The following is a 71,798-nucleotide window of genomic DNA, read 5'->3' as shown; positions in this document are numbered from 1 at the left end:
CTTGCCTGAGTGGCTGAGACTTAGCCTTGGCTGACGGCTCTTCCCTCAGGAAGCCCCAGGAGGCTTCGGCCGGTTCCATCTGCCAACTTGGGACACAGTGTGCCCTGGGGATCGCCTTCATGCTTCACCTCCATTATGGTTCTTTCTTTTGATTTCTGTTTGCTCTCCGCTTTCGGCTCCTGCCTTCCGCTCAATGCCTTACTTTCAGTTCTTCCCTCTGGACAAAAGGCACGGTTGGGAGCGTGCCTGGGAAGCTCAACATGGCCAATACATGTACTTTCCCTGTGCAAGGGAAAATGCCCCCGTGGACTAGGAGAGTAAGGGGCATTCCCTCACAGCCATCCCTTAATTGCCATCGGGGATTACCTCACCCCTCTCGTGCCCCTTACCTCCCCTTAGTAACCTAGAGTTCCCAGGGTTCTACCTAACCTTTCCTGAGTGCCCTGAGTGCATCCCGAGGCTCTTTGGCCCTTTGCAGTGTACCCATGACATACTCAGGGTGTCAGAGGTGGCTCTACCTCTCCTTTTGCCTTCTGTAGGCCCGGCGGGCCCACTGCTGAGTCGGAGCCCTTGATGGCACTCAGGAGGGACCCCCATGCCGCCCCCGCCGCCATGCCCAGGTCAAGGGGCTGCCTGGTGGCCTGTCCTTTGGTCTGCCGGCAGCTTGTGTCTCCCTGTCACTCCCTGTGCATGTTGCAAAAGATACACAGTGAAGCGCCCCTGCACTGGATCCACGGCAACGCTCGTGGTTGTCGTGGCGACGGTGGTGGAGGTGGTGGTGATGGTGACGGTGGTGGTGGTGGTCAGTTACTGCTTCCCTCTATTCCTTTCACTGTCTATTCTGAGCTGGCCTAGTGTCCTCAGCGTCCTCCTCGCACGTCTGCTCTTTGGTTAAGGAGGAGGCACGAGTGTAGGAGAAGGCAGTCGTGTGGTTCACTTCGGACTCTTCCCCTTCCTCCTCGACATCTTTTCCCTTCTCCAGCGGTGGAGGGCATTGTCACCCTCCGGGAAATCCCAGAAAACTAAACACCAACAAAACCAAACAAGATCTAGGAGTTACTTCGCAGTGAAACAGCATGACGAACTCGAGGCTTGCAAAATTATCTCTTGACTTTCCATTCGGTGCAGTTGTTCTCCTTATGGAAGCCCTTCAAGTCCAAACGTGAGCCAGCAGGGGCCCCCTCAAGTTGCACCCTGCTTGCCGTTGGTTCCCAATCCAATGGCGTGATCCGAACAGTGTACATTTCACTGTATTACTTACGAGCGGTCGCCTCCCTGTCCACAAGCCCAGGCAGGTTGGTGCTGGCCGCCGCTCAGAAGACCAGGCAATCAAGCACCCACAGCCGGATACCCACGGCAACACATGCCCACGGGCAGGCAAGCACCTTAGACAGGTGTGAGAGCATGGGCTCGAGTACACACACACACACAGACAAACACACACACGCGCGCGCGCACACACACACACACACACACACACCCTATCTTCCTACCCCGCCACACACAGCACACCCTCACACAACCACAAACATACTGACACACGCTGTCACCTGTGCTTTCCTCTATACCCTCGCACCTGTCTCCCCCCACCCCACCCCCACCCCACCCCCTGACCGCAGCAAGTACTCTGAGAATGGCTGAAACACGCATTCCCAGAGGGGCTCTCAAAAAGGGACACGCAGCCATTCTGTGTTCCAGGTGATAGTCGTCGGTCAGCAGGTGGACCCAAGCTGCCAGTGTAAACCTGAAACGTCCCTTGTTTAGCCAGATAAATGGGGTCTCCAAGTGGGAGCAGAGTCTGTGCCCATCCTCAAGAGAAGCAAGGTCCTGTGTGGGGCTCTGTGACTGGCGATGTTTGTTAGTCTTGCAAGGTTCCTGTGTGAGGGCAAGGCCAGCCCGCCCAGAGCCAGTCCTTGGCACCCCATGCTGGGGGCGCCTCCGGGTTGGGCCAGCCACTTCTGGCTGCACTGTTGGGCCAGCCCGCGGTGGTGGCCTCAAGCCGAAGCTCCGGGCCTTGAAAGGGAAGCGGAGTCCTGCAACAAAGTGACTTGCAAGCCAGCGAGGTTTTCGCCACCAGTAAGGTGGCTGCCACCTGGTCCAGGAGAAATCCTGTGATTTAGACACTCAGGCAATGTCACCCAGCCAGGTCGCTTGGTGTATCCTTTGCCTTTTACTTCTCCCAAGAGCAGGAGTCAAGAAAAAGGGGGTTGGAGGAAAGGAAGTGGAAAGGACTGCAGGGGGTCCAGCCTCGTGGCCAGTGGTCCTTTCGTCCTGTGCATTTGGTGGTCCGCGTGGGTGCCGGTGGGTGGTTGCTTTCTTTCCTTTTCTCTCCTCCGTCGTGGCACTGTCTGTGTTGGTTTGGTTTTGCTTTTGGTTTTACATTAGAAGGGGAGGAGAACCCAGGCCTGATGATGTAGTGGGGGCAGGGTTAGGCGCTTAGTTGGCCTTGATGGAGCTATACTGCCACCAAGCGGAGATGGTTTCGCTCAAAGCCAGTTACCAGGTCTCAAGGGATGGAGACAGCCACAGGGCTGGAAGCAACTGGCCCAGTGGGGACGGCGCGGCGTGGGGCTGGGGTGGGTGTGTTGTCCTGAGGGTGCACATGGGCAATGGGCTCCGGGCCGTGCCTTCATGTGTGCTCTCCGCGGAGGACTGGACCCTGGTTGTGCAGCTGGGCAAGGCCCTCAGAAACCCCAGGGGCAGCACGAGATGGCCGCCCCTGGGAGTGCCCGGTGCAAATGGCCCCGGCTCCAGGACCTCTAAGACCCTCAGCTTCCGGTGAGGAAGGGGGCCACGTGACCCCAGTGCGGCCGCAGGCAGGGCACCCCGGCACTCCCCAGCAGGGACACCGGAGGAAAAGTTGCAGAGTTGCTCTGGGCCCACCCCCAAAATGGCTGACGGGGGAAGCTCCGCTCCCTGGGCTGGACAGTCCGGGAACTGCCTGCTGTGTCCGGGGCCCCGAGAGCTCATGATTTTCCCCACAGGGTCGCACTGGCGCGCACGGCGCCCTCACAGGCCTCTGAAACCCCGTGGAGGAGACCTCCTGCGCCTTGGGCAGAACCCATTCTGCCCAGCACAGCCTCGCGGTTCCCTGCGCAGGGCAGAAGACACAGCTCGGCTGCCTGGGCTTTTCACATAACGCATTCCGCTGGATGGCACTGTGGCTCCAGAAATGGCAGTCTCCCCTTTCCCTACCCCCACCGAGCCTTCCGCGCCTGCCTTTAACTTCCAAACAGTGGACGGTGTGTAGTGGTGGCTGTGAAACTATTAGATCACCTTCCTCGTCCTCGTCCTCGTCCTCGTCCTCGTCCTCGTCCTGGTCCTCGTCCTCGTCCTCCTCCACCTCCTCCTCCTCCTCCTCCTCCTTCTCCCCATCATCATCATCATCATCATCATCATCATCATCAACAGCAGCAGCAGCAGCAGCCACAGAGGCACCAATATCCCATTATCCTCATCCCCATCCATAGTCCAGCTCACCGACCACCCATGTCACCTTCAGCTGGGCTCTTTCACCAACTTGGCCACTTTCCACGAAACCCGCAAGTGTAGCTAGGCAGTTCTTGATTCCCTTGATGCCCTGGTTCACAGTGAACGCCGCTGTCGACGACACTGCAGAGATCCCACCAGTGAGCTTGCAGTTTCTTCTTTGTATCTTCTGACTCCTGTCCTGTGGCTTGTCTGCACCGCATCACTTCCTAGGGAGCAACCTCTGTTCTGCTCAAGTTGAGTGCTTCACTGGGACAAAGATCCTGTGGGTCAGTGGCAGACACATCCCGGGAAGGTTCCGAAGGTTGTGAACCCTTCTTTACTTGAGTCACAAGGGTCCGGAGGTGACCACCGCGCTGCATCCCTGCGTGGAAACCCCGAGCATCCTTTGTGCGCAGGGGTGGGACTTTTGGGGATGGCATGGGTCGCACCGGTGGGCCTACTTGGGGAAGGCCACTTGGCCTCGACTACATTTGTCCACAAGTTCGCTACCACCGGGGTCTTTCTTCCCGCAGGCCTCGCTAGCCAGGCTCTCAGGCTTCAGTTCTGCGCCAGAAGCCCTTCCACATGTCATGCTCAATTCTTTCCAGGTGCCCCTGTGAATTTTTATCCTTTGGGAGAAGGTGGAATACAGGGCGGAGGGGGAGGGGAAGTGGGTCTTGGGGTTTGGAGGGTCATGTGGAAGAAGGGAGCTTTTTGGCTTGCTTTGGCATGGAGATCTCTCTGCTTCTCAACCTAACCTCTGACACTGGCCTAGTGTTCTCACTGGAAGACCCGTGAGATCTTGCAGGGGAAATTATGGATCCCCGGGAAACACGCGCGCGCGCGCACACACACACACGCACACACACACACACACTCACACACGGACAAGCACATGCACACATCTCAGAAACCACTTCTGAAGAACCACTCAACACCTTACCCGAAGGCTTACCCTAACCCGTACCCTAATCCTAACCCGTACACTAACACTAACCCGTACCCTAACACTTACGCTAACCTTAAACCGTTGTCGTACAGTAACCTGTACCCGAAACCCTAAACCTAACCCTAACCCTAACCCTAAACCTTACCCGAAGCCTTACCCTAAACCGTACCCTCATCCTAACCCGTACACTAACACTAACCCGTACCCTAACACTTACGCTAACCCTAAACCGTTGTCGTACCCTAACCTGTACCATAAACCGTACCTGTTCCCTAACCCTAACCCTAACCATAACCATAACCATAAACCTAACTCTATCCCTAACCCTAACACTAACCCTAACTCTAACCCTAACCCTAACCCCTAAGCCTAACTAAAACCCTAACCTTACCTCTAACCCTAACCCCAACCCCAACCTTAACCCTAAACCTAACCCTAACCCTAACCCTAACCCTAACCCTAACCCTAACCCTAACCCTAAACCTAACCCTAACCCTAACCCTAACCCTAACCCTAACCCTATGATGCATTTCCAGGCAGAGCCTCAAAACGAGGGATCAGGGCCTTTATCCAGAGCCGACTGGGATGTGTAGAGAGCAGAAAAAGGTCCAGCGTAAAAGCTGAGAGGAACCTTTTATTCGGGGATCTTACTGAGGACTACAGACACGGCGACAGCCACTCACAAAGTGCTATGGCAAGGTTTTGAATTAGTACGGGAGGAAGGAGCCAGGCTATGTAGGAGTTTTCGTTGAATAAAAGAGGAAAAAATAGAAACATGTCGGGGAATACCAAAAGATTGCTGCTAATCACAAAGACAAAAAACAAAACAATGACATAAACACAGCACCAGCACCACCACGAACAACAACAACAACAACAACAACAGCAACACCTCACCCAGAACATCTCAAGTCAGAGATTTGAGCGCTTTTCTAATCATGGGAAGACACAAGAGTCTTGGTCCATTGAAATCATTCCTAGGTATGCATCTGAACTTTCCAGGACTACTATCCTGCTTTTCTCCATCTTGAATTGCCCTCGGGGGCCACCCTTGGGGGCAGAGGCAGTGTGTGAGTGCTGATGGCAGGGCCACAACCTTTGTTTACTGAAGAGGCTGGTGACATTTTGTGTCCGCAGATGCAAAGCAAAGCAGGCGGTCACCGTGGCGTGAGTGTTTAAGGATGTCATGCCCATATGCCACCCAGAGCCTGGCGCGAGACCAATGTGGAAGGTGATCGTGAGGCTCCTTACAGTTTCCTCAACGTTTCCTTTCTTTGCTCCTCTAAAGTCTTCCTAGGTGTGCAGAGCGAGCAGGAGGGAGCTCCAAGGGAAAGCACATCCACGTCCCAGGGATTTCGCACACGCTGAAGTATCTGAAGGACTCTTAGAATTGAGGAGTGGAGTGTCTGTTTGGGACATTCTTGTAGGCCAAGCTGTCCCAGGAAGTAGGCCCACCTTTGAAATTGGTGAGAAAAAACAAACACACGAAAACATCCCGCGACCACAAAAGTCACCACCTTCCTGTCGGGTAGGGCCTAAGGGGGATCTTTCCCAGGCATGAAACATCAGGGCACATCGGACACTGATTTGGGGGAAATGCAGGGAGGAAGGAGGGCAGGGATTGGGAGCAGCACGTGGTGGAACCCCTACTCTCAGCATCGCTTCACACCCTTGCCTGTGTTCGCCAGGGCTTAATGTTACTGAAATCACTCGGGCTCGCGCACGCACGCCCCCACCACCCCGCACATGGTCACATTCAGGGCAGCACGCCTGCGCAGGCCCCCGCACTGGTACCCACTCTGCCCGTCTCCGTGGACCCGACGGTTGCCCTACCTTCCTTGTTCCCTGTTCTTCCTCCTTGCCCTTTTCTGTTGCTATTTCCACTTCCCAGTTGGGCACTACAGCATCGCCAAACAGGCCTCTCCCTGGACACGCTTCTGCCCCTTGCCTGAGTGGCTGAGACTTAGCCTTGGCTGACGGCTCTTCCCTCAGGAAGCCCCAGGAGGCTTCGGCCGGTTCCATCTGCCAACTTGGGACACAGTGTGCCCTGGGGATCGCCTTCATGCTTCACCTCCATTATGGTTCTTTCTTTTGATTTCTGTTTGCTCTCCGCTTTCGGCTCCTGCCTTCCGCTCAATGCCTTACTTTCAGTTCTTCCCTCTGGACAAAAGGCACGGTTGGGAGCGTGCCTGGGAAGCTCAACATGGCCAATACATGTACTTTCCCTGTGCAAGGGAAAATGCCCCCGTGGACTAGGAGAGTAAGGGGCATTCCCTCACAGCCATCCCTTAATTGCCATCGGGGATTACCTCACCCCTCTCGTGTCCCTTACCTCCCCTTAGTAACCTAGAGTTCCCAGGGTTCTACCTAACCTTTCCTGAGTGCCCTGAGTGCATCCCGAGGCTCTTTGGCCCTTTGCAGTGTACCCATGACATACTCAGGGTGTCAGAGGTGGCTCTACCTCTCCTTTTGCCTTCTGTAGGCCCGGCGGGCCCACTGCTGAGTCGGAGCCCTTGATGGCACTCAGGAGGGACCCCCATGCCGCCCCCGCCGCCATGCCCAGGTCAAGGGGCTGCCTGGTGGCCTGTCCTTTGGTCTGCCGGCAGCTTGTGTCTCCCTGTCACTCCCTGTGCATGTTGCAAAAGATACACAGTGAAGCGCCCCTGCACTGGATCCACGGCAACGCTCGTGGTTGTCGTGGCGACGGTGGTGGAGGTGGTGGTGATGGTGACGGTGGTGGTGGTGGTGGTGGTGGTCAGTTACTGCTTCCCTCTATTCCTTTCACTGTCTATTCTGAGCTGGCCTAGTGTCCTCAGCGTCCTCCTCGCACGTCTGCTCTTTGGTTAAGGAGGAGGCACGAGTGTAGGAGAAGGCAGTCGTGTGGTTCACTTCGGACTCTTCCCCTTCCTCCTCGACATCTTTTCCCTTCTCCAGCGGTGGAGGGCATTGTCACCCTCCGGGAAATCCCAGAAAACTAAACACCAACAAAACCAAACAAGATCTAGGAGTTACTTCGCAGTGAAACAGCATGACGAACTCGAGGCTTGCAAAATTATCTCTTGACTTTCCATTCGGTGCAGTTGTTCTCCTTATGGAAGCCCTTCAAGTCCAAACGTGAGCCAGCAGGGGCCCCCTCAAGTTGCACCCTGCTTGCCGTTGGTTCCCAATCCAATGGCGTGATCCGAACAGTGTACATTTCACTGTATTACTTACGAGCGGTCGCCTCCCTGTCCACAAGCCCAGGCAGGTTGGTGCTGGCCGCCGCTCAGAAGACCAGGCAATCAAGCACCCACAGCCGGATACCCACGGCAACACATGCCCACGGGCAGGCAAGCACCTTAGACAGGTGTGAGAGCATGGGCTCGAGTACACACACACACACAGACAAACACACACACGCGCGCGCGCACACACACACACACACACACACCCTATCTTCCTACCCCGCCACACACAGCACACCCTCACACAACCACAAACATACTGACACACGCTGTCACCTGTGCTTTCCTCTATACCCTCGCACCTGTCTCCCCCCACCCCACCCCCACCCCACCCCCTGACCGCAGCAAGTACTCTGAGAATGGCTGAAACACGCATTCCCAGAGGGGCTCTCAAAAAGGGACACGCAGCCATTCTGTGTTCCAGGTGATAGTCGTCGGTCAGCAGGTGGACCCAAGCTGCCAGTGTAAACCTGAAACGTCCCTTGTTTAGCCAGATAAATGGGGTCTCCAAGTGGGAGCAGAGTCTGTGCCCATCCTCAAGAGAAGCAAGGTCCTGTGTGGGGCTCTGTGACTGGCGATGTTTGTTAGTCTTGCAAGGTTCCTGTGTGAGGGCAAGGCCAGCCCGCCCAGAGCCAGTCCTTGGCACCCCATGCTGGGGGCGCCTCCGGGTTGGGCCAGCCACTTCTGGCTGCACTGTTGGGCCAGCCCGAGGTGGTGGCCTCAAGCCGAAGCTCCGGGCCTTGAAAGGGAAGCGGAGTCCTGCAACAAAGTGACTTGCAAGCCAGCGAGGTTTTCGCCACCAGTAAGGTGGCTGCCACCTGGTCCAGGAGAAATCCTGTGATTTAGACACTCAGGCAATGTCACCCAGCCAGGTCGCTTGGTGTATCCTTTGCCTTTTACTTCTCCCAAGAGCAGGAGTCAAGAAAAAGGGGGTTGGAGGAAAGGAAGTGGAAAGGACTGCAGGGGGTCCAGCCTCGTGGCCAGTGGTCCTTTCGTCCTGTGCATTTGGTGGTCCGCGTGGGTGCCGGTGGGTGGTTGCTTTCTTTCCTTTTCTCTCCTCCGTCGTGGCACTGTCTGTGTTGGTTTGGTTTTGCTTTTGGTTTTACATTAGAAGGGGAGGAGAACCCAGGCCTGATGATGTAGTGGGGGCAGGGTTAGGCGCTTAGTTGGCCTTGATGGAGCTATACTGCCACCAAGCGGAGATGGTTTCGCTCAAAGCCAGTTACCAGGTCTCAAGGGATGGAGACAGCCACAGGGCTGGAAGCAACTGGCCCAGTGGGGACGGCGCGGCGTGGGGCTGGGGTGGGTGTGTTGTCCTGAGGGTGCACATGGGCAATGGGCTCCGGGCCGTGCCTTCATGTGTGCTCTCCGCGGAGGACTGGACCCTGGTTGTGCAGCTGGGCAAGGCCCTCAGAAACCCCAGGGGCAGCACGAGATGGCCGCCCCTGGGAGTGCCCGGTGCAAATGGCCCCGGCTCCAGGACCTCTAAGACCCTCAGCTTCCGGTGAGGAAGGGGGCCACGTGACCCCAGTGCGGCCGCAGGCAGGGCACCCCGGCACTCCCCAGCAGGGACACCGGAGGAAAAGTTGCAGAGTTGCTCTGGGCCCACCCCCAAAATGGCTGACGGGGGAAGCTCCGCTCCCTGGGCTGGACAGTCCGGGAACTGCCTGCTGTGTCCGGGGCCCCGAGAGCTCATGATTTTCCCCACAGGGTCGCACTGGCGCGCACGGCGCCCTCACAGGCCTCTGAAACCCCGTGGAGGAGACCTCCTGCGCCTTGGGCAGAACCCATTCTGCCCAGCACAGCCTCGCGGTTCCCTGCGCAGGGCAGAAGACACAGCTCGGCTGCCTGGGCTTTTCACATAACGCATTCCGCTGGATGGCACTGTGGCTCCAGAAATGGCAGTCTCCCCTTTCCCTACCCCCACCGAGCCTTCCGCGCCTGCCTTTAACTTCCAAACAGTGGACGGTGTGTAGTGGTGGCTGTGAAACTATTAGATCACCTTCCTCGTCCTCGTCCTCGTCCTCGTCCTCGTCCTCGTCCTGGTCCTCGTCCTCGTCCTCCTCCACCTCCTCCTCCTCCTCCTCCTCCTTCTCCCCATCATCATCATCATCATCATCATCATCATCAACAGCAGCAGCAGCAGCAGCCACAGAGGCACCAATATCCCATTATCCTCATCCCCATCCATAGTCCAGCTCACCGACCACCCATGTCACCTTCAGCTGGGCTCTTTCACCAACTTGGCCACTTTCCACGAAACCCGCAAGTGTAGCTAGGCAGTTCTTGATTCCCTTGATGCCCTGGTTCACAGTGAACGCCGCTGTCGACGACACTGCAGAGATCCCACCAGTGAGCTTGCAGTTTCTTCTTTGTATCTTCTGACTCCTGTCCTGTGGCTTGTCTGCACCGCATCACTTCCTAGGGAGCAACCTCTGTTCTGCTCAAGTTGAGTGCTTCACTGGGACAAAGATCCTGTGGGTCAGTGGCAGACACATCCCGGGAAGGTTCCGAAGGTTGTGAACCCTTCTTTACTTGAGTCACAAGGGTCCGGAGGTGACCACCGCGCTGCATCCCTGCGTGGAAACCCCGAGCATCCTTTGTGCGCAGGGGTGGGACTTTTGGGGATGGCATGGGTCGCACCGGTGGGCCTACTTGGGGAAGGCCACTTGGCCTCGACTACATTTGTCCACAAGTTCGCTACCACCGGGGTCTTTCTTCCCGCAGGCCTCGCTAGCCAGGCTCTCAGGCTTCAGTTCTGCGCCAGAAGCCCTTCCACATGTCATGCTCAATTCTTTCCAGGTGCCCCTGTGAATTTTTATCCTTTGGGAGAAGGTGGAATACAGGGCGGAGGGGGAGGGGAAGTGGGTCTTGGGGTTTGGAGGGTCATGTGGAAGAAGGGAGCTTTTTGGCTTGCTTTGGCATGGAGATCTCTCTGCTTCTCAACCTAACCTCTGACACTGGCCTAGTGTTCTCACTGGAAGACCCGTGAGATCTTGCAGGGGAAATTATGGATCCCCGGGAAACACGCGCGCGCGCGCACACACACACACGCACACACACACACACACTCACACACGGACAAGCACATGCACACATCTCAGAAACCACTTCTGAAGAACCACTCAACACCTTACCCGAAGGCTTACCCTAACCCGTACCCTAATCCTAACCCGTACACTAACACTAACCCGTACCCTAACACTTACGCTAACCTTAAACCGTTGTCGTACAGTAACCTGTACCCGAAACCCTAAACCTAACCCTAACCCTAACCCTAAACCTTACCCGAAGCCTTACCCTAAACCGTACCCTCATCCTAACCCGTACACTAACACTAACCCGTACCCTAACACTTACGCTAACCCTAAACCGTTGTCGTACCCTAACCTGTACCATAAACCGTACCTGTTCCCTAACCCTAACCCTAACCATAACCATAACCATAAACCTAACTCTATCCCTAACCCTAACACTAACCCTAACTCTAACCCTAACCCTAACCCCTAAGCCTAACTAAAACCCTAACCTTACCTCTAACCCTAACCCTAACCCTAAACCTAAACCTAACCCCTAACCACAACACCAACCCCAACCCCAACCTTAACCCTAAACCTAAACCTAACCCTAAACCTAACCCTAACCCTAACCCTAACCCTAACCCTATGATGCATTTCCAGGCAGAGCCTCAAAACGAGGGATCAGGGCCTTTATCCAGAGCCGACTGGGATGTGTAGAGAGCAGAAAAAGGTCCAACGTAAAAGCTGAGAGGAACCTTTTATTCGGGGATCTTACTGAGGACTACAGACACGGCGACAGCCACTCACAAAGTGCTATGGCAAGGTTTTGAATTAGTACGGGAGGAAGGAGCCAGGCTATGTAGGAGTTTTCGTTGAATAAAAGAGGAAAAAATAGAAACATGTCGGGGAATACCAAAAGATTGCTGCTAATCACAAAGACAAAAAACAATACAATGAAATAAACACAGCACCAGCACCACCACGAACAACAACAACAACAACAACAACAGCAACACCTCACCCAGAACATCTCAAGTCAGAGATTTGAGCGCTTTTCTAATCATGGGAAGACACAAGAGTCTTGGTCCATTGAAATCATTCCTAGGTATGCATCTGAACTTTCCAGGACTACTATCCTGCTTTTCTCCATCTTGAATTGCCCTCGGGGGCCACCCTTGGGGGCAGAGGCAGTGTGTGAGTGCCGATGGCAGGGCCACAACCTTTGTTTACTGAAGAGGCTGGTGACATTTTGTGTCCGCAGATGCAAAGCAAAGCAGGCGGTCACCGTGGCGTGAGTGTTTAAGGATGTCATGCCCATATGCCACCCAGAGCCTGGCGCGAGACCAATGTGGAAGGTGATCGTGAGGCTCCTTACAGTTTCCTCAACGTTTCCTTTCTTTGCTCCTCTAAAGTCTTCCTAGGTGTGCAGAGCGAGCAGGAGGGAGCTCCAAGGGAAAGCACATCCACGTCCCAGGGATTTCGCACACGCTGAAGTATCTGAAGGACTCTTAGAATTGAGGAGTGGAGTGTCTGTTTGGGACATTCTTGTAGGCCAAGCTGTCCCAGGAAGTAGGCCCACCTTTGAAATTGGTGAGAAAAAACAAACACACGAAAACATCCCGCGACCACAAAAGTCACCACCTTCCTGTCGGGTAGGGCCTAAGGGGGATCTTTCCCAGGCATGAAACATCAGGGCACATCGGACACTGATTTGGGGGAAATGCAGGGAGGAAGGAGGGCAGGGATTGGGAGCAGCACGTGGTGGAACCCCTACTCTCAGCATCGCTTCACACCCTTGCCTGTGTTCGCCAGGGCTTAATGTTACTGAAATCACTCGGGCTCGCGCACGCACGCCCCCACCACCCCGCACATGGTCACATTCAGGGCAGCACGCCTGCGCAGGCCCCCGCACTGGTACCCACTCTGCCCGTCTCCGTGGACCCGACGGTTGCCCTACCTTCCTTGTTCCCTGTTCTTCCTCCTTGCCCTTTTCTGTTGCTATTTCCACTTCCCAGTTGGGCACTACAGCATCGCCAAACAGGCCTCTCCCTGGACACGCTTCTGCCCCTTGCCTGAGTGGCTGAGACTTAGCCTTGGCTGACGGCTCTTCCCTCAGGAAGCCCCAGGAGGCTTCGGCCGGTTCCATCTGCCAACTTGGGACACAGTGTGCCCTGGGGATCGCCTTCATGCTTCACCTCCATTATGGTTCTTTCTTTTGATTTCTGTTTGCTCTCCGCTTTCGGCTCCTGCCTTCCGCTCAATGCCTTACTTTCAGTTCTTCCCTCTGGACAAAAGGCACGGTTGGGAGCGTGCCTGGGAAGCTCAACATGGCCAATACATGTACTTTCCCTGTGCAAGGGAAAATGCCCCCGTGGACTAGGAGAGTAAGGGGCATTCCCTCACAGCCATCCCTTAATTGCCATCGGGGATTACCTCACCCCTCTCGTGTCCCTTACCTCCCCTTAGTAACCTAGAGTTCCCAGGGTTCTACCTAACCTTTCCTGAGTGCCCTGAGTGCATCCCGAGGCTCTTTGGCCCTTTGCAGTGTACCCATGACATACTCAGGGTGTCAGAGGTGGCTCTACCTCTCCTTTTGCCTTCTGTAGGCCCGGCGGGCCCACTGCTGAGTCGGAGCCCTTGATGGCACTCAGGAGGGACCCCCATGCCGCCCCCGCCGCCATGCCCAGGTCAAGGGGCTGCCTGGTGGCCTGTCCTTTGGTCTGCCGGCAGCTTGTGTCTCCCTGTCACTCCCTGTGCATGTTGCAAAAGATACACAGTGAAGCGCCCCTGCACTGGATCCACGGCAACGCTCGTGGTTGTCGTGGCGACGGTGGTGGAGGTGGTGGTGATGGTGACGGTGGTGGTGGTGGTGGTGGTGGTCAGTTACTGCTTCCCTCTATTCCTTTCACTGTCTATTCTGAGCTGGCCTAGTGTCCTCAGCGTCCTCCTCGCACGTCTGCTCTTTGGTTAAGGAGGAGGCACGAGTGTAGGAGAAGGCAGTCGTGTGGTTCACTTCGGACTCTTCCCCTTCCTCCTCGACATCTTTTCCCTTCTCCAGCGGTGGAGGGCATTGTCACCCTCCGGGAAATCCCAGAAAACTAAACACCAACAAAACCAAACAAGATCTAGGAGTTACTTCGCAGTGAAACAGCATGACGAACTCGAGGCTTGCAAAATTATCTCTTGACTTTCCATTCGGTGCAGTTGTTCTCCTTATGGAAGCCCTTCAAGTCCAAACGTGAGCCAGCAGGGGCCCCCTCAAGTTGCACCCTGCTTGCCGTTGGTTCCCAATCCAATGGCGTGATCCGAACAGTGTACATTTCACTGTATTACTTACGAGCGGTCGCCTCCCTGTCCACAAGCCCAGGCAGGTTGGTGCTGGCCGCCGCTCAGAAGACCAGGCAATCAAGCACCCACAGCCGGATACCCACGGCAACACACGCCCACGGGCAGGCAAGCACCTTAGACAGGTGTGAGAGCATGGGCTCGAGTACACACACACACACAGACAAACACACACACGCGCGCGCGCACACACACACACACACACACACACCCTATCTTCCTACCCCGCCACACACAGCACACCCTCACACAACCACAAACATACTGACACACGCTGTCACCTGTGCTTTCCTCTATACCCTCGCACCTGTCTCCCCCCACCCCACCCCCACCCCACCCCCTGACCGCAGCAAGTACTCTGAGAATGGCTGAAACACGCATTCCCAGAGGGGCTCTCAAAAAGGGACACGCAGCCATTCTGTGTTCCAGGTGATAGTCGTCGGTCAGCAGGTGGACCCAAGCTGCCAGTGTAAACCTGAAACGTCCCTTGTTTAGCCAGATAAATGGGGTCTCCAAGTGGGAGCAGAGTCTGTGCCCATCCTCAAGAGAAGCAAGGTCCTGTGTGGGGCTCTGTGACTGGCGATGTTTGTTAGTCTTGCAAGGTTCCTGTGTGAGGGCAAGGCCAGCCCGCCCAGAGCCAGTCCTTGGCACCCCATGCTGGGGGCGCCTCCGGGTTGGGCCAGCCACTTCTGGCTGCACTGTTGGGCCAGCCCGAGGTGGTGGCCTCAAGCCGAAGCTCCGGGCCTTGAAAGGGAAGCGGAGTCCTGCAACAAAGTGACTTGCAAGCCAGCGAGGTTTTCGCCACCAGTAAGGTGGCTGCCACCTGGTCCAGGAGAAATCCTGTGATTTAGACACTCAGGCAATGTCACCCAGCCAGGTCGCTTGGTGTATCCTTTGCCTTTTACTTCTCCCAAGAGCAGGAGTCAAGAAAAAGGGGGTTGGAGGAAAGGAAGTGGAAAGGACTGCAGGGGGTCCAGCCTCGTGGCCAGTGGTCCTTTCGTCCTGTGCATTTGGTGGTCCGCGTGGGTGCCGGTGGGTGGTTGCTTTCTTTCCTTTTCTCTCCTCCGTCGTGGCACTGTCTGTGTTGGTTTGGTTTTGCTTTTGGTTTTACATTAGAAGGGGAGGAGAACCCAGGCCTGATGATGTAGTGGGGGCAGGGTTAGGCGCTTAGTTGGCCTTGATGGAGCTATACTGCCACCAAGCGGAGATGGTTTCGCTCAAAGCCAGTTACCAGGTCTCAAGGGATGGAGACAGCCACAGGGCTGGAAGCAACTGGCCCAGTGGGGACGGCGCGGCGTGGGGCTGGGGTGGGTGTGTTGTCCTGAGGGTGCACATGGGCAATGGGCTCCGGGCCGTGCCTTCATGTGTGCTCTCCGCGGAGGACTGGACCCTGGTTGTGCAGCTGGGCAAGGCCCTCAGAAACCCCAGGGGCAGCACGAGATGGCCGCCCCTGGGAGTGCCCGGTGCAAATGGCCCCGGCTCCAGGACCTCTAAGACCCTCAGCTTCCGGTGAGGAAGGGGGCCACGTGACCCCAGTGCGGCCGCAGGCAGGGCACCCCGGCACTCCCCAGCAGGGACACCGGAGGAAAAGTTGCAGAGTTGCTCTGGGCCCACCCCCAAAATGGCTGACGGGGGAAGCTCCGCTCCCTGGGCTGGACAGTCCGGGAACTGCCTGCTGTGTCCGGGGCCCCGAGAGCTCATGATTTTCCCCACAGGGTCGCACTGGCGCGCACGGCGCCCTCACAGGCCTCTGAAACCCCGTGGAGGAGACCTCCTGCGCCTTGGGCAGAACCCATTCTGCCCAGCACAGCCTCGCGGTTCCCTGCGCAGGGCGGAAGACACAGCTCGGCTGCCTGGGCTTTTCACATAACGCATTCCGCTGGATGGCACTGTGGCTCCAGAAATGGCAGTCTCCCCTTTCCCTACCCCCACCGAGCCTTCCGCGCCTGCCTTTAACTTCCAAACAGTGGACGGTGTGTAGTGGTGGCTGTGAAACTATTAGATCACCTTCCTCGTCCTCGTCCTCGTCCTCGTCCTCGTCCTCGTCCTCGTCCTGGTCCTCGTCCTCGTCCTCCTCCACCTCCTCCTCCTCCTCCTCCTCCTTCTCCCCATCATCATCATCATCATCATCATCATCATCAACAGCAGCAGCAGCAGCAGCCACAGAGGAACCAATATCCCATTATCCTCATCCCCATCCATAGTCCAGCTCACCGACCACCCATGTCACCTTCAGCTGGGCTCTTTCACCAACTTGGCCACTTTCCACGAAACCCGCAAGTGTAGCTAGGCAGTTCTTGATTCCCTTGATGCCCTGGTTCACAGTGAACGCCGCTGTCGACGACACTGCAGAGATCCCACCAGTGAGCTTGCAGTTTCTTCTTTGTATCTTCTGACTCCTGTCCTGTGGCTTGTCTGCACCGCATCACTTCCTAGGGAGCAACCTCTGTTCTGCTCAAGTTGAGTGCTTCACTGGGACAAAGATCCTGTGGGTCAGTGGCAGACACATCCCGGGAAGGTTCCGAAGGTTGTGAACCCTTCTTTACTTGAGTCACAAGGGTCCGGAGGTGACCACCGCGCTGCATCCCTGCGTGGAAACCCCGAGCATCCTTTGTGCGCAGGGGTGGGACTTTTGGGGATGGCATGGGTCGCACCGGTGGGCCTACTTGGGGAAGGCCACTTGGCCTCGACTACATTTGTCCACAAGTTCGCTACCACCGGGGTCTTTCTTCCCGCAGGCCTCGCTAGCCAGGCTCTCAGGCTTCAGTTCTGCGCCAGAAGCCCTTCCACATGTCATGCTCAATTCTTTCCAGGTGCCCCTGTGAATTTTTATCCTTTGGGAGAAGGTGGAATACAGGGCGGAGGGGGAGGGGAAGTGGGTCTTGGGGTTTGGAGGGTCATGTGGAAGAAGGGAGCTTTTTGGCTTGCTTTGGCATGGAGATCTCTCTGCTTCTCAACCTAACCTCTGACACTGGCCTAGTGTTCTCACTGGAAGACCCGTGAGATCTTGCAGGGGAAATTATGGATCCCCGGGAAACACGCGCGCGCGCGCACACACACACACGCACACACACACACACACTCACACACGGACAAGCACATGCACACATCTCAGAAACCACTTCTGAAGAACCACTCAACACCTTACCCGAAGGCTTACCCTAACCCGTACCCTAATCCTAACCCGTACACTAACACTAACCCGTACCCTAACACTTACGCTAACCTTAAACCGTTGTCGTACAGTAACCTGTACCCGAAACCCTAAACCTAACCCTAACCCTAACCCTAAACCTTACCCGAAGCCTTACCCTAAACCGTACCCTCATCCTAACCCGTACACTAACACTAACCCGTACCCTAACACTTACGCTAACCCTAAACCGTTGTCGTACCCTAACCTGTACCATAAACCGTACCTGTTCCCTAACCCTAACCCTAACCATAACCATAACCATAAACCTAACTCTATCCCTAACCCTAACACTAACCCTAACTCTAACCCTAACCCTAACCCCTAAGCCTAACTAAAACCCTAACCTTACCTCTAACCCTAACCCTAACCCTAAACCTAAACCTAACCCCTAACCACAACACCAACCCCAACCCCAACCTTAACCCTAAACCTAAACCTAACCCTAAACCTAACCCTAACCCTAACCCTAACCCTAACCCTATGATGCATTTCCAGGCAGAGCCTCAAAACGAGGGATCAGGGCCTTTATCCAGAGCCGACTGGGATGTGTAGAGAGCAGAAAAAGGTCCAACGTAAAAGCTGAGAGGAACCTTTTATTCGGGGATCTTACTGAGGACTACAGACACGGCGACAGCCACTCACAAAGTGCTATGGCAAGGTTTTGAATTAGTACGGGAGGAAGGAGCCAGGCTATGTAGGAGTTTTCGTTGAATAAAAGAGGAAAAAATAGAAACATGTCGGGGAATACCAAAAGATTGCTGCTAATCACAAAGACAAAAAACAATACAATGAAATAAACACAGCACCAGCACCACCACGAACAACAACAACAACAACAACAACAGCAACACCTCACCCAGAACATCTCAAGTCAGAGATTTGAGCGCTTTTCTAATCATGGGAAGACACAAGAGTCTTGGTCCATTGAAATCATTCCTAGGTATGCATCTGAACTTTCCAGGACTACTATCCTGCTTTTCTCCATCTTGAATTGCCCTCGGGGGCCACCCTTGGGGGCAGAGGCAGTGTGTGAGTGCCGATGGCAGGGCCACAACCTTTGTTTACTGAAGAGGCTGGTGACATTTTGTGTCCGCAGATGCAAAGCAAAGCAGGCGGTCACCGTGGCGTGAGTGTTTAAGGATGTCATGCCCATATGCCACCCAGAGCCTGGCGCGAGACCAATGTGGAAGGTGATCGTGAGGCTCCTTACAGTTTCCTCAACGTTTCCTTTCTTTGCTCCTCTAAAGTCTTCCTAGGTGTGCAGAGCGAGCAGGAGGGAGCTCCAAGGGAAAGCACATCCACGTCCCAGGGATTTCGCACACGCTGAAGTATCTGAAGGACTCTTAGAATTGAGGAGTGGAGTGTCTGTTTGGGACATTCTTGTAGGCCAAGCTGTCCCAGGAAGTAGGCCCACCTTTGAAATTGGTGAGAAAAAACAAACACACGAAAACATCCCGCGACCACAAAAGTCACCACCTTCCTGTCGGGTAGGGCCTAAGGGGGATCTTTCCCAGGCATGAAACATCAGGGCACATCGGACACTGATTTGGGGGAAATGCAGGGAGGAAGGAGGGCAGGGATTGGGAGCAGCACGTGGTGGAACCCCTACTCTCAGCATCGCTTCACACCCTTGCCTGTGTTCGCCAGGGCTTAATGTTACTGAAATCACTCGGGCTCGCGCACGCACGCCCCCACCACCCCGCACATGGTCACATTCAGGGCAGCACGCCTGCGCAGGCCCCCGCACTGGTACCCACTCTGCCCGTCTCCGTGGACCCGACGGTTGCCCTACCTTCCTTGTTCCCTGTTCTTCCTCCTTGCCCTTTTCTGTTGCTATTTCCACTTCCCAGTTGGGCACTACAGCATCGCCAAACAGGCCTCTCCCTGGACACGCTTCTGCCCCTTGCCTGAGTGGCTGAGACTTAGCCTTGGCTGACGGCTCTTCCCTCAGGAAGCCCCAGGAGGCTTCGGCCGGTTCCATCTGCCAACTTGGGACACAGTGTGCCCTGGGGATCGCCTTCATGCTTCACCTCCATTATGGTTCTTTCTTTTGATTTCTGTTTGCTCTCCGCTTTCGGCTCCTGCCTTCCGCTCAATGCCTTACTTTCAGTTCTTCCCTCTGGACAAAAGGCACGGTTGGGAGCGTGCCTGGGAAGCTCAACATGGCCAATACATGTACTTTCCCTGTGCAAGGGAAAATGCCCCCGTGGACTAGGAGAGTAAGGGGCATTCCCTCACAGCCATCCCTTAATTGCCATCGGGGATTACCTCACCCCTCTCGTGTCCCTTACCTCCCCTTAGTAACCTAGAGTTCCCAGGGTTCTACCTAACCTTTCCTGAGTGCCCTGAGTGCATCCCGAGGCTCTTTGGCCCTTTGCAGTGTACCCATGACATACTCAGGGTGTCAGAGGTGGCTCTACCTCTCCTTTTGCCTTCTGTAGGCCCGGCGGGCCCACTGCTGAGTCGGAGCCCTTGATGGCACTCAGGAGGGACCCCCACGCCGCCCCCGCCGCCATGCCCAGGTCAAGGGGCTGCCTGGTGGCCTGTCCTTTGGTCTGCCGGCAGCTTGTGTCTCCCTGTCACTCCCTGTGCATGTTGCAAAAGATACACAGTGAAGCGCCCCTGCACTGGATCCACGGCAACGCTCGTGGTTGTCGTGGCGACGGTGGTGGAGGTGGTGGTGATGGTGACGGTGGTGGTGGTGGTGGTGGTGGTCAGTTACTGCTTCCCTCTATTCCTTTCACTGTCTATTCTGAGCTGGCCTAGTGTCCTCAGCGTCCTCCTCGCACGTCTGCTCTTTGGTTAAGGAGGAGGCACGAGTGTAGGAGAAGGCAGTCGTGTGGTTCACTTCGGACTCTTCCCCTTCCTCCTCGACATCTTTTCCCTTCTCCAGCGGTGGAGGGCATTGTCACCCTCCGGGAAATCCCAGAAAACTAAACACCAACAAAACCAAACAAGATCTAGGAGTTACTTCGCAGTGAAACAGCATGACGAACTCGAGGCTTGCAAAATTATCTCTTGACTTTCCATTCGGTGCAGTTGTTCTCCTTATGGAAGCCCTTCAAGTCCAAACGTGAGCCAGCAGGGGCCCCCTCAAGTTGCACCCTGCTTGCCGTTGGTTCCCAATCCAATGGCGTGATCCGAACAGTGTACATTTCACTGTATTACTTACGAGCGGTCGCCTCCCTGTCCACAAGCCCAGGCAGGTTGGTGCTGGCCGCCGCTCAGAAGACCAGGCAATCAAGCACCCACAGCCGGATACCCACGGCAACACACGCCCACGGGCAGGCAAGCACCTTAGACAGGTGTGAGAGCATGGGCTCGAGTACACACACACACACAGACAAACACACACACGCGCGCGCGCACACACACACACACACACACACACCCTATCTTCCTACCCCGCCACACACAGCACACCCTCACACAACCACAAACATACTGACACACGCTGTCACCTGTGCTTTCCTCTATACCCTCGCACCTGTCTCCCCCCACCCCACCCCCACCCCACCCCCTGACCGCAGCAAGTACTCTGAGAATGGCTGAAACACGCATTCCCAGAGGGGCTCTCAAAAAGGGACACGCAGCCATTCTGTGTTCCAGGTGATAGTCGTCGGTCAGCAGGTGGACCCAAGCTGCCAGTGTAAACCTGAAACGTCCCTTGTTTAGCCAGATAAATGGGGTCTCCAAGTGGGAGCAGAGTCTGTGCCCATCCTCAAGAGAAGCAAGGTCCTGTGTGGGGCTCTGTGACTGGCGATGTTTGTTAGTCTTGCAAGGTTCCTGTGTGAGGGCAAGGCCAGCCCGCCCAGAGCCAGTCCTTGGCACCCCATGCTGGGGGCGCCTCCGGGTTGGGCCAGCCACTTCTGGCTGCACTGTTGGGCCAGCCCGAGGTGGTGGCCTCAAGCCGAAGCTCCGGGCCTTGAAAGGGAAGCGGAGTCCTGCAACAAAGTGACTTGCAAGCCAGCGAGGTTTTCGCCACCAGTAAGGTGGCTGCCACCTGGTCCAGGAGAAATCCTGTGATTTAGACACTCAGGCAATGTCACCCAGCCAGGTCGCTTGGTGTATCCTTTGCCTTTTACTTCTCCCAAGAGCAGGAGTCAAGAAAAAGGGGGTTGGAGGAAAGGAAGTGGAAAGGACTGCAGGGGGTCCAGCCTCGTGGCCAGTGGTCCTTTCGTCCTGTGCATTTGGTGGTCCGCGTGGGTGCCGGTGGGTGGTTGCTTTCTTTCCTTTTCTCTCCTCCGTCGTGGCACTGTCTGTGTTGGTTTGGTTTTGCTTTTGGTTTTACATTAGAAGGGGAGGAGAACCCAGGCCTGATGATGTAGTGGGGGCAGGGTTAGGCGCTTAGTTGGCCTTGATGGAGCTATACTGCCACCAAGCGGAGATGGTTTCGCTCAAAGCCAGTTACCAGGTCTCAAGGGATGGAGACAGCCACAGGGCTGGAAGCAACTGGCCCAGTGGGGACGGCGCGGCGTGGGGCTGGGGTGGGTGTGTTGTCCTGAGGGTGCACATGGGCAATGGGCTCCGGGCCGTGCCTTCATGTGTGCTCTCCGCGGAGGACTGGACCCTGGTTGTGCAGCTGGGCAAGGCCCTCAGAAACCCCAGGGGCAGCACGAGATGGCCGCCCCTGGGAGTGCCCGGTGCAAATGGCCCCGGCTCCAGGACCTCTAAGACCCTCAGCTTCCGGTGAGGAAGGGGGCCACGTGACCCCAGTGCGGCCGCAGGCAGGGCACCCCGGCACTCCCCAGCAGGGACACCGGAGGAAAAGTTGCAGAGTTGCTCTGGGCCCACCCCCAAAATGGCTGACGGGGGAAGCTCCGCTCCCTGGGCTGGACAGTCCGGGAACTGCCTGCTGTGTCCGGGGCCCCGAGAGCTCATGATTTTCCCCACAGGGTCGCACTGGCGCGCACGGCGCCCTCACAGGCCTCTGAAACCCCGTGGAGGAGACCTCCTGCGCCTTGGGCAGAACCCATTCTGCCCAGCACAGCCTCGCGGTTCCCTGCGCAGGGCAGAAGACACAGCTCGGCTGCCTGGGCTTTTCACATAACGCATTCCGCTGGATGGCACTGTGGCTCCAGAAATGGCAGTCTCCCCTTTCCCTACCCCCACCGAGCCTTCCGCGCCTGCCTTTAACTTCCAAACAGTGGACGGTGTGTAGTGGTGGCTGTGAAACTATTAGATCACCTTCCTCGTCCTCGTCCTCGTCCTCGTCCTCGTCCTCGTCCTGGTCCTCGTCCTCGTCCTCCTCCACCTCCTCCTCCTCCTCCTCCTCCTTCTCCCCATCATCATCATCATCATCATCATCATCATCATCATCATCAACAGCAGCAGCAGCAGCAGCCACAGAGGCACCAATATCCCATTATCCTCATCCCCATCCATAGTCCAGCTCACCGACCACCCATGTCACCTTCAGCTGGGCTCTTTCACCAACTTGGCCACTTTCCACGAAACCCGCAAGTGTAGCTAGGCAGTTCTTGATTCCCTTGATGCCCTGGTTCACAGTGAACGCCGCTGTCGACGACACTGCAGAGATCCCACCAGTGAGCTTGCAGTTTCTTCTTTGTATCTTCTGACTCCTGTCCTGTGGCTTGTCTGCACCGCATCACTTCCTAGGGAGCAACCTCTGTTCTGCTCAAGTTGAGTGCTTCACTGGGACAAAGATCCTGTGGGTCAGTGGCAGACACATCCCGGGAAGGTTCCGAAGGTTGTGAACCCTTCTTTACTTGAGTCACAAGGGTCCGGAGGTGACCACCGCGCTGCATCCCTGCGTGGAAACCCCGAGCATCCTTTGTGCGCAGGGGTGGGACTTTTGGGGATGGCATGGGTCGCACCGGTGGGCCTACTTGGGGAAGGCCACTTGGCCTCGACTACATTTGTCCACAAGTTCGCTACCACCGGGGTCTTTCTTCCCGCAGGCCTCGCTAGCCAGGCTCTCAGGCTTCAGTTCTGCGCCAGAAGCCCTTCCACATGTCATGCTCAATTCTTTCCAGGTGCCCCTGTGAATTTTTATCCTTTGGGAGAAGGTGGAATACAGGGCGGAGGGGGAGGGGAAGTGGGTCTTGGGGTTTGGAGGGTCATGTGGAAGAAGGGAGCTTTTTGGCTTGCTTTGGCATGGAGATCTCTCTGCTTCTCAACCTAACCTCTGACACTGGCCTAGTGTTCTCACTGGAAGACCCGTGAGATCTTGCAGGGGAAATTATGGATCCCCGGGAAACACGCGCGCGCGCGCACACACACACACGCACACACACACACACACTCACACACGGACAAGCACATGCACACATCTCAGAAACCACTTCTGAAGAACCACTCAACACCTTACCCGAAGGCTTACCCTAACCCGTACCCTAATCCTAACCCGTACACTAACACTAACCCGTACCCTAACACTTACGCTAACCTTAAACCGTTGTCGTACAGTAACCTGTACCCGAAACCCTAAACCTAACCCTAACCCTAACCCTAAACCTTACCCGAAGCCTTACCCTAAACCGTACCCTCATCCTAACCCGTACACTAACACTAACCCGTACCCTAACACTTACGCTAACCCTAAACCGTTGCCGTACCCTAACCTGTACCATAAACCGTACCTGTTCCCTAACCCTAACCCTAACCATAACCATAACCATAAACCTAACTCTATCCCTAACCCTAACACTAACCCTAACTCTAACCCTAACCCTAACCCCTAAGCCTAACTAAAACCCTAACCTTACCTCTAACCCTAACCCTAACCCTAAACCTAAACCTAACCCCTAACCACAACACCAACCCCAACCCCAACCTTAACCCTAAACCTAAACCTAACCCTAAACCTAACCCTAACCCTAACCCTAACCCTAACCCTATGATGCATTTCCAGGCAGAGCCTCAAAACGAGGGATCAGGGCCTTTATCCAGAGCCGACTGGGATGTGTAGAGAGCAGAAAAAGGTCCAACGTAAAAGCTGAGAGGAACCTTTTATTCGGGGATCTTACTGAGGACTACAGACACGGCGACAGCCACTCACAAAGTGCTATGGCAAGGTTTTGAATTAGTACGGGAGGAAGGAGCCAGGCTATGTAGGAGTTTTCGTTGAGTAAAAGAGGAAAAAATAGAAACATGTCGGGGAATACCAAAAGATTGCTGCTAATCACAAAGACAAAAAACAATACAATGAAATAAACACAGCACCAGCACCACCACGAACAACAACAACAACAACAACAACAGCAACACCTCACCCAGAACATCTCAAGTCAGAGATTTGAGCGCTTTTCTAATCATGGGAAGACACAAGAGTCTTGGTCCATTGAAATCATTCCTAGGTATGCATCTGAACTTTCCAGGACTACTATCCTGCTTTTCTCCATCTTGAATTGCCCTCGGGGGCCACCCTTGGGGGCAGAGGCAGTGTGTGAGTGCCGATGGCAGGGCCACAACCTTTGTTTACTGAAGAGGCTGGTGACATTTTGTGTCCGCAGATGCAAAGCAAAGCAGGCGGTCACCGTGGCGTGAGTGTTTAAGGATGTCATGCCCATATGCCACCCAGAGCCTGGCGCGAGACCAATGTGGAAGGTGATCGTGAGGCTCCTTACAGTTTCCTCAACGTTTCCTTTCTTTGCTCCTCTAAAGTCTTCCTAGGTGTGCAGAGCGAGCAGGAGGGAGCTCCAAGGGAAAGCACATCCACGTCCCAGGGATTTCGCACACGCTGAAGTATCTGAAGGACTCTTAGAATTGAGGAGTGGAGTGTCTGTTTGGGACATTCTTGTAGGCCAAGCTGTCCCAGGAAGTAGGCCCACCTTTGAAATTGGTGAGAAAAAACAAACACACGAAAACATCCCGCGACCACAAAAGTCACCACCTTCCTGTCGGGTAGGGCCTAAGGGGGATCTTTCCCAGGCATGAAACATCAGGGCACATCGGACACTGATTTGGGGCAAATGCAGGGAGGAAGGAGGGCAGGGATTGGGAGCAGCACGTGGTGGAACCCCTACTCTCAGCATCGCTTCACACCCTTGCCTGTGTTCGCCAGGGCTTAATGTTACTGAAATCACTCGGGCTCGCGCACGCACGCCCCCACCACCCCGCACATGGTCACATTCAGGGCAGCACGCCTGCGCAGGCCCCCGCACTGGTACCCACTCTGCCCGTCTCCGTGGACCCGACGGTTGCCCTACCTTCCTTGTTCCCTGTTCTTCCTCCTTGCCCTTTTCTGTTGCTATTTCCACTTCCCAGTTGGGCACTACAGCATCGCCAAACAGGCCTCTCCCTGGACACGCTTCTGCCCCTTGCCTGAGTGGCTGAGACTTAGCCTTGGCTGACGGCTCTTCCCTCAGGAAGCCCCAGGAGGCTTCGGCCGGTTCCATCTGCCAACTTGGGACACAGTGTGCCCTGGGGATCGCCTTCATGCTTCACCTCCATTATGGTTCTTTCTTTTGATTTCTGTTTGCTCTCCGCTTTCGGCTCCTGCCTTCCGCTCAATGCCTTACTTTCAGTTCTTCCCTCTGGACAAAAGGCACGGTTGGGAGCGTGCCTGGGAAGCTCAACATGGCCAATACATGTACTTTCCCTGTGCAAGGGAAAATGCCCCCGTGGACTAGGAGAGTAAGGGGCATTCCCTCACAGCCATCCCTTAATTGCCATCGGGGATTACCTCACCCCTCTCGTGTCCCTTACCTCCCCTTAGTAACCTAGAGTTCCCAGGGTTCTACCTAACCTTTCCTGAGTGCCCTGAGTGCATCCCGAGGCTCTTTGGCCCTTTGCAGTGTACCCATGACATACTCAGGGTGTCAGAGGTGGCTCTACCTCTCCTTTTGCCTTCTGTAGGCCCGGCGGGCCCACTGCTGAGTCGGAGCCCTTGATGGCACTCAGGAGGGACCCCCACGCCGCCCCCGCCGCCATGCCCAGGTCAAGGGGCTGCCTGGTGGCCTGTCCTTTGGTCTGCCGGCAGCTTGTGTCTCCCTGTCACTCCCTGTGCATGTTGCAAAAGATACACAGTGAAGCGCCCCTGCACTGGATCCACGGCAACGCTCGTGGTTGTCGTGGCGACGGTGGTGGAGGTGGTGGTGATGGTGACGGTGGTGGTGGTGGTGGTGGTGGTCAGTTACTGCTTCCCTCTATTCCTTTCACTGTCTATTCTGAGCTGGCCTAGTGTCCTCAGCGTCCTCCTCGCACGTCTGCTCTTTGGTTAAGGAGGAGGCACGAGTGTAGGAGAAGGCAGTCGTGTGGTTCACTTCGGACTCTTCCCCTTCCTCCTCGACATCTTTTCCCTTCTCCAGCGGTGGAGGGCATTGTCACCCTCCGGGAAATCCCAGAAAACTAAACACCAACAAAACCAAACAAGATCTAGGAGTTACTTCGCAGTGAAACAGCATGACGAACTCGAGGCTTGCAAAATTATCTCTTGACTTTCCATTCGGTGCAGTTGTTCTCCTTATGGAAGCCCTTCAAGTCCAAACGTGAGCCAGCAGGGGCCCCCTCAAGTTGCACCCTGCTTGCCGTTGGTTCCCAATCCAATGGCGTGATCCGAACAGTGTACATTTCACTGTATTACTTACGAGCGGTCGCCTCCCTGTCCACAAGCCCAGGCAGGTTGGTGCTGGCCGCCGCTCAGAAGACCAGGCAATCAAGCACCCACAGCCGGATACCCACGGCAACACATGCCCACGGGCAGGCAAGCACCTTAGACAGGTGTGAGAGCATGGGCTCGAGTACACACACACACACAGACAAACACACACACGCGCGCGCGCACACACACACACACACACACACACCCTATCTTCCTACCCCGCCACACACAGCACACCCTCACACAACCACAAACATACTGACACACGCTGTCACCTGTGCTTTCCTCTATACCCTCGCACCTGTCTCCCCCCACCCCACCCCCACCCCACCCCCTGACCGCAGCAAGTACTCTGAGAATGGCTGAAACACGCATTCCCAGAGGGGCTCTCAAAAAGGGACACGCAGCCATTCTGTGTTCCAGGTGATAGTCGTCGGTCAGCAGGTGGACCCAAGCTGCCAGTGTAAACCTGAAACGTCCCTTGTTTAGCCAGATAAATGGGGTCTCCAAGTGGGAGCAGAGTCTGTGCCCATCCTCAAGAGAAGCAAGGTCCTGTGTGGGGCTCTGTGACTGGCGATGTTTGTTAGTCTTGCAAGGTTCCTGTGTGAGGGCAAGGCCAGCCCGCCCAGAGCCAGTCCTTGGCACCCCATGCTGGGGGCGCCTCCGGGTTGGGCCAGCCACTTCTGGCTGCACTGTTGGGCCAGCCCGAGGTGGTGGCCTCAAGCCGAAGCTCCGGGCCTTGAAAGGGAAGCGGAGTCCTGCAACAAAGTGACTTGCAAGCCAGCGAGGTTTTCGCCACCAGTAAGGTGGCTGCCACCTGGTCCAGGAGAAATCCTGTGATTTAGACACTCAGGCAATGTCACCCAGCCAGGTCGCTTGGTGTATCCTTTGCCTTTTACTTCTCCCAAGAGCAGGAGTCAAGAAAAAGGGGGTTGGAGGAAAGGAAGTGGAAAGGACTGCAGGGGGTCCAGCCTCGTGGCCAGTGGTCCTTTCGTCCTGTGCATTTGGTGGTCCGCGTGGGTGCCGGTGGGTGGTTGCTTTCTTTCCTTTTCTCTCCTCCGTCGTGGCACTGTCTGTGTTGGTTTGGTTTTGCTTTTGGTTTTACATTAGAAGGGGAGGAGAACCCAGGCCTGATGATGTAGTGGGGGCAGGGTTAGGCGCTTAGTTGGCCTTGATGGAGCTATACTGCCACCAAGCGGAGATGGTTTCGCTCAAAGCCAGTTACCAGGTCTCAAGGGATGGAGACAGCCACAGGGCTGGAAGCAACTGGCCCAGTGGGGACGGCGCGGCGTGGGGCTGGGGTGGGTGTGTTGTCCTGAGGGTGCACATGGGCAATGGGCTCCGGGCCGTGCCTTCATGTGTGCTCTCCGCGGAGGACTGGACCCTGGTTGTGCAGCTGGGCAAGGCCCTCAGAAACCCCAGGGGCAGCACGAGATGGCCGCCCCTGGGAGTGCCCGGTGCAAATGGCCCCGGCTCCAGGACCTCTAAGACCCTCAGCTTCCGGTGAGGAAGGGGGCCACGTGACCCCAGTGCGGCCGCAGGCAGGGCACCCCGGCACTCCCCAGCAGGGACACCGGAGGAAAAGTTGCAGAGTTGCTCTGGGCCCACCCCCAAAATGGCTGACGGGGGAAGCTCCGCTCCCTGGGCTGGACAGTCCGGGAACTGCCTGCTGTGTCCGGGGCCCCGAGAGCTCATGATTTTCCCCACAGGGTCGCACTGGCGCGCACGGCGCCCTCACAGGCCTCTGAAACCCCGTGGAGGAGACCTCCTGCGCCTTGGGCAGAACCCATTCTGCCCAGCACAGCCTCGCGGTTCCCTGCGCAGGGCAGAAGACACAGCTCGGCTGCCTGGGCTTTTCACATAACGCATTCCGCTGGATGGCACTGTGGCTCCAGAAATGGCAGTCTCCCCTTTCCCTACCCCCACCGAGCCTTCCGCGCCTGCCTTTAACTTCCAAACAGTGGACGGTGTGTAGTGGTGGCTGTGAAACTATTAGATCACCTTCCTCGTCCTCGTCCTCGTCCTCGTCCTCGTCCTCGTCCTGGTCCTCGTCCTCGTCCTCCTCCACCTCCTCCTCCTCCTCCTCCTCCTTCTCCCCATCATCATCATCATCATCATCATCATCATCATCAACAGCAGCAGCAGCAGCAGCCACAGAGGCACCAATATCCCATTATCCTCATCCCCATCCATAGTCCAGCTCACCGACCACCCATGTCACCTTCAGCTGGGCTCTTTCACCAACTTGGCCACTTTCCACGAAACCCGCAAGTGTAGCTAGGCAGTTCTTGATTCCCTTGATGCCCTGGTTCACAGTGAACGCCGCTGTCGACGACACTGCAGAGATCCCACCAGTGAGCTTGCAGTTTCTTCTTTGTATCTTCTGACTCCTGTCCTGTGGCTTGTCTGCACCGCATCACTTCCTAGGGAGCAACCTCTGTTCTGCTCAAGTTGAGTGCTTCACTGGGACAAAGATCCTGTGGGTCAGTGGCAGACACATCCCGGGAAGGTTCCGAAGGTTGTGAACCCTTCTTTACTTGAGTCACAAGGGTCCGGAGGTGACCACCGCGCTGCATCCCTGCGTGGAAACCCCGAGCATCCTTTGTGCGCAGGGGTGGGACTTTTGGGGATGGCATGGGTCGCACCGGTGGGCCTACTTGGGGAAGGCCACTTGGCCTCGACTACATTTGTCCACAAGTTCGCTACCACCGGGGTCTTTCTTCCCGCAGGCCTCGCTAGCCAGGCTCTCAGGCTTCAGTTCTGCGCCAGAAGCCCTTCCACATGTCATGCTCAATTCTTTCCAGGTGCCCCTGTGAATTTTTATCCTTTGGGAGAAGGTGGAATACAGGGCGGAGGGGGAGGGGAAGTGGGTCTTGGGGTTTGGAGGGTCATGTGGAAGAAGGGAGCTTTTTGGCTTGCTTTGGCATGGAGATCTCTCTGCTTCTCAACCTAACCTCTGACACTGGCCTAGTGTTCTCACTGGAAGACCCGTGAGATCTTGCAGGGGAAATTATGGATCCCCGGGAAACACGCGCGCGCGCGCACACACACACACGCACACACACACACACACACTCACACACGGACAAGCACATGCACACATCTCAGAAACCACTTCTGAAGAACCACTCAACACCTTACCCGAAGGCTTACCCTAACCCGTACCCTAATCCTAACCCGTACACTAACACTAACCCGTACCCTAACACTTACGCTAACCTTAAACCGTTGTCGTACAGTAACCTGTACCCGAAACCCTAAACCTAACCCTAACCCTAACCCTAAACCTTACCCGAAGCCTTACCCTAAACCGTACCCTCATCCTAACCCGTACACTAACACTAACCCGTACCCTAACACTTACGCTAACCCTAAACCGTTGTCGTACCCTAACCTGTACCATAAACCGTACCTGTTCCCTAACCCTAACCCTAACCATAACCATAACCATAAACCTAACTCTATCCCTAACCCTAACACTAACCCTAACTCTAACCCTAACCCTAACCCCTAAGCCTAACTAAAACCCTAACCTTACCTCTAACCCTAACCCCAACCCCAACCTTAACCCTAAACCTAACCCTAACCCTAACCCTAACCCTAACCCTAACCCTAACCCTAACCCTAAACCTAACCCTAACCCTAACCCTAACCCTAACCCTAACCCTATGATGCATTTCCAGGCAGAGCCTCAAAACGAGGGATCAGGGCCTTTATCCAGAGCCGACTGGGATGTGTAGAGAGCAGAAAAAGGTCCAGCGTAAAAGCTGAGAGGAACCTTTTATTCGGGGATCTTACTGAGGACTACATACACGGCGACAGCCACTCACAAAGTGCTATGGCAAGGTTTTGAATTAGTACGGGAGGAAGGAGCCAGGCTATGTAGGAGTTTTCGTTGAATAAAAGAGGAAAAAATAGAAACATGTCGGGGAATACCAAAAGATTGCTGCTAATCACAAAGACAAAAAACAATACAATGAAATAAACACAGCACCAGCACCACCACGAACAACAACAACAACAACAACAACAGCAACACCTCACCCAGAACATCTCAAGTCAGAGATTTGAGCGCTTTTCTAATCATGGGAAGACACAAGAGTCTTGGTCCATTGAAATCATTCCTAGGTATGCATCTGAACTTTCCAGGACTACTATCCTGCTTTTCTCCATCTTGAATTGCCCTCGGGGGCCACCCTTGGGGGCAGAGGCAGTGTGTGAGTGCCGATGGCAGGGCCACAACCTTTGTTTACTGAAGAGGCTGGTGACATTTTGTGTCCGCAGATGCAAAGCAAAGCAGGCGGTCACCGTGGCGTGAGTGTTTAAGGATGTCATGCCCATATGCCACCCAGAGCCTGGCGCGAGACCAATGTGGAAGGTGATCGTGAGGCTCCTTACAGTTTCCTCAACGTTTCCTTTCTTTGCTCCTCTAAAGTCTTCCTAGGTGTGCAGAGCGAGCAGGAGGGAGCTCCAAGGGAAAGCACATCCACGTCCCAGGGATTTCGCACACGCTGAAGTATCTGAAGGACTCTTAGAATTGAGGAGTGGAGTGTCTGTTTGGGACATTCTTGTAGGCCAAGCTGTCCCAGGAAGTAGGCCCACCTTTGAAATTGGTGAGAAAAAACAAACACACGAAAACATCCCGCGACCACAAAAGTCACCACCTTCCTGTCGGGTAGGGCCTAAGGGGGATCTTTCCCAGGCATGAAACATCAGGGCACATCGGACACTGATTTGGGGGAAATGCAGGGAGGAAGGAGGGCAGGGATTGGGAGCAGCACGTGGTGGAACCCCTACTCTCAGCATCGCTTCACACCCTTGCCTGTGTTCGCCAGGGCTTAATGTTACTGAAATCACTCGGGCTCGCGCACGCACGCCCCCACCACCCCGCACATGGTCACATTCAGGGCAGCACGCCTGCGCAGGCCCCCGCACTGGTACCCACTCTGCCCGTCTCCGTGGACCCGACGGTTGCCCTACCTTCCTTGTTCCCTGTTCTTCCTCCTTGCCCTTTTCTGTTGCTATTTCCACTTCCCAGTTGGGCACTACAGCATCGCCAAACAGGCCTCTCCCTGGACACGCTTCTGCCCCTTGCCTGAGTGGCTGAGACTTAGCCTTGGCTGACGGCTCTTCCCTCAGGAAGCCCCAGGAGGCTTCGGCCGGTTCCATCTGCCAACTTGGGACACAGTGTGCCCTGGGGATCGCCTTCATGCTTCACCTCCATTATGGTTCTTTCTTTTGATTTCTGTTTGCTCTCCGCTTTCGGCTCCTGCCTTCCGCTCAATGCCTTACTTTCAGTTCTTCCCTCTGGACAAAAGGCACGGTTGGGAGCGTGCCTGGGAAGCTCAACATGGCCAATACATGTACTTTCCCTGTGCAAGGGAAAATGCCCCCGTGGACTAGGAGAGTAAGGGGCATTCCCTCACAGCCATCCCTTAATTGCCATCGGGGATTACCTCACCCCTCTCGTGCCCCTTACCTCCCCTTAGTAACCTAGAGTTCCCAGGGTTCTACCTAACCTTTCCTGAGTGCCCTGAGTGCATCCCGAGGCTCTTTGGCCCTTTGCAGTGTACCCATGACATACTCAGGGTGTCAGAGGTGGCTCTACCTCTCCTTTTGCCTTCTGTAGGCCCGGCGGGCCCACTGCTGAGTCGGAGCCCTTGATGGCACTCAGGAGGGACCCCCATGCCGCCCCCGCCGCCATGCCCAGGTCAAGGGGCTGCCTGGTGGCCTGTCCTTTGGTCTGCCGGCAGCTTGTGTCTCCCTGTCACTCCCTGTGCATGTTGCAAAAGATACACAGTGAAGCGCCCCTGCACTGGATCCACGGCAACGCTCGTGGTTGTCGTGGCGACGGTGGTGGAGGTGGTGGTGATGGTGACGGTGGTGGTGGTGGTCAGTTACTGCTTCCCTCTATTCCTTTCACTGTCTATTCTGAGCTGGCCTAGTGTCCTCAGCGTCCTCCTCGCACGTCTGCTCTTTGGTTAAGGAGGAGGCACGAGTGTAGGAGAAGGCAGTCGTGTGGTTCACTTCGGACTCTTCCCCTTCCTCCTCGACATCTTTTCCCTTCTCCAGCGGTGGAGGGCATTGTCACCCTCCGGGAAATCCCAGAAAACTAAACACCAACAAAACCAAACAAGATCTAGGAGTTACTTCGCAGTGAAACAGCATGACGAACTCGAGGCTTGCAAAATTATCTCTTGACTTTCCATTCGGTGCAGTTGTTCTCCTTATGGAAGCCCTTCAAGTCCAAACGTGAGCCAGCAGGGGCCCCCTCAAGTTGCACCCTGCTTGCCGTTGGTTCCCAATCCAATGGCGTGATCCGAACAGTGTACATTTCACTGTATTACTTACGAGCGGTCGCCTCCCTGTCCACAAGCCCAGGCAGGTTGGTGCTGGCCGCCGCTCAGAAGACCAGGCAATCAAGCACCCACAGCCGGATACCCACGGCAACACATGCCCACGGGCAGGCAAGCACCTTAGACAGGTGTGAGAGCATGGGCTCGAGTACACACACACACACAGACAAACACACACACGCGCGCGCGCACACACACACACACACACACACACCCTATCTTCCTACCCCGCCACACACAGCACACCCTCACACAACCACAAACATACTGACACACGCTGTCACCTGTGCTTTCCTCTATACCCTCGCACCTGTCTCCCCCCACCCCACCCCCACCCCACCCCCTGACCGCAGCAAGTACTCTGAGAATGGCTGAAACACGCATTCCCAGAGGGGCTCTCAAAAAGGGACACGCAGCCATTCTGTGTTCCAGGTGATAGTCGTCGGTCAGCAGGTGGACCCAAGCTGCCAGTGTAAACCTGAAACGTCCCTTGTTTAGCCAGATAAATGGGGTCTCCAAGTGGGAGCAGAGTCTGTGCCCATCCTCAAGAGAAGCAAGGTCCTGTGTGGGGCTCTGTGACTGGCGATGTTTGTTAGTCTTGCAAGGTTCCTGTGTGAGGGCAAGGCCAGCCCGCCCAGAGCCAGTCCTTGGCACCCCATGCTGGGGGCGCCTCCGGGTTGGGCCAGCCACTTCTGGCTGCACTGTTGGGCCAGCCCGCGGTGGTGGCCTCAAGCCGAAGCTCCGGGCCTTGAAAGGGAAGCGGAGTCCTGCAACAAAGTGACTTGCAAGCCAGCGAGGTTTTCGCCACCAGTAAGGTGGCTGCCACCTGGTCCAGGAGAAATCCTGTGATTTAGACACTCAGGCAATGTCACCCAGCCAGGTCGCTTGGTGTATCCTTTGCCTTTTACTTCTCCCAAGAGCAGGAGTCAAGAAAAAGGGGGTTGGAGGAAAGGAAGTGGAAAGGACTGCAGGGGGTCCAGCCTCGTGGCCAGTGGTCCTTTCGTCCTGTGCATTTGGTGGTCCGCGTGGGTGCCGGTGGGTGGTTGCTTTCTTTCCTTTTCTCTCCTCCGTCGTGGCACTGTCTGTGTTGGTTTGGTTTTGCTTTTGGTTTTACATTAGAAGGGGAGGAGAACCCAGGCCTGATGATGTAGTGGGGGCAGGGTTAGGCGCTTAGTTGGCCTTGATGGAGCTATACTGCCACCAAGCGGAGATGGTTTCGCTCAAAGCCAGTTACCAGGTCTCAAGGGATGGAGACAGCCACAGGGCTGGAAGCAACTGGCCCAGTGGGGACGGCGCGGCGTGGGGCTGGGGTGGGTGTGTTGTCCTGAGGGTGCACATGGGCAATGGGCTCCGGGCCGTGCCTTCATGTGTGCTCTCCGCGGAGGACTGGACCCTGGTTGTGCAGCTGGGCAAGGCCCTCAGAAACCCCAGGGGCAGCACGAGATGGCCGCCCCTGGGAGTGCCCGGTGCAAATGGCCCCGGCTCCAGGACCTCTAAGACCCTCAGCTTCCGGTGAGGAAGGGGGCCACGTGACCCCAGTGCGGCCGCAGGCAGGGCACCCCGGCACTCCCCAGCAGGGACACCGGAGGAAAAGTTGCAGAGTTGCTCTGGGCCCACCCCCAAAATGGCTGACGGGGGAAGCTCCGCTCCCTGGGCTGGACAGTCCGGGAACTGCCTGCTGTGTCCGGGGCCCCGAGAGCTCATGATTTTCCCCACAGGGTCGCACTGGCGCGCACGGCGCCCTCACAGGCCTCTGAAACCCCGTGGAGGAGACCTCCTGCGCCTTGGGCAGAACCCATTCTGCCCAGCACAGCCTCGCGGTTCCCTGCGCAGGGCAGAAGACACAGCTCGGCTGCCTGGGCTTTTCACATAACGCATTCCGCTGGATGGCACTGTGGCTCCAGAAATGGCAGTCTCCCCTTTCCCTACCCCCACCGAGCCTTCCGCGCCTGCCTTTAACTTCCAAACAGTGGACGGTGTGTAGTGGTGGCTGTGAAACTATTAGATCACCTTCCTCGTCCTCGTCCTCGTCCTCGTCCTCGTCCTCGTCCTGGTCCTCGTCCTCGTCCTCCTCCACCTCCTCCTCCTCCTCCTCCTCCTTCTCCCCATCATCATCATCATCATCATCATCATCATCATCAACAGCAGCAGCAGCAGCAGCCACAGAGGCACCAATATCCCATTATCCTCATCCCCATCCATAGTCCAGCTCACCGACCACCCATGTCACCTTCAGCTGGGCTCTTTCACCAACTTGGCCACTTTCCACGAAACCCGCAAGTGTAGCTAGGCAGTTCTTGATTCCCTTGATGCCCTGGTTCACAGTGAACGCCGCTGTCGACGACACTGCAGAGATCCCACCAGTGAGCTTGCAGTTTCTTCTTTGTATCTTCTGACTCCTGTCCTGTGGCTTGTCTGCACCGCATCACTTCCTAGGGAGCAACCTCTGTTCTGCTCAAGTTGAGTGCTTCACTGGGACAAAGATCCTGTGGGTCAGTGGCAGACACATCCCGGGAAGGTTCCGAAGGTTGTGAACCCTTCTTTACTTGAGTCACAAGGGTCCGGAGGTGACCACCGCGCTGCATCCCTGCGTGGAAACCCCGAGCATCCTTTGTGCGCAGGGGTGGGACTTTTGGGGATGGCATGGGTCGCACCGGTGGGCCTACTTGGGGAAGGCCACTTGGCCTCGACTACATTTGTCCACAAGTTCGCTACCACCGGGGTCTTTCTTCCCGCAGGCCTCGCTAGCCAGGCTCTCAGGCTTCAGTTCTGCGCCAGAAGCCCTTCCACATGTCATGCTCAATTCTTTCCAGGTGCCCCTGTGAATTTTTATCCTTTGGGAGAAGGTGGAATACAGGGCGGAGGGGGAGGGGAAGTGGGTCTTGGGGTTTGGAGGGTCATGTGGAAGAAGGGAGCTTTTTGGCTTGCTTTGGCATGGAGATCTCTCTGCTTCTCAACCTAACCTCTGACACTGGCCTAGTGTTCTCACTGGAAGACCCGTGAGATCTTGCAGGGGAAATTATGGATCCCCGGGAAACACGCGCGCGCGCGCACACACACACACGCACACACACACACACACTCACACACGGACAAGCACATGCACACATCTCAGAAACCACTTCTGAAGAACCACTCAACACCTTACCCGAAGGCTTACCCTAACCCGTACCCTAATCCTAACCCGTACACTAACACTAACCCGTACCCTAACACTTACGCTAACCTTAAACCGTTGTCGTACAGTAACCTGTACCCGAAACCCTAAACCTAACCCTAACCCTAACCCTAAACCTTACCCGAAGCCTTACCCTAAACCGTACCCTCATCCTAACCCGTACACTAACACTAACCCGTACCCTAACACTTACGCTAACCCTAAACCGTTGTCGTACCCTAACCTGTACCATAAACCGTACCTGTTCCCTAACCCTAACCCTAACCATAACCATAACCATAAACCTAACTCTATCCCTAACCCTAACACTAACCCTAACTCTAACCCTAACCCTAACCCCTAAGCCTAACTAAAACCCTAACCTTACCTCTAACCCTAACCCCAACCCCAACCTTAACCCTAAACCTAACCCTAACCCTAACCCTAACCCTAACCCTAACCCTAACCCTAACCCTAAACCTAACCCTAACCCTAACCCTAACCCTAACCCTAACCCTATGATGCATTTCCAGGCAGAGCCTCAAAACGAGGGATCAGGGCCTTTATCCAGAGCCGACTGGGATGTGTAGAGAGCAGAAAAAGGTCCAGCGTAAAAGCTGAGAGGAACCTTTTATTCGGGGATCTTACTGAGGACTACAGACACGGCGACAGCCACTCACAAAGTGCTATGGCAAGGTTTTGAATTAGTACGGGAGGAAGGAGCCAGGCTATGTAGGAGTTTTCGTTGAATAAAAGAGGAAAAAATAGAAACATGTCGGGGAATACCAAAAGATTGCTGCTAATCACAAAGACAAAAAACAAAACAATGACATAAACACAGCACCAGCACCACCACGAACAACAACAACAACAACAACAACAGCAACACCTCACCCAGAACATCTCAAGTCAGAGATTTGAGCGCTTTTCTAATCATGGGAAGACACAAGAGTCTTGGTCCATTGAAATCATTCCTAGGTATGCATCTGAACTTTCCAGGACTACTATCCTGCTTTTCTCCATCTTGAATTGCCCTCGGGGGCCACCCTTGGGGGCAGAGGCAGTGTGTGAGTGCTGATGGCAGGGCCACAACCTTTGTTTACTGAAGAGGCTGGTGACATTTTGTGTCCGCAGATGCAAAGCAAAGCAGGCGGTCACCGTGGCGTGAGTGTTTAAGGATGTCATGCCCATATGCCACCCAGAGCCTGGCGCGAGACCAATGTGGAAGGTGATCGTGAGGCTCCTTACAGTTTCCTCAACGTTTCCTTTCTTTGCTCCTCTAAAGTCTTCCTAGGTGTGCAGAGCGAGCAGGAGGGAGCTCCAAGGGAAAGCACATCCACGTCCCAGGGATTTCGCACACGCTGAAGTATCTGAAGGACTCTTAGAATTGAGGAGTGGAGTGTCTGTTTGGGACATTCTTGTAGGCCAAGCTGTCCCAGGAAGTAGGCCCACCTTTGAAATTGGTGAGAAAAAACAAACACACGAAAACATCCCGCGACCACAAAAGTCACCACCTTCCTGTCGGGTAGGGCCTAAGGGGGATCTTTCCCAGGCATGAAACATCAGGGCACATCGGACACTGATTTGGGGGAAATGCAGGGAGGAAGGAGGGCAGGGATTGGGAGCAGCACGTGGTGGAACCCCTACTCTCAGCATCGCTTCACACCCTTGCCTGTGTTCGCCAGGGCTTAATGTTACTGAAATCACTCGGGCTCGCGCACGCACGCCCCCACCACCCCGCACATGGTCACATTCAGGGCAGCACGCCTGCGCAGGCCCCCGCACTGGTACCCACTCTGCCCGTCTCCGTGGACCCGACGGTTGCCCTACCTTCCTTGTTCCCTGTTCTTCCTCCTTGCCCTTTTCTGTTGCTATTTCCACTTCCCAGTTGGGCACTACAGCATCGCCAAACAGGCCTCTCCCTGGACACGCTTCTGCCCCTTGCCTGAGTGGCTGAGACTTAGCCTTGGCTGACGGCTCTTCCCTCAGGAAGCCCCAGGAGGCTTCGGCCGGTTCCATCTGCCAACTTGGGACACAGTGTGCCCTGGGGATCGCCTTCATGCTTCACCTCCATTATGGTTCTTTCTTTTGATTTCTGTTTGCTCTCCGCTTTCGGCTCCTGCCTTCCGCTCAATGCCTTACTTTCAGTTCTTCCCTCTGGACAAAAGGCACGGTTGGGAGCGTGCCTGGGAAGCTCAACATGGCCAATACATGTACTTTCCCTGTGCAAGGGAAAATGCCCCCGTGGACTAGGAGAGTAAGGGGCATTCCCTCACAGCCATCCCTTAATTGCCATCGGGGATTACCTCACCCCTCTCGTGTCCCTTACCTCCCCTTAGTAACCTAGAGTTCCCAGGGTTCTACCTAACCTTTCCTGAGTGCCCTGAGTGCATCCCGAGGCTCTTTGGCCCTTTGCAGTGTACCCATGACATACTCAGGGTGTCAGAGGTGGCTCTACCTCTCCTTTTGCCTTCTGTAGGCCCGGCGGGCCCACTGCTGAGTCGGAGCCCTTGATGGCACTCAGGAGGGACCCCCATGCCGCCCCCGCCGCCATGCCCAGGTCAAGGGGCTGCCTGGTGGCCTGTCCTTTGGTCTGCCGGCAGCTTGTGTCTCCCTGTCACTCCCTGTGCATGTTGCAAAAGATACACAGTGAAGCGCCCCTGCACTGGATCCACGGCAACGCTCGTGGTTGTCGTGGCGACGGTGGTGGAGGTGGTGGTGATGGTGACGGTGGTGGTGGTGGTGGTGGTGGTCAGTTACTGCTTCCCTCTATTCCTTTCACTGTCTATTCTGAGCTGGCCTAGTGTCCTCAGCGTCCTCCTCGCACGTCTGCTCTTTGGTTAAGGAGGAGGCACGAGTGTAGGAGAAGGCAGTCGTGTGGTTCACTTCGGACTCTTCCCCTTCCTCCTCGACATCTTTTCCCTTCTCCAGCGGTGGAGGGCATTGTCACCCTCCGGGAAATCCCAGAAAACTAAACACCAACAAAACCAAACAAGATCTAGGAGTTACTTCGCAGTGAAACAGCATGACGAACTCGAGGCTTGCAAAATTATCTCTTGACTTTCCATTCGGTGCAGTTGTTCTCCTTATGGAAGCCCTTCAAGTCCAAACGTGAGCCAGCAGGGGCCCCCTCAAGTTGCACCCTGCTTGCCGTTGGTTCCCAATCCAATGGCGTGATCCGAACAGTGTACATTTCACTGTATTACTTACGAGCGGTCGCCTCCCTGTCCACAAGCCCAGGCAGGTTGGTGCTGGCCGCCGCTCAGAAGACCAGGCAATCAAGCACCCACAGCCGGATACCCACGGCAACACATGCCCACGGGCAGGCAAGCACCTTAGACAGGTGTGAGAGCATGGGCTCGAGTACACACACACACACAGACAAACACACACACGCGCGCGCGCACACACACACACACACACACACCCTATCTTCCTACCCCGCCACACACAGCACACCCTCACACAACCACAAACATACTGACACACGCTGTCACCTGTGCTTTCCTCTATACCCTCGCACCTGTCTCCCCCCACCCCACCCCCACCCCACCCCCTGACCGCAGCAAGTACTCTGAGAATGGCTGAAACACGCATTCCCAGAGGGGCTCTCAAAAAGGGACACGCAGCCATTCTGTGTTCCAGGTGATAGTCGTCGGTCAGCAGGTGGACCCAAGCTGCCAGTGTAAACCTGAAACGTCCCTTGTTTAGCCAGATAAATGGGGTCTCCAAGTGGGAGCAGAGTCTGTGCCCATCCTCAAGAGAAGCAAGGTCCTGTGTGGGGCTCTGTGACTGGCGATGTTTGTTAGTCTTGCAAGGTTCCTGTGTGAGGGCAAGGCCAGCCCGCCCAGAGCCAGTCCTTGGCACCCCATGCTGGGGGCGCCTCCGGGTTGGGCCAGCCACTTCTGGCTGCACTGTTGGGCCAGCCCGAGGTGGTGGCCTCAAGCCGAAGCTCCGGGCCTTGAAAGGGAAGCGGAGTCCTGCAACAAAGTGACTTGCAAGCCAGCGAGGTTTTCGCCACCAGTAAGGTGGCTGCCACCTGGTCCAGGAGAAATCCTGTGATTTAGACACTCAGGCAATGTCACCCAGCCAGGTCGCTTGGTGTATCCTTTGCCTTTTACTTCTCCCAAGAGCAGGAGTCAAGAAAAAGGGGGTTGGAGGAAAGGAAGTGGAAAGGACTGCAGGGGGTCCAGCCTCGTGGCCAGTGGTCCTTTCGTCCTGTGCATTTGGTGGTCCGCGTGGGTGCCGGTGGGTGGTTGCTTTCTTTCCTTTTCTCTCCTCCGTCGTGGCACTGTCTGTGTTGGTTTGGTTTTGCTTTTGGTTTTACATTAGAAGGGGAGGAGAACCCAGGCCTGATGATGTAGTGGGGGCAGGGTTAGGCGCTTAGTTGGCCTTGATGGAGCTATACTGCCACCAAGCGGAGATGGTTTCGCTCAAAGCCAGTTACCAGGTCTCAAGGGATGGAGACAGCCACAGGGCTGGAAGCAACTGGCCCAGTGGGGACGGCGCGGCGTGGGGCTGGGGTGGGTGTGTTGTCCTGAGGGTGCACATGGGCAATGGGCTCCGGGCCGTGCCTTCATGTGTGCTCTCCGCGGAGGACTGGACCCTGGTTGTGCAGCTGGGCAAGGCCCTCAGAAACCCCAGGGGCAGCACGAGATGGCCGCCCCTGGGAGTGCCCGGTGCAAATGGCCCCGGCTCCAGGACCTCTAAGACCCTCAGCTTCCGGTGAGGAAGGGGGCCACGTGACCCCAGTGCGGCCGCAGGCAGGGCACCCCGGCACTCCCCAGCAGGGACACCGGAGGAAAAGTTGCAGAGTTGCTCTGGGCCCACCCCCAAAATGGCTGACGGGGGAAGCTCCGCTCCCTGGGCTGGACAGTCCGGGAACTGCCTGCTGTGTCCGGGGCCCCGAGAGCTCATGATTTTCCCCACAGGGTCGCACTGGCGCGCACGGCGCCCTCACAGGCCTCTGAAACCCCGTGGAGGAGACCTCCTGCGCCTTGGGCAGAACCCATTCTGCCCAGCACAGCCTCGCGGTTCCCTGCGCAGGGCAGAAGACACAGCTCGGCTGCCTGGGCTTTTCACATAACGCATTCCGCTGGATGGCACTGTGGCTCCAGAAATGGCAGTCTCCCCTTTCCCTACCCCCACCGAGCCTTCCGCGCCTGCCTTTAACTTCCAAACAGTGGACGGTGTGTAGTGGTGGCTGTGAAACTATTAGATCACCTTCCTCGTCCTCGTCCTCGTCCTCGTCCTCGTCCTCGTCCTGGTCCTCGTCCTCGTCCTCCTCCACCTCCTCCTCCTCCTCCTCCTCCTTCTCCCCATCATCATCATCATCATCATCATCATCATCAACAGCAGCAGCAGCAGCAGCCACAGAGGCACCAATATCCCATTATCCTCATCCCCATCCATAGTCCAGCTCACCGACCACCCATGTCACCTTCAGCTGGGCTCTTTCACCAACTTGGCCACTTTCCACGAAACCCGCAAGTGTAGCTAGGCAGTTCTTGATTCCCTTGATGCCCTGGTTCACAGTGAACGCCGCTGTCGACGACACTGCAGAGATCCCACCAGTGAGCTTGCAGTTTCTTCTTTGTATCTTCTGACTCCTGTCCTGTGGCTTGTCTGCACCGCATCACTTCCTAGGGAGCAACCTCTGTTCTGCTCAAGTTGAGTGCTTCACTGGGACAAAGATCCTGTGGGTCAGTGGCAGACACATCCCGGGAAGGTTCCGAAGGTTGTGAACCCTTCTTTACTTGAGTCACAAGGGTCCGGAGGTGACCACCGCGCTGCATCCCTGCGTGGAAACCCCGAGCATCCTTTGTGCGCAGGGGTGGGACTTTTGGGGATGGCATGGGTCGCACCGGTGGGCCTACTTGGGGAAGGCCACTTGGCCTCGACTACATTTGTCCACAAGTTCGCTACCACCGGGGTCTTTCTTCCCGCAGGCCTCGCTAGCCAGGCTCTCAGGCTTCAGTTCTGCGCCAGAAGCCCTTCCACATGTCATGCTCAATTCTTTCCAGGTGCCCCTGTGAATTTTTATCCTTTGGGAGAAGGTGGAATACAGGGCGGAGGGGGAGGGGAAGTGGGTCTTGGGGTTTGGAGGGTCATGTGGAAGAAGGGAGCTTTTTGGCTTGCTTTGGCATGGAGATCTCTCTGCTTCTCAACCTAACCTCTGACACTGGCCTAGTGTTCTCACTGGAAGACCCGTGAGATCTTGCAGGGGAAATTATGGATCCCCGGGAAACACGCGCGCGCGCGCACACACACACACGCACACACACACACACACTCACACACGGACAAGCACATGCACACATCTCAGAAACCACTTCTGAAGAACCACTCAACACCTTACCCGAAGGCTTACCCTAACCCGTACCCTAATCCTAACCCGTACACTAACACTAACCCGTACCCTAACACTTACGCTAACCTTAAACCGTTGTCGTACAGTAACCTGTACCCGAAACCCTAAACCTAACCCTAACCCTAACCCTAAACCTTACCCGAAGCCTTACCCTAAACCGTACCCTCATCCTAACCCGTACACTAACACTAACCCGTACCCTAACACTTACGCTAACCCTAAACCGTTGTCGTACCCTAACCTGTACCATAAACCGTACCTGTTCCCTAACCCTAACCCTAACCATAACCATAACCATAAACCTAACTCTATCCCTAACCCTAACACTAACCCTAACTCTAACCCTAACCCTAACCCCTAAGCCTAACTAAAACCCTAACCTTACCTCTAACCCTAACCCTAACCCTAAACCTAAACCTAACCCCTAACCACAACACCAACCCCAACCCCAACCTTAACCCTAAACCTAAACCTAACCCTAAACCTAACCCTAACCCTAACCCTAACCCTAACCCTATGATGCATTTCCAGGCAGAGCCTCAAAACGAGGGATCAGGGCCTTTATCCAGAGCCGACTGGGATGTGTAGAGAGCAGAAAAAGGTCCAACGTAAAAGCTGAGAGGAACCTTTTATTCGGGGATCTTACTGAGGACTACAGACACGGCGACAGCCACTCACAAAGTGCTATGGCAAGGTTTTGAATTAGTACGGGAGGAAGGAGCCAGGCTATGTAGGAGTTTTCGTTGAATAAAAGAGGAAAAAATAGAAACATGTCGGGGAATACCAAAAGATTGCTGCTAATCACAAAGACAAAAAACAATACAATGAAATAAACACAGCACCAGCACCACCACGAACAACAACAACAACAACAACAACAGCAACACCTCACCCAGAACATCTCAAGTCAGAGATTTGAGCGCTTTTCTAATCATGGGAAGACACAAGAGTCTTGGTCCATTGAAATCATTCCTAGGTATGCATCTGAACTTTCCAGGACTACTATCCTGCTTTTCTCCATCTTGAATTGCCCTCGGGGGCCACCCTTGGGGGCAGAGGCAGTGTGTGAGTGCCGATGGCAGGGCCACAACCTTTGTTTACTGAAGAGGCTGGTGACATTTTGTGTCCGCAGATGCAAAGCAAAGCAGGCGGTCACCGTGGCGTGAGTGTTTAAGGATGTCATGCCCATATGCCACCCAGAGCCTGGCGCGAGACCAATGTGGAAGGTGATCGTGAGGCTCCTTACAGTTTCCTCAACGTTTCCTTTCTTTGCTCCTCTAAAGTCTTCCTAGGTGTGCAGAGCGAGCAGGAGGGAGCTCCAAGGGAAAGCACATCCACGTCCCAGGGATTTCGCACACGCTGAAGTATCTGAAGGACTCTTAGAATTGAGGAGTGGAGTGTCTGTTTGGGACATTCTTGTAGGCCAAGCTGTCCCAGGAAGTAGGCCCACCTTTGAAATTGGTGAGAAAAAACAAACACACGAAAACATCCCGCGACCACAAAAGTCACCACCTTCCTGTCGGGTAGGGCCTAAGGGGGATCTTTCCCAGGCATGAAACATCAGGGCACATCGGACACTGATTTGGGGGAAATGCAGGGAGGAAGGAGGGCAGGGATTGGGAGCAGCACGTGGTGGAACCCCTACTCTCAGCATCGCTTCACACCCTTGCCTGTGTTCGCCAGGGCTTAATGTTACTGAAATCACTCGGGCTCGCGCACGCACGCCCCCACCACCCCGCACATGGTCACATTCAGGGCAGCACGCCTGCGCAGGCCCCCGCACTGGTACCCACTCTGCCCGTCTCCGTGGACCCGACGGTTGCCCTACCTTCCTTGTTCCCTGTTCTTCCTCCTTGCCCTTTTCTGTTGCTATTTCCACTTCCCAGTTGGGCACTACAGCATCGCCAAACAGGCCTCTCCCTGGACACGCTTCTGCCCCTTGCCTGAGTGGCTGAGACTTAGCCTTGGCTGACGGCTCTTCCCTCAGGAAGCCCCAGGAGGCTTCGGCCGGTTCCATCTGCCAACTTGGGACACAGTGTGCCCTGGGGATCGCCTTCATGCTTCACCTCCATTATGGTTCTTTCTTTTGATTTCTGTTTGCTCTCCGCTTTCGGCTCCTGCCTTCCGCTCAATGCCTTACTTTCAGTTCTTCCCTCTGGACAAAAGGCACGGTTGGGAGCGTGCCTGGGAAGCTCAACATGGCCAATACATGTACTTTCCCTGTGCAAGGGAAAATGCCCCCGTGGACTAGGAGAGTAAGGGGCATTCCCTCACAGCCATCCCTTAATTGCCATCGGGGATTACCTCACCCCTCTCGTGTCCCTTACCTCCCCTTAGTAACCTAGAGTTCCCAGGGTTCTACCTAACCTTTCCTGAGTGCCCTGAGTGCATCCCGAGGCTCTTTGGCCCTTTGCAGTGTACCCATGACATACTCAGGGTGTCAGAGGTGGCTCTACCTCTCCTTTTGCCTTCTGTAGGCCCGGCGGGCCCACTGCTGAGTCGGAGCCCTTGATGGCACTCAGGAGGGACCCCCATGCCGCCCCCGCCGCCATGCCCAGGTCAAGGGGCTGCCTGGTGGCCTGTCCTTTGGTCTGCCGGCAGCTTGTGTCTCCCTGTCACTCCCTGTGCATGTTGCAAAAGATACACAGTGAAGCGCCCCTGCACTGGATCCACGGCAACGCTCGTGGTTGTCGTGGCGACGGTGGTGGAGGTGGTGGTGATGGTGACGGTGGTGGTGGTGGTGGTGGTGGTCAGTTACTGCTTCCCTCTATTCCTTTCACTGTCTATTCTGAGCTGGCCTAGTGTCCTCAGCGTCCTCCTCGCACGTCTGCTCTTTGGTTAAGGAGGAGGCACGAGTGTAGGAGAAGGCAGTCGTGTGGTTCACTTCGGACTCTTCCCCTTCCTCCTCGACATCTTTTCCCTTCTCCAGCGGTGGAGGGCATTGTCACCCTCCGGGAAATCCCAGAAAACTAAACACCAACAAAACCAAACAAGATCTAGGAGTTACTTCGCAGTGAAACAGCATGACGAACTCGAGGCTTGCAAAATTATCTCTTGACTTTCCATTCGGTGCAGTTGTTCTCCTTATGGAAGCCCTTCAAGTCCAAACGTGAGCCAGCAGGGGCCCCCTCAAGTTGCACCCTGCTTGCCGTTGGTTCCCAATCCAATGGCGTGATCCGAACAGTGTACATTTCACTGTATTACTTACGAGCGGTCGCCTCCCTGTCCACAAGCCCAGGCAGGTTGGTGCTGGCCGCCGCTCAGAAGACCAGGCAATCAAGCACCCACAGCCGGATACCCACGGCAACACACGCCCACGGGCAGGCAAGCACCTTAGACAGGTGTGAGAGCATGGGCTCGAGTACACACACACACACAGACAAACACACACACGCGCGCGCGCACACACACACACACACACACACACCCTATCTTCCTACCCCGCCACACACAGCACACCCTCACACAACCACAAACATACTGACACACGCTGTCACCTGTGCTTTCCTCTATACCCTCGCACCTGTCTCCCCCCACCCCACCCCCACCCCACCCCCTGACCGCAGCAAGTACTCTGAGAATGGCTGAAACACGCATTCCCAGAGGGGCTCTCAAAAAGGGACACGCAGCCATTCTGTGTTCCAGGTGATAGTCGTCGGTCAGCAGGTGGACCCAAGCTGCCAGTGTAAACCTGAAACGTCCCTTGTTTAGCCAGATAAATGGGGTCTCCAAGTGGGAGCAGAGTCTGTGCCCATCCTCAAGAGAAGCAAGGTCCTGTGTGGGGCTCTGTGACTGGCGATGTTTGTTAGTCTTGCAAGGTTCCTGTGTGAGGGCAAGGCCAGCCCGCCCAGAGCCAGTCCTTGGCACCCCATGCTGGGGGCGCCTCCGGGTTGGGCCAGCCACTTCTGGCTGCACTGTTGGGCCAGCCCGAGGTGGTGGCCTCAAGCCGAAGCTCCGGGCCTTGAAAGGGAAGCGGAGTCCTGCAACAAAGTGACTTGCAAGCCAGCGAGGTTTTCGCCACCAGTAAGGTGGCTGCCACCTGGTCCAGGAGAAATCCTGTGATTTAGACACTCAGGCAATGTCACCCAGCCAGGTCGCTTGGTGTATCCTTTGCCTTTTACTTCTCCCAAGAGCAGGAGTCAAGAAAAAGGGGGTTGGAGGAAAGGAAGTGGAAAGGACTGCAGGGGGTCCAGCCTCGTGGCCAGTGGTCCTTTCGTCCTGTGCATTTGGTGGTCCGCGTGGGTGCCGGTGGGTGGTTGCTTTCTTTCCTTTTCTCTCCTCCGTCGTGGCACTGTCTGTGTTGGTTTGGTTTTGCTTTTGGTTTTACATTAGAAGGGGAGGAGAACCCAGGCCTGATGATGTAGTGGGGGCAGGGTTAGGCGCTTAGTTGGCCTTGATGGAGCTATACTGCCACCAAGCGGAGATGGTTTCGCTCAAAGCCAGTTACCAGGTCTCAAGGGATGGAGACAGCCACAGGGCTGGAAGCAACTGGCCCAGTGGGGACGGCGCGGCGTGGGGCTGGGGTGGGTGTGTTGTCCTGAGGGTGCACATGGGCAATGGGCTCCGGGCCGTGCCTTCATGTGTGCTCTCCGCGGAGGACTGGACCCTGGTTGTGCAGCTGGGCAAGGCCCTCAGAAACCCCAGGGGCAGCACGAGATGGCCGCCCCTGGGAGTGCCCGGTGCAAATGGCCCCGGCTCCAGGACCTCTAAGACCCTCAGCTTCCGGTGAGGAAGGGGGCCACGTGACCCCAGTGCGGCCGCAGGCAGGGCACCCCGGCACTCCCCAGCAGGGACACCGGAGGAAAAGTTGCAGAGTTGCTCTGGGCCCACCCCCAAAATGGCTGACGGGGGAAGCTCCGCTCCCTGGGCTGGACAGTCCGGGAACTGCCTGCTGTGTCCGGGGCCCCGAGAGCTCATGATTTTCCCCACAGGGTCGCACTGGCGCGCACGGCGCCCTCACAGGCCTCTGAAACCCCGTGGAGGAGACCTCCTGCGCCTTGGGCAGAACCCATTCTGCCCAGCACAGCCTCGCGGTTCCCTGCGCAGGGCGGAAGACACAGCTCGGCTGCCTGGGCTTTTCACATAACGCATTCCGCTGGATGGCACTGTGGCTCCAGAAATGGCAGTCTCCCCTTTCCCTACCCCCACCGAGCCTTCCGCGCCTGCCTTTAACTTCCAAACAGTGGACGGTGTGTAGTGGTGGCTGTGAAACTATTAGATCACCTTCCTCGTCCTCGTCCTCGTCCTCGTCCTCGTCCTCGTCCTCGTCCTGGTCCTCGTCCTCGTCCTCCTCCACCTCCTCCTCCTCCTCCTCCTCCTTCTCCCCATCATCATCATCATCATCATCATCATCATCAACAGCAGCAGCAGCAGCAGCCACAGAGGAACCAATATCCCATTATCCTCATCCCCATCCATAGTCCAGCTCACCGACCACCCATGTCACCTTCAGCTGGGCTCTTTCACCAACTTGGCCACTTTCCACGAAACCCGCAAGTGTAGCTAGGCAGTTCTTGATTCCCTTGATGCCCTGGTTCACAGTGAACGCCGCTGTCGACGACACTGCAGAGATCCCACCAGTGAGCTTGCAGTTTCTTCTTTGTATCTTCTGACTCCTGTCCTGTGGCTTGTCTGCACCGCATCACTTCCTAGGGAGCAACCTCTGTTCTGCTCAAGTTGAGTGCTTCACTGGGACAAAGATCCTGTGGGTCAGTGGCAGACACATCCCGGGAAGGTTCCGAAGGTTGTGAACCCTTCTTTACTTGAGTCACAAGGGTCCGGAGGTGACCACCGCGCTGCATCCCTGCGTGGAAACCCCGAGCATCCTTTGTGCGCAGGGGTGGGACTTTTGGGGATGGCATGGGTCGCACCGGTGGGCCTACTTGGGGAAGGCCACTTGGCCTCGACTACATTTGTCCACAAGTTCGCTACCACCGGGGTCTTTCTTCCCGCAGGCCTCGCTAGCCAGGCTCTCAGGCTTCAGTTCTGCGCCAGAAGCCCTTCCACATGTCATGCTCAATTCTTTCCAGGTGCCCCTGTGAATTTTTATCCTTTGGGAGAAGGTGGAATACAGGGCGGAGGGGGAGGGGAAGTGGGTCTTGGGGTTTGGAGGGTCATGTGGAAGAAGGGAGCTTTTTGGCTTGCTTTGGCATGGAGATCTCTCTGCTTCTCAACCTAACCTCTGACACTGGCCTAGTGTTCTCACTGGAAGACCCGTGAGATCTTGCAGGGGAAATTATGGATCCCCGGGAAACACGCGCGCGCGCGCACACACACACACGCACACACACACACACACTCACACACGGACAAGCACATGCACACATCTCAGAAACCACTTCTGAAGAACCACTCAACACCTTACCCGAAGGCTTACCCTAACCCGTACCCTAATCCTAACCCGTACACTAACACTAACCCGTACCCTAACACTTACGCTAACCTTAAACCGTTGTCGTACAGTAACCTGTACCCGAAACCCTAAACCTAACCCTAACCCTAACCCTAAACCTTACCCGAAGCCTTACCCTAAACCGTACCCTCATCCTAACCCGTACACTAACACTAACCCGTACCCTAACACTTACGCTAACCCTAAACCGTTGTCGTACCCTAACCTGTACCATAAACCGTACCTGTTCCCTAACCCTAACCCTAACCATAACCATAACCATAAACCTAACTCTATCCCTAACCCTAACACTAACCCTAACTCTAACCCTAACCCTAACCCCTAAGCCTAACTAAAACCCTAACCTTACCTCTAACCCTAACCCTAACCCTAAACCTAAACCTAACCCCTAACCACAACACCAACCCCAACCCCAACCTTAACCCTAAACCTAAACCTAACCCTAAACCTAACCCTAACCCTAACCCTAACCCTAACCCTATGATGCATTTCCAGGCAGAGCCTCAAAACGAGGGATCAGGGCCTTTATCCAGAGCCGACTGGGATGTGTAGAGAGCAGAAAAAGGTCCAACGTAAAAGCTGAGAGGAACCTTTTATTCGGGGATCTTACTGAGGACTACAGACACGGCGACAGCCACTCACAAAGTGCTATGGCAAGGTTTTGAATTAGTACGGGAGGAAGGAGCCAGGCTATGTAGGAGTTTTCGTTGAATAAAAGAGGAAAAAATAGAAACATGTCGGGGAATACCAAAAGATTGCTGCTAATCACAAAGACAAAAAACAATACAATGAAATAAACACAGCACCAGCACCACCACGAACAACAACAACAACAACAACAACAGCAACACCTCACCCAGAACATCTCAAGTCAGAGATTTGAGCGCTTTTCTAATCATGGGAAGACACAAGAGTCTTGGTCCATTGAAATCATTCCTAGGTATGCATCTGAACTTTCCAGGACTACTATCCTGCTTTTCTCCATCTTGAATTGCCCTCGGGGGCCACCCTTGGGGGCAGAGGCAGTGTGTGAGTGCCGATGGCAGGGCCACAACCTTTGTTTACTGAAGAGGCTGGTGACATTTTGTGTCCGCAGATGCAAAGCAAAGCAGGCGGTCACCGTGGCGTGAGTGTTTAAGGATGTCATGCCCATATGCCACCCAGAGCCTGGCGCGAGACCAATGTGGAAGGTGATCGTGAGGCTCCTTACAGTTTCCTCAACGTTTCCTTTCTTTGCTCCTCTAAAGTCTTCCTAGGTGTGCAGAGCGAGCAGGAGGGAGCTCCAAGGGAAAGCACATCCACGTCCCAGGGATTTCGCACACGCTGAAGTATCTGAAGGACTCTTAGAATTGAGGAGTGGAGTGTCTGTTTGGGACATTCTTGTAGGCCAAGCTGTCCCAGGAAGTAGGCCCACCTTTGAAATTGGTGAGAAAAAACAAACACACGAAAACATCCCGCGACCACAAAAGTCACCACCTTCCTGTCGGGTAGGGCCTAAGGGGGATCTTTCCCAGGCATGAAACATCAGGGCACATCGGACACTGATTTGGGGGAAATGCAGGGAGGAAGGAGGGCAGGGATTGGGAGCAGCACGTGGTGGAACCCCTACTCTCAGCATCGCTTCACACCCTTGCCTGTGTTCGCCAGGGCTTAATGTTACTGAAATCACTCGGGCTCGCGCACGCACGCCCCCACCACCCCGCACATGGTCACATTCAGGGCAGCACGCCTGCGCAGGCCCCCGCACTGGTACCCACTCTGCCCGTCTCCGTGGACCCGACGGTTGCCCTACCTTCCTTGTTCCCTGTTCTTCCTCCTTGCCCTTTTCTGTTGCTATTTCCACTTCCCAGTTGGGCACTACAGCATCGCCAAACAGGCCTCTCCCTGGACACGCTTCTGCCCCTTGCCTGAGTGGCTGAGACTTAGCCTTGGCTGACGGCTCTTCCCTCAGGAAGCCCCAGGAGGCTTCGGCCGGTTCCATCTGCCAACTTGGGACACAGTGTGCCCTGGGGATCGCCTTCATGCTTCACCTCCATTATGGTTCTTTCTTTTGATTTCTGTTTGCTCTCCGCTTTCGGCTCCTGCCTTCCGCTCAATGCCTTACTTTCAGTTCTTCCCTCTGGACAAAAGGCACGGTTGGGAGCGTGCCTGGGAAGCTCAACATGGCCAATACATGTACTTTCCCTGTGCAAGGGAAAATGCCCCCGTGGACTAGGAGAGTAAGGGGCATTCCCTCACAGCCATCCCTTAATTGCCATCGGGGATTACCTCACCCCTCTCGTGTCCCTTACCTCCCCTTAGTAACCTAGAGTTCCCAGGGTTCTACCTAACCTTTCCTGAGTGCCCTGAGTGCATCCCGAGGCTCTTTGGCCCTTTGCAGTGTACCCATGACATACTCAGGGTGTCAGAGGTGGCTCTACCTCTCCTTTTGCCTTCTGTAGGCCCGGCGGGCCCACTGCTGAGTCGGAGCCCTTGATGGCACTCAGGAGGGACCCCCACGCCGCCCCCGCCGCCATGCCCAGGTCAAGGGGCTGCCTGGTGGCCTGTCCTTTGGTCTGCCGGCAGCTTGTGTCTCCCTGTCACTCCCTGTGCATGTTGCAAAAGATACACAGTGAAGCGCCCCTGCACTGGATCCACGGCAACGCTCGTGGTTGTCGTGGCGACGGTGGTGGAGGTGGTGGTGATGGTGACGGTGGTGGTGGTGGTGGTGGTGGTCAGTTACTGCTTCCCTCTATTCCTTTCACTGTCTATTCTGAGCTGGCCTAGTGTCCTCAGCGTCCTCCTCGCACGTCTGCTCTTTGGTTAAGGAGGAGGCACGAGTGTAGGAGAAGGCAGTCGTGTGGTTCACTTCGGACTCTTCCCCTTCCTCCTCGACATCTTTTCCCTTCTCCAGCGGTGGAGGGCATTGTCACCCTCCGGGAAATCCCAGAAAACTAAACACCAACAAAACCAAACAAGATCTAGGAGTTACTTCGCAGTGAAACAGCATGACGAACTCGAGGCTTGCAAAATTATCTCTTGACTTTCCATTCGGTGCAGTTGTTCTCCTTATGGAAGCCCTTCAAGTCCAAACGTGAGCCAGCAGGGGCCCCCTCAAGTTGCACCCTGCTTGCCGTTGGTTCCCAATCCAATGGCGTGATCCGAACAGTGTACATTTCACTGTATTACTTACGAGCGGTCGCCTCCCTGTCCACAAGCCCAGGCAGGTTGGTGCTGGCCGCCGCTCAGAAGACCAGGCAATCAAGCACCCACAGCCGGATACCCACGGCAACACACGCCCACGGGCAGGCAAGCACCTTAGACAGGTGTGAGAGCATGGGCTCGAGTACACACACACACACAGACAAACACACACACGCGCGCGCGCACACACACACACACACACACACACCCTATCTTCCTACCCCGCCACACACAGCACACCCTCACACAACCACAAACATACTGACACACGCTGTCACCTGTGCTTTCCTCTATACCCTCGCACCTGTCTCCCCCCACCCCACCCCCACCCCACCCCCTGACCGCAGCAAGTACTCTGAGAATGGCTGAAACACGCATTCCCAGAGGGGCTCTCAAAAAGGGACACGCAGCCATTCTGTGTTCCAGGTGATAGTCGTCGGTCAGCAGGTGGACCCAAGCTGCCAGTGTAAACCTGAAACGTCCCTTGTTTAGCCAGATAAATGGGGTCTCCAAGTGGGAGCAGAGTCTGTGCCCATCCTCAAGAGAAGCAAGGTCCTGTGTGGGGCTCTGTGACTGGCGATGTTTGTTAGTCTTGCAAGGTTCCTGTGTGAGGGCAAGGCCAGCCCGCCCAGAGCCAGTCCTTGGCACCCCATGCTGGGGGCGCCTCCGGGTTGGGCCAGCCACTTCTGGCTGCACTGTTGGGCCAGCCCGAGGTGGTGGCCTCAAGCCGAAGCTCCGGGCCTTGAAAGGGAAGCGGAGTCCTGCAACAAAGTGACTTGCAAGCCAGCGAGGTTTTCGCCACCAGTAAGGTGGCTGCCACCTGGTCCAGGAGAAATCCTGTGATTTAGACACTCAGGCAATGTCACCCAGCCAGGTCGCTTGGTGTATCCTTTGCCTTTTACTTCTCCCAAGAGCAGGAGTCAAGAAAAAGGGGGTTGGAGGAAAGGAAGTGGAAAGGACTGCAGGGGGTCCAGCCTCGTGGCCAGTGGTCCTTTCGTCCTGTGCATTTGGTGGTCCGCGTGGGTGCCGGTGGGTGGTTGCTTTCTTTCCTTTTCTCTCCTCCGTCGTGGCACTGTCTGTGTTGGTTTGGTTTTGCTTTTGGTTTTACATTAGAAGGGGAGGAGAACCCAGGCCTGATGATGTAGTGGGGGCAGGGTTAGGCGCTTAGTTGGCCTTGATGGAGCTATACTGCCACCAAGCGGAGATGGTTTCGCTCAAAGCCAGTTACCAGGTCTCAAGGGATGGAGACAGCCACAGGGCTGGAAGCAACTGGCCCAGTGGGGACGGCGCGGCGTGGGGCTGGGGTGGGTGTGTTGTCCTGAGGGTGCACATGGGCAATGGGCTCCGGGCCGTGCCTTCATGTGTGCTCTCCGCGGAGGACTGGACCCTGGTTGTGCAGCTGGGCAAGGCCCTCAGAAACCCCAGGGGCAGCACGAGATGGCCGCCCCTGGGAGTGCCCGGTGCAAATGGCCCCGGCTCCAGGACCTCTAAGACCCTCAGCTTCCGGTGAGGAAGGGGGCCACGTGACCCCAGTGCGGCCGCAGGCAGGGCACCCCGGCACTCCCCAGCAGGGACACCGGAGGAAAAGTTGCAGAGTTGCTCTGGGCCCACCCCCAAAATGGCTGACGGGGGAAGCTCCGCTCCCTGGGCTGGACAGTCCGGGAACTGCCTGCTGTGTCCGGGGCCCCGAGAGCTCATGATTTTCCCCACAGGGTCGCACTGGCGCGCACGGCGCCCTCACAGGCCTCTGAAACCCCGTGGAGGAGACCTCCTGCGCCTTGGGCAGAACCCATTCTGCCCAGCACAGCCTCGCGGTTCCCTGCGCAGGGCAGAAGACACAGCTCGGCTGCCTGGGCTTTTCACATAACGCATTCCGCTGGATGGCACTGTGGCTCCAGAAATGGCAGTCTCCCCTTTCCCTACCCCCACCGAGCCTTCCGCGCCTGCCTTTAACTTCCAAACAGTGGACGGTGTGTAGTGGTGGCTGTGAAACTATTAGATCACCTTCCTCGTCCTCGTCCTCGTCCTCGTCCTCGTCCTCGTCCTGGTCCTCGTCCTCGTCCTCCTCCACCTCCTCCTCCTCCTCCTCCTCCTTCTCCCCATCATCATCATCATCATCATCATCATCATCATCATCATCAACAGCAGCAGCAGCAGCAGCCACAGAGGCACCAATATCCCATTATCCTCATCCCCATCCATAGTCCAGCTCACCGACCACCCATGTCACCTTCAGCTGGGCTCTTTCACCAACTTGGCCACTTTCCACGAAACCCGCAAGTGTAGCTAGGCAGTTCTTGATTCCCTTGATGCCCTGGTTCACAGTGAACGCCGCTGTCGACGACACTGCAGAGATCCCACCAGTGAGCTTGCAGTTTCTTCTTTGTATCTTCTGACTCCTGTCCTGTGGCTTGTCTGCACCGCATCACTTCCTAGGGAGCAACCTCTGTTCTGCTCAAGTTGAGTGCTTCACTGGGACAAAGATCCTGTGGGTCAGTGGCAGACACATCCCGGGAAGGTTCCGAAGGTTGTGAACCCTTCTTTACTTGAGTCACAAGGGTCCGGAGGTGACCACCGCGCTGCATCCCTGCGTGGAAACCCCGAGCATCCTTTGTGCGCAGGGGTGGGACTTTTGGGGATGGCATGGGTCGCACCGGTGGGCCTACTTGGGGAAGGCCACTTGGCCTCGACTACATTTGTCCACAAGTTCGCTACCACCGGGGTCTTTCTTCCCGCAGGCCTCGCTAGCCAGGCTCTCAGGCTTCAGTTCTGCGCCAGAAGCCCTTCCACATGTCATGCTCAATTCTTTCCAGGTGCCCCTGTGAATTTTTATCCTTTGGGAGAAGGTGGAATACAGGGCGGAGGGGGAGGGGAAGTGGGTCTTGGGGTTTGGAGGGTCATGTGGAAGAAGGGAGCTTTTTGGCTTGCTTTGGCATGGAGATCTCTCTGCTTCTCAACCTAACCTCTGACACTGGCCTAGTGTTCTCACTGGAAGACCCGTGAGATCTTGCAGGGGAAATTATGGATCCCCGGGAAACACGCGCGCGCGCGCACACACACACACGCACACACACACACACACTCACACACGGACAAGCACATGCACACATCTCAGAAACCACTTCTGAAGAACCACTCAACACCTTACCCGAAGGCTTACCCTAACCCGTACCCTAATCCTAACCCGTACACTAACACTAACCCGTACCCTAACACTTACGCTAACCTTAAACCGTTGTCGTACAGTAACCTGTACCCGAAACCCTAAACCTAACCCTAACCCTAACCCTAAACCTTACCCGAAGCCTTACCCTAAACCGTACCCTCATCCTAACCCGTACACTAACACTAACCCGTACCCTAACACTTACGCTAACCCTAAACCGTTGCCGTACCCTAACCTGTACCATAAACCGTACCTGTTCCCTAACCCTAACCCTAACCATAACCATAACCATAAACCTAACTCTATCCCTAACCCTAACACTAACCCTAACTCTAACCCTAACCCTAACCCCTAAGCCTAACTAAAACCCTAACCTTACCTCTAACCCTAACCCTAACCCTAAACCTAAACCTAACCCCTAACCACAACACCAACCCCAACCCCAACCTTAACCCTAAACCTAAACCTAACCCTAAACCTAACCCTAACCCTAACCCTAACCCTAACCCTATGATGCATTTCCAGGCAGAGCCTCAAAACGAGGGATCAGGGCCTTTATCCAGAGCCGACTGGGATGTGTAGAGAGCAGAAAAAGGTCCAACGTAAAAGCTGAGAGGAACCTTTTATTCGGGGATCTTACTGAGGACTACAGACACGGCGACAGCCACTCACAAAGTGCTATGGCAAGGTTTTGAATTAGTACGGGAGGAAGGAGCCAGGCTATGTAGGAGTTTTCGTTGAGTAAAAGAGGAAAAAATAGAAACATGTCGGGGAATACCAAAAGATTGCTGCTAATCACAAAGACAAAAAACAATACAATGAAATAAACACAGCACCAGCACCACCACGAACAACAACAACAACAACAACAACAGCAACACCTCACCCAGAACATCTCAAGTCAGAGATTTGAGCGCTTTTCTAATCATGGGAAGACACAAGAGTCTTGGTCCATTGAAATCATTCCTAGGTATGCATCTGAACTTTCCAGGACTACTATCCTGCTTTTCTCCATCTTGAATTGCCCTCGGGGGCCACCCTTGGGGGCAGAGGCAGTGTGTGAGTGCCGATGGCAGGGCCACAACCTTTGTTTACTGAAGAGGCTGGTGACATTTTGTGTCCGCAGATGCAAAGCAAAGCAGGCGGTCACCGTGGCGTGAGTGTTTAAGGATGTCATGCCCATATGCCACCCAGAGCCTGGCGCGAGACCAATGTGGAAGGTGATCGTGAGGCTCCTTACAGTTTCCTCAACGTTTCCTTTCTTTGCTCCTCTAAAGTCTTCCTAGGTGTGCAGAGCGAGCAGGAGGGAGCTCCAAGGGAAAGCACATCCACGTCCCAGGGATTTCGCACACGCTGAAGTATCTGAAGGACTCTTAGAATTGAGGAGTGGAGTGTCTGTTTGGGACATTCTTGTAGGCCAAGCTGTCCCAGGAAGTAGGCCCACCTTTGAAATTGGTGAGAAAAAACAAACACACGAAAACATCCCGCGACCACAAAAGTCACCACCTTCCTGTCGGGTAGGGCCTAAGGGGGATCTTTCCCAGGCATGAAACATCAGGGCACATCGGACACTGATTTGGGGGAAATGCAGGGAGGAAGGAGGGCAGGGATTGGGAGCAGCACGTGGTGGAACCCCTACTCTCAGCATCGCTTCACACCCTTGCCTGTGTTCGCCAGGGCTTAATGTTACTGAAATCACTCGGGCTCGCGCACGCACGCCCCCACCACCCCGCACATGGTCACATTCAGGGCAGCACGCCTGCGCAGGCCCCCGCACTGGTACCCACTCTGCCCGTCTCCGTGGACCCGACGGTTGCCCTACCTTCCTTGTTCCCTGTTCTTCCTCCTTGCCCTTTTCTGTTGCTATTTCCACTTCCCAGTTGGGCACTACAGCATCGCCAAACAGGCCTCTCCCTGGACACGCTTCTGCCCCTTGCCTGAGTGGCTGAGACTTAGCCTTGGCTGACGGCTCTTCCCTCAGGAAGCCCCAGGAGGCTTCGGCCGGTTCCATCTGCCAACTTGGGACACAGTGTGCCCTGGGGATCGCCTTCATGCTTCACCTCCATTATGGTTCTTTCTTTTGATTTCTGTTTGCTCTCCGCTTTCGGCTCCTGCCTTCCGCTCAATGCCTTACTTTCAGTTCTTCCCTCTGGACAAAAGGCACGGTTGGGAGCGTGCCTGGGAAGCTCAACATGGCCAATACATGTACTTTCCCTGTGCAAGGGAAAATGCCCCCGTGGACTAGGAGAGTAAGGGGCATTCCCTCACAGCCATCCCTTAATTGCCATCGGGGATTACCTCACCCCTCTCGTGTCCCTTACCTCCCCTTAGTAACCTAGAGTTCCCAGGGTTCTACCTAACCTTTCCTGAGTGCCCTGAGTGCATCCCGAGGCTCTTTGGCCCTTTGCAGTGTACCCATGACATACTCAGGGTGTCAGAGGTGGCTCTACCTCTCCTTTTGCCTTCTGTAGGCCCGGCGGGCCCACTGCTGAGTCGGAGCCCTTGATGGCACTCAGGAGGGACCCCCATGCCGCCCCCGCCGCCATGCCCAGGTCAAGGGGCTGCCTGGTGGCCTGTCCTTTGGTCTGCCGGCAGCTTGTGTCTCCCTGTCACTCCCTGTGCATGTTGCAAAAGATACACAGTGAAGCGCCCCTGCACTGGATCCACGGCAACGCTCGTGGTTGTCGTGGCGACGGTGGTGGAGGTGGTGGTGATGGTGACGGTGGTGGTGGTGGTGGTGGTGGTCAGTTACTGCTTCCCTCTATTCCTTTCACTGTCTATTCTGAGCTGGCCTAGTGTCCTCAGCGTCCTCCTCGCACGTCTGCTCTTTGGTTAAGGAGGAGGCACGAGTGTAGGAGAAGGCAGTCGTGTGGTTCACTTCGGACTCTTCCCCTTCCTCCTCGACATCTTTTCCCTTCTCCAGCGGTGGAGGGCATTGTCACCCTCCGGGAAATCCCAGAAAACTAAACACCAACAAAACCAAACAAGATCTAGGAGTTACTTCGCAGTGAAACAGCATGACGAACTCGAGGCTTGCAAAATTATCTCTTGACTTTCCATTCGGTGCAGTTGTTCTCCTTATGGAAGCCCTTCAAGTCCAAACGTGAGCCAGCAGGGGCCCCCTCAAGTTGCACCCTGCTTGCCGTTGGTTCCCAATCCAATGGCGTGATCCTAACAGTGTACATTTCACTGTATTACTTACGAGCGGTCGCCTCCCTGTCCACAAGCCCAGGCAGGTTGGTGCTGGCCGCCGCTCAGAAGACCAGGCAATCAAGCACCCACAGCCGGATACCCACGGCAACACACGCCCACGGGCAGGCAAGCACCTTAGACAGGTGTGAGAGCATGGGCTCGAGTACACACACACACACAGACAAACACACACACGCGCGCGCGCACACACACACACACACACACACACACCCTATCTTCCTACCCCGCCACACACAGCACACCCTCACACAACCACAAACATACTGACACACGCTGTCACCTGTGCTTTCCTCTATACCCTCGCACCTGTCTCCCCCCACCCCACCCCCACCCCACCCCCTGACCGCAGCAAGTACTCTGAGAATGGCTGAAACACGCATTCCCAGAGGGGCTCTCAAAAAGGGACACGCAGCCATTCTGTGTTCCAGGTGATAGTCGTCGGTCAGCAGGTGGACCCAAGCTGCCAGTGTAAACCTGAAACGTCCCTTGTTTAGCCAGATAAATGGGGTCTCCAAGTGGGAGCAGAGTCTGTGCCCATCCTCAAGAGAAGCAAGGTCCTGTGTGGGGCTCTGTGACTGGCGATGTTTGTTAGTCTTGCAAGGTTCCTGTGTGAGGGCAAGGCCAGCCCGCCCAGAGCCAGTCCTTGGCACCCCATGCTGGGGGCGCCTCCGGGTTGGGCCAGCCACTTCTGGCTGCACTGTTGGGCCAGCCCGAGGTGGTGGCCTCAAGCCGAAGCTCCGGGCCTTGAAAGGGAAGCGGAGTCCTGCAACAAAGTGACTTGCAAGCCAGCGAGGTTTTCGCCACCAGTAAGGTGGCTGCCACCTGGTCCAGGAGAAATCCTGTGATTTAGACACTCAGGCAATGTCACCCAGCCAGGTCGCTTGGTGTATCCTTTGCCTTTTACTTCTCCCAAGAGCAGGAGTCAAGAAAAAGGGGGTTGGAGGAAAGGAAGTGGAAAGGACTGCAGGGGGTCCAGCCTCGTGGCCAGTGGTCCTTTCGTCCTGTGCATTTGGTGGTCCGCGTGGGTGCCGGTGGGTGGTTGCTTTCTTTCCTTTTCTCTCCTCCGTCGTGGCACTGTCTGTGTTGGTTTGGTTTTGCTTTTGGTTTTACATTAGAAGGGGAGGAGAACCCAGGCCTGATGATGTAGTGGGGGCAGGGTTAGGCGCTTAGTTGGCCTTGATGGAGCTATACTGCCACCAAGCGGAGATGGTTTCGCTCAAAGCCAGTTACCAGGTCTCAAGGGATGGAGACAGCCACAGGGCTGGAAGCAACTGGCCCAGTGGGGACGGCGCGGCGTGGGGCTGGGGTGGGTGTGTTGTCCTGAGGGTGCACATGGGCAATGGGCTCCGGGCCGTGCCTTCATGTGTGCTCTCCGCGGAGGACTGGACCCTGGTTGTGCAGCTGGGCAAGGCCCTCAGAAACCCCAGGGGCAGCACGAGATGGCCGCCCCTGGGAGTGCCCGGTGCAAATGGCCCCGGCTCCAGGACCTCTAAGACCCTCAGCTTCCGGTGAGGAAGGGGGCCACGTGACCCCAGTGCGGCCGCAGGCAGGGCACCCCGGCACTCCCCAGCAGGGACACCGGAGGAAAAGTTGCAGAGTTGCTCTGGGCCCACCCCCAAAATGGCTGACGGGGGAAGCTCCGCTCCCTGGGCTGGACAGTCCGGGAACTGCCTGCTGTGTCCGGGGCCCCGAGAGCTCATGATTTTCCCCACAGGGTCGCACTGGCGCGCACGGCGCCCTCACAGGCCTCTGAAACCCCGTGGAGGAGACCTCTTGCGCCTTGGGCAGAACCCATTCTGCCCAGCACAGCCTCGCGGTTCCCTGCGCAGGGCAGAAGACACAGCTCGGCTGCCTGGGCTTTTCACATAACGCATTCCGCTGGATGGCACTGTGGCTCCAGAAATGGCAGTCTCCCCTTTCCCTACCCCCACCGAGCCTTCCGCGCCTGCCTTTAACTTCCAAACAGTGGACGGTGTGTAGTGGTGGCTGTGAAACTATTAGATCACCTTCCTCGTCCTCGTCCTCGTCCTCGTCCTCGTCCTCGTCCTGGTCCTCGTCCTCGTCCTCCTCCACCTCCTCCTCCTCCTCCTCCTCCTTCTCCCCATCATCATCATCATCATCATCATCATCATCATCATCAACAGCAGCAGCAGCAGCAGCCACAGAGGCACCAATATCCCATTATCCTCATCCCCATCCATAGTCCAGCTCACCGACCACCCATGTCACCTTCAGCTGGGCTCTTTCACCAACTTGGCCACTTTCCACGAAACCCGCAAGTGTAGCTAGGCAGTTCTTGATTCCCTTGATGCCCTGGTTCACAGTGAACGCCGCTGTCGACGACACTGCAGAGATCCCACCAGTGAGCTTGCAGTTTCTTCTTTGTATCTTCTGACTCCTGTCCTGTGGCTTGTCTGCACCGCATCACTTCCTAGGGAGCAACCTCTGTTCTGCTCAAGTTGAGTGCTTCACTGGGACAAAGATCCTGTGGGTCAGTGGCAGACACATCCCGGGAAGGTTCCGAAGGTTGTGAACCCTTCTTTACTTGAGTCACAAGGGTCCGGAGGTGACCACCGCGCTGCATCCCTGCGTGGAAACCCCGAGCATCCTTTGTGCGCAGGGGTGGGACTTTTGGGGATGGCATGGGTCGCACCGGTGGGCCTACTTGGGGAAGGCCACTTGGCCTCGACTACATTTGTCCACAAGTTCGCTACCACCGGGGTCTTTCTTCCCGCAGGCCTCGCTAGCCAGGCTCTCAGGCTTCAGTTCTGCGCCAGAAGCCCTTCCACATGTCATGCTCAATTCTTTCCAGGTGCCCCTGTGAATTTTTATCCTTTGGGAGAAGGTGGAATACAGGGCGGAGGGGGAGGGGAAGTGGGTCTTGGGGTTTGGAGGGTCATGTGGAAGAAGGGAGCTTTTTGGCTTGCTTTGGCATGGAGATCTCTCTGCTTCTCAACCTAACCTCTGACACTGGCCTAGTGTTCTCACTGGAAGACCCGTGAGATCTTGCAGGGGAAATTATGGATCCCCGGGAAACACGCGCGCGCGCGCACACACACACACGCACACACACACACACACTCACACACGGACAAGCACATGCACACATCTCAGAAACCACTTCTGAAGAACCACTCAACACCTTACCCGAAGGCTTACCCTAACCCGTACCCTAATCCTAACCCGTACACTAACACTAACCCGTACCCTAACACTTACGCTAACCTTAAACCGTTGTCGTACAGTAACCTGTACCCGAAACCCTAAACCTAACCCTAACCCTAACCCTAAACCTTACCCGAAGCCTTACCCTAAACCGTACCCTCATCCTAACCCGTACACTAACACTAACCCGTACCCTAACACTTACGCTAACCCTAAACCGTTGCCGTACCCTAACCTGTACCATAAACCGTACCTGTTCCCTAACCCTAACCCTAACCATAACCATAACCATAAACCTAACTCTATCCCTAACCCTAACACTAACCCTAACTCTAACCCTAACCCTAACCCCTAAGCCTAACTAAAACCCTAACCTTACCTCTAACCCTAACCCTAACCCTAAACCTAAACCTAACCCCTAACCACAACACCAACCCCAACCCCAACCTTAACCCTAAACCTAAACCTAACCCTAAACCTAACCCTAACCCTAACCCTAACCCTAACCCTATGATGCATTTCCAGGCAGAGCCTCAAAACGAGGGATCAGGGCCTTTATCCAGAGCCGACTGGGATGTGTAGAGAGCAGAAAAAGGTCCAACGTAAAAGCTGAGAGGAACCTTTTATTCGGGGATCTTACTGAGGACTACAGACACGGCGACAGCCACTCACAAAGTGCTATGGCAAGGTTTTGAATTAGTACGGGAGGAAGGAGCCAGGCTATGTAGGAGTTTTCGTTGAGTAAAAGAGGAAAAAATAGAAACATGTCGGGGAATACCAAAAGATTGCTGCTAATCACAAAGACAAAAAACAATACAATGAAATAAACACAGCACCAGCACCACCACGAACAACAACAACAACAACAACAACAGCAACACCTCACCCAGAACATCTCAAGTCAGAGATTTGAGCGCTTTTCTAATCATGGGAAGACACAAGAGTCTTGGTCCATTGAAATCATTCCTAGGTATGCATCTGAACTTTCCAGGACTACTATCCTGCTTTTCTCCATCTTGAATTGCCCTCGGGGGCCACCCTTGGGGGCAGAGGCAGTGTGTGAGTGCCGATGGCAGGGCCACAACCTTTGTTTACTGAAGAGGCTGGTGACATTTTGTGTCCGCAGATGCAAAGCAAAGCAGGCGGTCACCGTGGCGTGAGTGTTTAAGGATGTCATGCCCATATGCCACCCAGAGCCTGGCGCGAGACCAATGTGGAAGGTGATCGTGAGGCTCCTTACAGTTTCCTCAACGTTTCCTTTCTTTGCTCCTCTAAAGTCTTCCTAGGTGTGCAGAGCGAGCAGGAGGGAGCTCCAAGGGAAAGCACATCCACGTCCCAGGGATTTCGCACACGCTGAAGTATCTGAAGGACTCTTAGAATTGAGGAGTGGAGTGTCTGTTTGGGACATTCTTGTAGGCCAAGCTGTCCCAGGAAGTAGGCCCACCTTTGAAATTGGTGAGAAAAAACAAACACACGAAAACATCCCGCGACCACAAAAGTCACCACCTTCCTGTCGGGTAGGGCCTAAGGGGGATCTTTCCCAGGCATGAAACATCAGGGCACATCGGACACTGATTTGGGGGAAATGCAGGGAGGAAGGAGGGCAGGGATTGGGAGCAGCACGTGGTGGAACCCCTACTCTCAGCATCGCTTCACACCCTTGCCTGTGTTCGCCAGGGCTTAATGTTACTGAAATCACTCGGGCTCGCGCACGCACGCCCCCACCACCCCGCACATGGTCACATTCAGGGCAGCACGCCTGCGCAGGCCCCCGCACTGGTACCCACTCTGCCCGTCTCCGTGGACCCGACGGTTGCCCTACCTTCCTTGTTCCCTGTTCTTCCTCCTTGCCCTTTTCTGTTGCTATTTCCACTTCCCAGTTGGGCACTACAGCATCGCCAAACAGGCCTCTCCCTGGACACGCTTCTGCCCCTTGCCTGAGTGGCTGAGACTTAGCCTTGGCTGACGGCTCTTCCCTCAGGAAGCCCCAGGAGGCTTCGGCCGGTTCCATCTGCCAACTTGGGACACAGTGTGCCCTGGGGATCGCCTTCATGCTTCACCTCCATTATGGTTCTTTCTTTTGATTTCTGTTTGCTCTCCGCTTTCGGCTCCTGCCTTCCGCTCAATGCCTTACTTTCAGTTCTTCCCTCTGGACAAAAGGCACGGTTGGGAGCGTGCCTGGGAAGCTCAACATGGCCAATACATGTACTTTCCCTGTGCAAGGGAAAATGCCCCCGTGGACTAGGAGAGTAAGGGGCATTCCCTCACAGCCATCCCTTAATTGCCATCGGGGATTACCTCACCCCTCTCGTGTCCCTTACCTCCCCTTAGTAACCTAGAGTTCCCAGGGTTCTACCTAACCTTTCCTGAGTGCCCTGAGTGCATCCCGAGGCTCTTTGGCCCTTTGCAGTGTACCCATGACATACTCAGGGTGTCAGAGGTGGCTCTACCTCTCCTTTTGCCTTCTGTAGGCCCGGCGGGCCCACTGCTGAGTCGGAGCCCTTGATGGCACTCAGGAGGGACCCCCATGCCGCCCCCGCCGCCATGCCCAGGTCAAGGGGCTGCCTGGTGGCCTGTCCTTTGGTCTGCCGGCAGCTTGTGTCTCCCTGTCACTCCCTGTGCATGTTGCAAAAGATACACAGTGAAGCGCCCCTGCACTGGATCCACGGCAACGCTCGTGGTTGTCGTGGCGACGGTGGTGGAGGTGGTGGTGATGGTGACGGTGGTGGTGGTGGTGGTGGTGGTCAGTTACTGCTTCCCTCTATTCCTTTCACTGTCTATTCTGAGCTGGCCTAGTGTCCTCAGCGTCCTCCTCGCACGTCTGCTCTTTGGTTAAGGAGGAGGCACGAGTGTAGGAGAAGGCAGTCGTGTGGTTCACTTCGGACTCTTCCCCTTCCTCCTCGACATCTTTTCCCTTCTCCAGCGGTGGAGGGCATTGTCACCCTCCGGGAAATCCCAGAAAACTAAACACCAACAAAACCAAACAAGATCTAGGAGTTACTTCGCAGTGAAACAGCATGACGAACTCGAGGCTTGCAAAATTATCTCTTGACTTTCCATTCGGTGCAGTTGTTCTCCTTATGGAAGCCCTTCAAGTCCAAACGTGAGCCAGCAGGGGCCCCCTCAAGTTGCACCCTGCTTGCCGTTGGTTCCCAATCCAATGGCGTGATCCTAACAGTGTACATTTCACTGTATTACTTACGAGCGGTCGCCTCCCTGTCCACAAGCCCAGGCAGGTTGGTGCTGGCCGCCGCTCAGAAGACCAGGCAATCAAGCACCCACAGCCGGATACCCACGGCAACACACGCCCACGGGCAGGCAAGCACCTTAGACAGGTGTGAGAGCATGGGCTCGAGTACACACACACACACAGACAAACACACACACGCGCGCGCGCACACACACACACACACACACACACACCCTATCTTCCTACCCCGCCACACACAGCACACCCTCACACAACCACAAACATACTGACACACGCTGTCACCTGTGCTTTCCTCTATACCCTCGCACCTGTCTCCCCCCACCCCACCCCCACCCCACCCCCTGACCGCAGCAAGTACTCTGAGAATGGCTGAAACACGCATTCCCAGAGGGGCTCTCAAAAAGGGACACGCAGCCATTCTGTGTTCCAGGTGATAGTCGTCGGTCAGCAGGTGGACCCAAGCTGCCAGTGTAAACCTGAAACGTCCCTTGTTTAGCCAGATAAATGGGGTCTCCAAGTGGGAGCAGAGTCTGTGCCCATCCTCAAGAGAAGCAAGGTCCTGTGTGGGGCTCTGTGACTGGCGATGTTTGTTAGTCTTGCAAGGTTCCTGTGTGAGGGCAAGGCCAGCCCGCCCAGAGCCAGTCCTTGGCACCCCATGCTGGGGGCGCCTCCGGGTTGGGCCAGCCACTTCTGGCTGCACTGTTGGGCCAGCCCGAGGTGGTGGCCTCAAGCCGAAGCTCCGGGCCTTGAAAGGGAAGCGGAGTCCTGCAACAAAGTGACTTGCAAGCCAGCGAGGTTTTCGCCACCAGTAAGGTGGCTGCCACCTGGTCCAGGAGAAATCCTGTGATTTAGACACTCAGGCAATGTCACCCAGCCAGGTCGCTTGGTGTATCCTTTGCCTTTTACTTCTCCCAAGAGCAGGAGTCAAGAAAAAGGGGGTTGGAGGAAAGGAAGTGGAAAGGACTGCAGGGGGTCCAGCCTCGTGGCCAGTGGTCCTTTCGTCCTGTGCATTTGGTGGTCCGCGTGGGTGCCGGTGGGTGGTTGCTTTCTTTCCTTTTCTCTCCTCCGTTGTGGCACTGTCTGTGTTGGTTTGGTTTTGCTTTTGGTTTTACATTAGAAGGGGAGGAGAACCCAGGCCTGATGATGTAGTGGGGGCAGGGTTAGGCGCTTAGTTGGCCTTGATGGAGCTATACTGCCACCAAGCGGAGATGGTTTCGCTCAAAGCCAGTTACCAGGTCTCAAGGGATGGAGACAGCCACAGGGCTGGAAGCAACTGGCCCAGTGGGGACGGCGCGGCGTGGGGCTGGGGTGGGTGTGTTGTCCTGAGGGTGCACATGGGCAATGGGCTCCGGGCCGTGCCTTCATGTGTGCTCTCCGCGGAGGACTGGACCCTGGTTGTGCAGCTGGGCAAGGCCCTCAGAAACCCCAGGGGCAGCACGAGATGGCCGCCCCTGGGAGTGCCCGGTGCAAATGGCCCCGGCTCCAGGACCTCTAAGACCCTCAGCTTCCGGTGAGGAAGGGGGCCACGTGACCCCAGTGCGGCCGCAGGCAGGGCACCCCGGCACTCCCCAGCAGGGACACCGGAGGAAAAGTTGCAGAGTTGCTCTGGGCCCACCCCCAAAATGGCTGACGGGGGAAGCTCCGCTCCCTGGGCTGGACAGTCCGGGAACTGCCTGCTGTGTCCGGGGCCCCGAGAGCTCATGATTTTCCCCACAGGGTCGCACTGGCGCGCACGGCGCCCTCACAGGCCTCTGAAACCCCGTGGAGGAGACCTCCTGCGCCTTGGGCAGAACCCATTCTGCCCAGCACAGCCTCGCGGTTCCCTGCGCAGGGCAGAAGACACAGCTCGGCTGCCTGGGCTTTTCACATAACGCATTCCGCTGGATGGCACTGTGGCTCCAGAAATGGCAGTCTCCCCTTTCCCTACCCCCACCGAGCCTTCCGCGCCTGCCTTTAACTTCCAAACAGTGGACGGTGTGTAGTGGTGGCTGTGAAACTATTAGATCACCTTCCTCGTCCTCGTCCTCGTCCTCGTCCTCGTCCTCGTCCTGGTCCTCGTCCTCGTCCTCCTCCACCTCCTCCTCCTCCTCCTCCTCCTTCTCCCCATCATCATCATCATCATCATCATCATCAACAGCAGCAGCAGCAGCAGCCACAGAGGCACCAATATCCCATTATCCTCATCCCCATCCATAGTCCAGCTCACCGACCACCCATGTCACCTTCAGCTGGGCTCTTTCACCAACTTGGCCACTTTCCACGAAACCCGCAAGTGTAGCTAGGCAGTTCTTGATTCCCTTGATGCCCTGGTTCACAGTGAACGCCGCTGTCGACGACACTGCAGAGATCCCAGCAGTGAGCTTGCAGTTTCTTCTTTGTATCTTCTGACTCCTGTCCTGTGGCTTGTCTGCACCGCATCACTTCCTAGGGAGCAACCTCTGTTCTGCTCAAGTTGAGTGCTTCACTGGGACAAAGATCCTGTGGGTCAGTGGCAGACACATCCCGGGAAGGTTCCGAAGGTTGTGAACCCTTCTTTACTTGAGTCACAAGGGTCCGGAGGTGACCACCGCGCTGCATCCCTGCGTGGAAACCCCGAGCATCCTTTGTGCGCAGGGGTGGGACTTTTGGGGATGGCATGGGTCGCACCGGTGGGCCTACTTGGGGAAGGCCACTTGGCCTCGACTACATTTGTCCACAAGTTCGCTACCACCGGGGTCTTTCTTCCCGCAGGCCTCGCTAGCCAGGCTCTCAGGCTTCAGTTCTGCGCCAGAAGCCCTTCCACATGTCATGCTCAATTCTTTCCAGGTGCCCCTGTGAATTTTTATCCTTTGGGAGAAGGTGGAATACAGGGCGGAGGGGGAGGGGAAGTGGGTCTTGGGGTTTGGAGGGTCATGTGGAAGAAGGGAGCTTTTTGGCTTGCTTTGGCATGGAGATCTCTCTGCTTCTCAACCTAACCTCTGACACTGGCCTAGTGTTCTCACTGGAAGACCCGTGAGATCTTGCAGGGGAAATTATGGATCCCCGGGAAACACGCGCGCGCGCGCACACACACACACGCACACACACACACACACTCACACACGGACAAGCACATGCACACATCTCAGAAACCACTTCTGAAGAACCACTCAACACCTTACCCGAAGGCTTACCCTAACCCGTACCCTAATCCTAACCCGTACACTAACACTAACCCGTACCCTAACACTTACGCTAACCTTAAACCGTTGTCGTACAGTAACCTGTACCCGAAACCCTAAACCTAACCCTAACCCTAACCCTAAACCTTACCCGAAGCCTTACCCTAAACCGTACCCTCATCCTAACCCGTACACTAACACTAACCCGTACCCTAACACTTACGCTAACCCTAAACCGTTGTCGTACCCTAACCTGTACCATAAACCGTACCTGTTCCCTAACCCTAACCCTAACCATAACCATAACCATAAACCTAACTCTATCCCTAACCCTAACACTAACCCTAACTCTAACCCTAACCCTAACCCCTAAGCCTAACTAAAACCCTAACCTTACCTCTAACCCTAACCCTAACCCTAAACCTAAACCTAACCCCTAACCACAACACCAACCCCAACCCCAACCTTAACCCTAAACCTAAACCTAACCCTAAACCTAACCCTAACCCTAACCCTAACCCTAACCCTATGATGCATTTCCAGGCAGAGCCTCAAAACGAGGGATCAGGGCCTTTATCCAGAGCCGACTGGGATGTGTAGAGAGCAGAAAAAGGTCCAACGTAAAAGCTGAGAGGAACCTTTTATTCGGGGATCTTACTGAGGACTACAGACACGGCGACAGCCACTCACAAAGTGCTATGGCAAGGTTTTGAATTAGTACGGGAGGAAGGAGCCAGGCTATGTAGGAGTTTTCGTTGAATAAAAGAGGAAAAAATAGAAACATGTCGGGGAATACCAAAAGATTGCTGCTAATCACAAAGACAAAAAACAATACAATGAAATAAACACAGCACCAGCACCACCACGAACAACAACAACAACAACAACAACAGCAACACCTCACCCAGAACATCTCAAGTCAGAGATTTGAGCGCTTTTCTAATCATGGGAAGACACAAGAGTCTTGGTCCATTGAAATCATTCCTAGGTATGCATCTGAACTTTCCAGGACTACTATCCTGCTTTTCTCCATCTTGAATTGCCCTCGGGGGCCACCCTTGGGGGCAGAGGCAGTGTGTGAGTGCCGATGGCAGGGCCACAACCTTTGTTTACTGAAGAGGCTGGTGACATTTTGTGTCCGCAGATGCAAAGCAAAGCAGGCGGTCACCGTGGCGTGAGTGTTTAAGGATGTCATGCCCATATGCCACCCAGAGCCTGGCGCGAGACCAATGTGGAAGGTGATCGTGAGGCTCCTTACAGTTTCCTCAACGTTTCCTTTCTTTGCTCCTCTAAAGTCTTCCTAGGTGTGCAGAGCGAGCAGGAGGGAGCTCCAAGGGAAAGCACATCCACGTCCCAGGGATTTCGCACACGCTGAAGTATCTGAAGGACTCTTAGAATTGAGGAGTGGAGTGTCTGTTTGGGACATTCTTGTAGGCCAAGCTGTCCCAGGAAGTAGGCCCACCTTTGAAATTGGTGAGAAAAAACAAACACACGAAAACATCCCGCGACCACAAAAGTCACCACCTTCCTGTCGGGTAGGGCCTAAGGGGGATCTTTCCCAGGCATGAAACATCAGGGCACATCGGACACTGATTTGGGGGAAATGCAGGGAGGAAGGAGGGCAGGGATTGGGAGCAGCACGTGGTGGAACCCCTACTCTCAGCATCGCTTCACACCCTTGCCTGTGTTCGCCAGGGCTTAATGTTACTGAAATCACTCGGGCTCGCGCACGCACGCCCCCACCACCCCGCACATGGTCACATTCAGGGCAGCACGCCTGCGCAGGCCCCCGCACTGGTACCCACTCTGCCCGTCTCCGTGGACCCGACGGTTGCCCTACCTTCCTTGTTCCCTGTTCTTCCTCCTTGCCCTTTTCTGTTGCTATTTCCACTTCCCAGTTGGGCACTACAGCATCGCCAAACAGGCCTCTCCCTGGACACGCTTCTGCCCCTTGCCTGAGTGGCTGAGACTTAGCCTTGGCTGACGGCTCTTCCCTCAGGAAGCCCCAGGAGGCTTCGGCCGGTTCCATCTGCCAACTTGGGACACAGTGTGCCCTGGGGATCGCCTTCATGCTTCACCTCCATTATGGTTCTTTCTTTTGATTTCTGTTTGCTCTCCGCTTTCGGCTCCTGCCTTCCGCTCAATGCCTTACTTTCAGTTCTTCCCTCTGGACAAAAGGCACGGTTGGGAGCGTGCCTGGGAAGCTCAACATGGCCAATACATGTACTTTCCCTGTGCAAGGGAAAATGCCCCCGTGGACTAGGAGAGTAAGGGGCATTCCCTCACAGCCATCCCTTAATTGCCATCGGGGATTACCTCACCCCTCTCGTGTCCCTTACCTCCCCTTAGTAACCTAGAGTTCCCAGGGTTCTACCTAACCTTTCCTGAGTGCCCTGAGTGCATCCCGAGGCTCTTTGGCCCTTTGCAGTGTACCCATGACATACTCAGGGTGTCAGAGGTGGCTCTACCTCTCCTTTTGCCTTCTGTAGGCCCGGCGGGCCCACTGCTGAGTCGGAGCCCTTGATGGCACTCAGGAGGGACCCCCATGCCGCCCCCGCCGCCATGCCCAGGTCAAGGGGCTGCCTGGTGGCCTGTCCTTTGGTCTGCCGGCAGCTTGTGTCTCCCTGTCACTCCCTGTGCATGTTGCAAAAGATACACAGTGAAGCGCCCCTGCACTGGATCCACGGCAACGCTCGTGGTTGTCGTGGCGACGGTGGTGGAGGTGGTGGTGATGGTGACGGTGGTGGTGGTGGTGGTGGTGGTCAGTTACTGCTTCCCTCTATTCCTTTCACTGTCTATTCTGAGCTGGCCTAGTGTCCTCAGCGTCCTCCTCGCACGTCTGCTCTTTGGTTAAGGAGGAGGCACGAGTGTAGGAGAAGGCAGTCGTGTGGTTCACTTCGGACTCTTCCCCTTCCTCCTCGACATCTTTTCCCTTCTCCAGCGGTGGAGGGCATTGTCACCCTCCGGGAAATCCCAGAAAACTAAACACCAACAAAACCAAACAAGATCTAGGAGTTACTTCGCAGTGAAACAGCATGACGAACTCGAGGCTTGCAAAATTATCTCTTGACTTTCCATTCGGTGCAGTTGTTCTCCTTATGGAAGCCCTTCAAGTCCAAACGTGAGCCAGCAGGGGCCCCCTCAAGTTGCACCCTGCTTGCCGTTGGTTCCCAATCCAATGGCGTGATCCGAACAGTGTACATTTCACTGTATTACTTACGAGCGGTCGCCTCCCTGTCCACAAGCCCAGGCAGGTTGGTGCTGGCCGCCGCTCAGAAGACCAGGCAATCAAGCACCCACAGCCGGATACCCACGGCAACACATGCCCACGGGCAGGCAAGCACCTTAGACAGGTGTGAGAGCATGGGCTCGAGTACACACACACACACAGACAAACACACACACGCGCGCGCGCACACACACACACACACACACACACACCCTATCTTCCTACCCCGCCACACACAGCACACCCTCACACAACCACAAACATACTGACACACGCTGTCACCTGTGCTTTCCTCTATACCCTCGCACCTGTCTCCCCCCACCCCACCCCCACCCCACCCCCTGACCGCAGCAAGTACTCTGAGAATGGCTGAAACACGCATTCCCAGAGGGGCTCTCAAAAAGGGACACGCAGCCATTCTGTGTT

This window comes from Pseudorca crassidens, chromosome X, assembly GCF_039906515.1.
Source record: "Pseudorca crassidens isolate mPseCra1 chromosome X, mPseCra1.hap1, whole genome shotgun sequence".
In the NCBI taxonomy this organism is placed as follows: Eukaryota; Metazoa; Chordata; class Mammalia; order Artiodactyla; family Delphinidae; genus Pseudorca; species Pseudorca crassidens.
This window is presented reverse-complemented; position numbering follows the sequence as displayed.